The 72,089-nt window shown below is 41.5% G+C and overlaps 2 protein-coding genes across 2 annotated transcripts; both read right to left on the minus strand.

Annotated features, from left to right (window-relative positions):
* Nucleotides 1-9,961: 9,961 nt before the first annotated feature.
* Nucleotides 9,962-16,616, minus strand: chia.1 (chitinase, acidic.1; the record flags this gene model as incomplete). Its single annotated transcript, XM_079242867.1, has 11 exons — nucleotides 9,962-10,170; nucleotides 10,254-10,380; nucleotides 10,477-10,593; nucleotides 10,768-10,950; nucleotides 11,677-11,800; nucleotides 11,883-12,007; nucleotides 12,572-12,737; nucleotides 12,837-12,893; nucleotides 13,979-14,183; nucleotides 14,270-14,299; nucleotides 16,598-16,616. The coding sequence occupies 11 exons, from the start codon at nucleotides 16,614-16,616 to the stop codon at nucleotides 9,962-9,964; spliced, it is 1,362 nt and encodes a 453-aa protein (XP_079098993.1).
* Nucleotides 16,617-23,662: 7,046 nt separating this feature from the next.
* On the minus strand, nucleotides 23,663-59,257 carry cntn2 (contactin 2; the record flags this gene model as incomplete). The annotated part of the gene is made up of 24 exons (XM_079242868.1): nucleotides 23,663-23,769; nucleotides 24,154-24,322; nucleotides 25,790-25,902; nucleotides 28,281-28,467; nucleotides 29,006-29,115; nucleotides 29,873-30,107; nucleotides 30,642-30,712; nucleotides 30,796-30,945; nucleotides 32,139-32,297; nucleotides 33,319-33,439; nucleotides 34,115-34,290; nucleotides 34,367-34,494; nucleotides 37,802-37,952; nucleotides 38,100-38,229; nucleotides 38,808-38,944; nucleotides 39,022-39,203; nucleotides 39,393-39,495; nucleotides 42,387-42,599; nucleotides 42,749-42,844; nucleotides 42,925-43,097; nucleotides 43,294-43,435; nucleotides 55,916-55,998; nucleotides 58,576-58,666; nucleotides 59,194-59,257. The coding sequence occupies 24 exons, from the start codon at nucleotides 59,255-59,257 to the stop codon at nucleotides 23,663-23,665; spliced, it is 3,291 nt and encodes a 1,096-aa protein (XP_079098994.1).
* Nucleotides 59,258-72,089: the final 12,832 nt, after the last annotated feature.

The following is a 72,089-nucleotide window of genomic DNA, read 5'->3' on the forward strand; positions in this document are numbered from 1 at the left end:
AAGTGTAACACTTTTTTTGCATTTATTGTGCCCCCGGACGTGACGTGGGGGGTCATGTGACAGGTTCTTTCCCGGTAAAGATGGCACAATATGAAACAGACAACAGCAAATTTAAGAAGTATAGAAAAGGAAATGAGGAAGAAAGGATTTAATAATCTGTGGCAAATTTTCCGCAGCCAGTTGAAAACCCCAAAACAATTCTATGAGGCTTCCTTGCATAAGAGCAAAATTCTCGTAAAATCTCGGCAGCTGGATAATATTTTACGAGAACTGAGGCGCTAAAAACCGTTCAGTGGAAAGAGCTAAAAATTGTAATTGTTGTTTGTCAAAACTTACAAATATCGCTATTATTTATTATTATTTACAACACGGCTGGAAAACCGAAGTCCGCCCGGTGGAGGTTGGATGCATGGGTTTGTGGCAACATCTACCACCAATATGCTAAGAGACCTTGGAGTCAGGAGCCAGCGTCTGCGATCAGCCATTAAATCCACCTCAAAGGCAGCAGAGAGAAGTAGCCAGTGGCTTTGGATGAAGAGGAAGGATCCTTGCTGGCCCATAAATAGAAAGTCAAGTAGTAAGCCTTTTTACCATTAACTATAATTGGGTATGGGATGCAGGCTCAGGTTTGATCACCCTGCAGCCGGCCGCCTCTGGTGAGGGCGTATAGTGTGAAACGTCGAAACACTCTAAGATCCAGAGGAACACTACTGATGATGCGTCCTAAATTCAACAAGTCCCAGACCCCCTCCCCTCCCCTCCCCCTCCCAATCTTCTTATGGGTATATTAATCACCAATGAACTTTATATGTGCTTGCAATAATTACATCTATCCTGTGCTTTTGGAATCTGTGAAAATTTCTAACATGTCCATGCAAACAAATCAAAGTGAAAATGGTGGCACATATATGGCAGCTGCTGTTTTAAAATAATAAAAACACAAATGTTATTTTAGTAAAGTAATTGATACCAATAGAAACATTTTTTTTTTTTAAAAATAATATGATAATTTCTTTAGTCATTGACTTTTGATTTTGGTAAACACTGCACCTTTGAGTGTCTGTCAGAGCCAGGTTACAACAGGACTAGGTGCCGTAAATGGAATTTTAGATGACAGTACTTGAATTGACCAGGTGGTGACTGGAACCATTTATCTGAAAATATATAACCATTTTTCGCATTTTTTTTTCCAATTTTTCATGCGGTTACTGATGTACAGAAGTGTAAAGCTAACCCTAATAACAACAAGGGATCTCATTATATTATAACATGATAAAACATGAAACTAATTGCATCATAAAGTGAGACTTTTTGCAGTGAAAACATGGAATATAAACCGTATTTGTCTTTAAATGAGGATATTCTGCATACATTGGAGAACTATCTAGTTTACCAAACAGGATTAAGTTGTTCCTAATGGGAGAGACTGATGGTGGAGGGCTCTGTGATAAAACAGACAGGACCACATCTTCCTGTCGGCAACTTCATTCTCCCAGTCCCAGCGGTGCAGTTAGCCTTTATATTTTACTGTAGGTTTTAGAAGACAATAAGGCAATATATGTAACCGTAGCCTACATGTCAACTAAAAGCAGCACACACACCCAAACACACGATCTCACTGTGTTCAGGCAGGTGATGTGTTGCTCATATCTGTCCCACATTCCTCATCTCCCACATTCCTGTGTCTAGAATAATGAATCAGAGAACAACAAATAATTCTTGACAGAAAGAACTTGAATGTTTCTTCTTGTCGAGAATCATTCACATCAAATGTATTTTGCACTAATATATCTGTATCTCAGCAACATCTGCAAACAGTACATTACATGTTCTCACAAAAAAAGTCATCACGGTGATAACGTGACATGTTTCATGCTGTTGTTTTTTTTTATTCCAGCATACGTATCACATTACAACATGACAAATTTAATGCTTTTACAAAAAAAAACTATCATGTTATGATGTAAAAAGTTTCACCTTTTTAAAATAAAAAACACGTTTTAACATGATAAGTCAAACTTTTCTTTTAAATTTGGGTGACAGCTCTACAATTTATGGCAAGATGACAGCCCTTATTAAATCCAGAACATAGATTATTCCTGCTCTGTTGCTTGTCGGCCGCTTGTCATCAAACAATGTCAAAATGTCCTTCTGCTACTGGTCCACACACGTTTCTCAGTGGCCTCAGCACCATCCTCTGCAGCAGGGCTATTCAGCTCGGTCTCTCGAAGGCCACTGTTCTACAGGTCATTGTATCCCTGCTTCAACACACCTGACGCAAATTAAATGGATCCAACACCAAATGAAGTTCTGCACAAAGACTCATTGATTTAAGTCAGGTGTGTTAAACTGAAAACCCGCAGGACTGCGGCCCTCGTGGGACTGTGTGGAACAGCCCTGTTCTACAGGAACTCCTAACCACCTCTGGAGGTCTCAAGCATCTGCAGGATCAGGAGAAATTCTCAGACTTGAGTTGATAAATAGCTTTTGTTCTTAAGTTTGGGAGAAGGACTAAATTTCACAATTTGTCAGCACTTGGGACAAAACGACGCTCTGAGACACTCATTGAACACAACCCCTGCTTTGACAGGCAGCTGATGGCTGCAGAAACATGTGCCATCAGAGTAGGTTCATGTTGTCCAGAAGGCTCTTCTTCCTGTCAAGAGGTCAAAGATATGATAAAAAATGCATATGTGAGAAGAAGAATCTGGGAGGAAGCTTGGCAGAACCTCACCGTGGTGAAGAAGCAGCTGTGGAAGTTACAACCAGAGTTTCCTGTTTGTTTTCATGCAGTTATTTATAATAAACATCATCATTTCCAGCTGATGCATCATGAAAGCTGAACACATCATTTTGTTATCAGTCTACAGCGCTTACACAACATCTGAACATTGTTACCTTCTATATCTATTTTTTGTTAAAATATAGTTGAGCGCGTCCATAAAAGTCATTGTTATTTCAGAATACTGCTGATAATGCCTGATGATTACTTGGGACACAAATAAATGATTAATCCCTGTGATGATAACACAGTCACACATCAGTGAGGGCAGCACAGATATTTAGAAGCTTTCGGAGCTGTTTTATAACAATAATTCACCAAAGTCCACGAGATCCACACATTTGAAAGCGTTGTGTCTTATCGGTAGGCTGCAGCTCCACCTCAGAAACACTTATCTAAAGTACTGTTGTGGTACATGGCACAGTCACACATTATCACGGCTGAGATTATGATGCCTGAAAGAGTTTTTTTTTTTTTTAATCATCCATTTAATTAAAATACATGTTTAACGCTTCAAGGTCTTGATCTACCATTCGGTAAAAAGTGAATTTGCAGAAACTACGATGGATTTCTTTAAAAAACTATGGGAATAAACTAGTTAGTTTGGGTATGTAAAACCATTTCATTGCCATGATGTGATTATTAACGTATATCTCATAATTTATTCTGACTATTCTTGTCAAAATCAAACAGAAAAATACAAACAAACATAATTCTCTGGTCTTTCTCTCAGTGAGAACTTTAAAAAGATTTAAAAAAAACAAAAAACAAAACAAAACATCATTTATCACCAAGTGAAGCAATTTATGATCAGAGTCTCCCCAGTAGGGGCTGCATGATGGCATAGTGGTCAGCACTGTGGCGTCCCAGCAAGAAGGTCCGTGGTTCAATGGACAGTGACCTTTCTGTGTGGAGTTATGTTCTCACCATGTACACATGGGTTCTCTTTGGGTACTTTGTCTTCCTCCCACCGTCCAAAGACATGCATGTTAGATTACTCTAAATTGCCCAAAGGAGTGAGTGTGAGCTTGTGTGTGGTTGTGTGGCCCTGCGATGGACTGGAGAGCTGTCCAGGCCTTTTGCCCAAAGACTGCTGGGATAGGCTCCAGCTTCCCTGCAACCCTTCATCGGACTAAGCAGTTAGGAAAATGAAGTAGTCACAGCTTGTCATTAGGCTAACATCTGGAAAGAGTTCAAAGGCCCTGTAGGCCCAGTAGTTAGAAAGTATCTCCCTCACCATGACACCACTAACAGCAGAAGCAGGGATCCATGTTTCCAGTAAATCTGATCCTACCTTCTGAATGTGGAGCTGAAATGGAGACTCATCACACCACCAACGTTTCTCCATCTTTTTGTCATAGTTCATGTGAGTGTGTGTGAATTGTAGCCTCAGTTTCCTCTTCGTACTGAGAGGAGTGTCACCCAGTGTGGTCTTCTGCTGCTGGAGACCATCTGCTTCAAGGTTGGACATGTTGCGTGTTCAGAGATGATGTTCTGCAGATCTTGGTTGAAACAAGTGATAATTTAACTTCCTGTTGCCTTTCTATGATTGAATGATTATATAATTTTGTCAACAGCTACAAATAAAGTATAAATCCATGTTAGAAAGGTATTGTGGCCAGCTGCAGAACATCTTCCTGACATGACCACTTTCATGTCCAGCTTTGTGGTGCTCATTTGTTTGGTGGAAGAACATGTCCAGTAACATCATGGTCATACTAACCTGTAAAGTTTCACAGTCTCACAGCTGTTGAACAAAAATTTCCAGCATTTTCTAATCTGTTTGGTCTGAAACCTTTTCCTCCATAATCCTAACACTTTCCTCTCAGAGGTTTTCCTTTACCTGTACTTACTCCAAAGTTCAGAAAGAGGAAGGAGTTTGGTTCATGTTGGCAGCATCTACCTAAAGCAGATCAGGAGCTGCTATTCTTTGGCTCTTTAGATGTACATTACATCTTGGGAACATTAACCTGAGTTGGGTGTGAAAACTGTGGAGGTCAGACACCACCACAAGTTTCTTTTATGTAGCAACTGTAGCGTGTTATCATTAACGTTAACCTGGGATCCAATGTTGGAGCGACAGTGGGTGTTTTAATTATTAATTCGCTGTGTCCTTAGACAAGCGGACGATCTTGGGGCACCACCCAGCCCTAAATTTGTTATACGGTCAGGCAGGGAATACCGTAATATGACAATGATATTTGTCTAATAACAGATAACCATCAGTCTCAAAATACGCTTACTGTAAGTTCTCGTCGAGGGAACAAATCACTTCCTTAAAGATCGATCACGCTACCACGACTTCTTAAAATATAACACACTTTATTAAAAACCACACCGTCTAAAATCATCAGGCACAAATGAAATTAATAATGTAAACCCGAAACAGCGTCAACAAGCATCAAATACTGAATTAGCCAAGATGAGAGAGAGGGAGAGAGAGAGAGAGAGAGCGAGTGAGAGAGAGAGAGAGTATGGAAGCTCGAGCCGAGCCAACAACAAAAATGTAAAATAAAATTATTAAAGGGAAAGTTGTGTAAGCAGCTTACATAACTTACACAACTAGGAAGGTTGGAAAGATGGCAAGTTTGATGAAGTTAACTAACTATGTCAGGGTAGACTACCAGGCGGATACCGGGGGAATGGATTTAAAAAGGGCAGCTTCTGCTAAGACACCAGCTGGATCGGAGACAGTGGAATAATGGGTCGGTCTTACTTCAGCGCCTTAGTGGTCAAGAACCCGAACCTTGGGTCCAGTGGGCAAGGATTCAGTGGTCGTCCTGATACTTGTCCAAAGGGGACCTCCACAGAAGTCAGGAGCTCGCCTGGAACCGCCTGGTTTGACGTCTGAAGCTGGACCCAACTCCAATTAGAATCCACGGGTCATGGGTGCCAGCAAAGTCCTGGGATCAGCTGGAGCAGTAACGTTTGGGTCATCCGTATGTTACTGGTCACAGTCTTTGTGGGCCAGGAGAGCAGCTTCGATGGTGTGTCAGAAGCAAAAAATTGTTCAGCCAGAATTGGATGAGTTTTCTGGTGTTAAGCAGTCGAGCGAGCAAGCTTACTTAATAAAAACGAACATGATGCCAGACGGACAAAAACACGACTAAAGCAAACATCAAACGAAAACGAAAAGAAAAAAAACAAGAGAGAAACAAAAGAAAACGAGAGAGAAAAAACGAGAGAGGAAAAAATAAGAGCAGAAAAAAAAGACAAAAAGGTAAGAGAAAAGAGTTCCGGGAAGACCCACCGTTAAATTTGCCGGCGCTCTGGGGCGGACTTCAGCTTATCCAATCAGAGCGCAGGGGTCAGGACATGGGGTCTGGAGGTTTGGTCAAAATGCTAAGTTCTTGGGGAATTAAACTTAACATTTTTCCAACCTCAAAACATGTCTATAAAATCCATTTCTAGATGAGAAGAAGTATGAATTATCCTTATAAACATGAACCTTAAAACAGTTTTGCTGCTGTCAAAAGGGGAAAAGGTTTGTTAACAGGTACAAGACATTTCAAATACACTTCATGATTTTCATTTTCCATGGACCTGGTGGGTCAAGAAATCATTTCCACACAACAAGTTCTTACTTTGAGTCAGAGCCGTTAATAACAACAGCATATAATGTTAATCACTGTGTATTTAATCAGCCTGAAATGCATATCTCAACCTGTTCGAGGGTGTCTGCTAGATGGCGCCATTGCTCCACCCAAGGAATCACAGAAATTAACTAACTTGCTAACTTCTGTGGATTTCACATCTGAAAAACGGTTAAAGTCTTGGATTAATTTAGAAAGGAAGAAGAGTCCATTTGTCCAGGTGTGCTGAGGATACATCCAGTATTTTATACAGTTTAGAACTCAGAGCTTAAAGATTTTGCTCTTACCAGGATCAAACTTCTAAAGGGTGCCACAGTCTGTCTGTGTAGACATTTCCTACCAGGAACAAGATAAAACCAGCAGGGTTCCTGGTTTAAAGTGGAGGTCTGTCATTAAGATGGATCTGATTTTTAGGGCTTTCATTGAGCTCTGTTTTGGAGATGTGTGTATGGACTTCCTTTTGAAGTAGAAAGTCCTGAGTCCTTATCTGATTCGGGGGTTAATTCGGCCTTGGGAGGTTGCTACACAACATTGGATTCTCCCTCATCGGAAACCCAGATTTAGTCTGAATACAAACTTGCAGCGATTAATTAATTTATATATATATATATGTATATATATATATATATATATATATATATATATATATATATATATATATACATATATATATATATATATATATATACATATATATATATATATATATATATATATATATATATATATATATATATATATATACATATATATATATATATATATATATGTATATATATATATAAATATATATATATATATATATATAAATATACATATATATATATATATATATATATATATATATATATATATATATATATATATATATATATATATATATATATATATATATATATATACAATGGCACAAGGAGGCCTTAAGGCTTGTACAGCAGCTCCACAACTATTGTTAGTAGAAACAAAAAATTTATAATGCTAACTAATAAGCAGAAAAACAGTTAGAAAGAGAAAAAGATAATGTGCATACAAAATTCAGAATTTATAGGCAAACATAGACAGAAAATCAGATGAAGACTAGAGCCATCAGTAACACATAAAGGGGATAATGGCACATCAAATAGTTACTCAAGAAAATAAGATAATCTGTCAGATCAGCACATGAAAGATGGGAAATTCAAGCACTGCAAAAACTGAACTCCAAATAAGATTAAAAATCTAAAATTGAGTGCGCATATGCTTACTTTTTTAAAGGTAAGATAGTTCTTAGTTGTTATGCCAGAGAATTCCTCTTGTTTTAAGAGTATTTTTACTTGTTTTGAGAAGTCTTGACAAGCCAAGTCTTCTTGTTCTGTTGGCAGATAATTTATCTTATTTTAAGCAACATTTACCTCATTTTTGTATATTTTTTTTCTTGTTTTTTCAGGCTGAGTTTTTAGCAGTGAGAAAAGGTAAGATATCATTTTAGATGCTTTTTAAAAAAGTATATAAGAGGATTTGAATCTTAATGAAGGAGGTAATTTATTCCACTGATAAACACAACACTACATGATTGTTGTGTCTAGTATGATGAGCATGTACATCATGTATAATGTTAAAAAGATTTTGAAATAATAAAAGTTCGTCATTACTAAAACAGGTAAGTTGTTTTTAATTCAACAACAATGAAGATGAGCAAATTTGTTCAAGTGTTATTTCTGTTTCTGTCTAAATGAAACGTATGTGAAGTCATCTCAGATTAGTTTTCTGCTGTCGTAGTTCAACAACAAAGTTTGACAAAACTTCACTGTCCAAATGACACTATTCTCCAGATTCAAAGACCCACAGTATGGTACGTGCAAAGCCTCATGGGAAATCCATAGTCAGCAGGAATTTTACTTTTTGTTATTGTTACCTCATTGACTTGAGTTATGTGCTTTACATGCTGTGTTTTATTTACATCTGGACAATATGTACATGGAGACAAACCCACCACCATGAGGCTGAACTGGGAGTAGAAATAAGATAAAACCTAATTCAATCACTTGAAGTAAATTATCTAATTTCGTTAAACTGTTGTCTTTTGTTCAGTGTGGTATTATTCTGTGAATAAAACAGAGAATATTCGGTGGAATTACAGAATTTCTCTTATTTTAAATCAGCAGATGTGCCCTTTGTCCACACATTATCGACTCTTCCATGGAAATTTTTCTGTGTGGTTTGAACTGAAGTTTATCCTTTTTACAACACCGTCATCTCCATGGCTGCTGGTTACCATGGTTGCGTGGTAACTAAACAGAACATGTAACATTGGTGTGTTTTTGTCTCCTGGTTGCTTGTAGGCCGTGGCATCACCTGGTTAGGATCAGAAGATATTGGACATGTTAGAATAAGACATCCATCACGTGACTCAGAAGAAGGAACCCCAACAGGTAACATGTACAGATTTATTGTGTTTCACTGCTGTTTGATGAAGTATGAGGAGTTAAATGATGATTTAAAGACGTGGTAAAAATGTTTTTCTTTATTTGAAATGTGAATTTAAGTGGGAAAATTTCAAACATGAGTCATTTCAAACTTTGAAATGACTCATGAGGCCAAGTTTCCTCCTCTTGATTTACATTTAATTCTTTTCAAATATCTGCCTGGATTTGAAATATGTGAAAGTAAACTTCTCTTTAGCCGTGGCATAGAGATTTACCATGTTTTCTGCCTGAAACAGCCATTAACATTCAGGATTTTGTTTGGTTTGTTAGGGTTTTGTACTAGTAGTTTTATCGAACACATTTAATATTTGTTTTCCACAGATCTTCTCCAGAACACGCAGGTGCAGGTCCAGGTGCAGATGCAGGCACAGGTGCAGGTCCAGGTGCAGGTCCGGGTACAGGTGCGGCTCAAACACAATATGTGTTTAATGAATGCTACTCTTGCTTCTTGTTGACCAGCCAGAATATTCTCACAAATACTTCTACAGAAACAGATGCAGATTTTTTGGTTTCTATTTAGAGCTACACAGTGTTGGATTTCTTTCTTTCTTTTATTCTATAACCTCTTAGCCACCACTGAACCTCTGGGGAGACTTGATCTTCATCGGGTCAGATGACATCACACAGATGGGGGTTTTCTCAGCTTTTTTGTTTTGTTTTTTATCACAGTTTTATTCTTTGAGCTCGGTTGTGGAAGGAATAAACACAGATGTTCAAAGAGATACTTAGTTTTTCACCTAAAGCTATGAAATATTATGTGCAACCAAGACAAAAAGGCTTGTTGACAAATTTTTGGTCACATCTGCAACTGTGTCCTGTCATGTTTTATTCACAACATGCTGTAGCTATGGTATATACACAGACATTTATACTAATGAGACGCTGATAGAGTAAAGAAAATGGTAGAATAACTGCTGCTACTCTTCTTATAGACCATAAATGTACAAAATACAGTCAAAATTTGGAGAACGTTTGCACAGCCAGCATTTTTCTGAGTGGTTTATTTTCTGTATTTTTATGACCATGTGCTGAATCAGAGTGAGCTGACACTGAAAATATAAAACTGATGTAAAGCTAACATTCACATGGTATTGGATTGATTAAGTTAGTAGTTGTTCAGCTCAGGGCCAGTTGCAGCACTTGCAGGAATCCCAGTAGATGAGGCCAGGCTGGCAGTGGTGCAGGTAGGTGTTTCCCTGGAAACACTGGAAGTAGGTGGCCTTATCAGCTGGGTTCTCATACAGACCATCAGGGCGGCCACGGCAAAAGTCATAGATGGGATCCCTGGTGGTGGTGGGACGTGGAGTGGTGGTTGGTTTGGGGCCGAAACCTTTATGGTCAAACATGGAAAAAGAGCAAGATTAATACATTGGTTATTTGAGAGAGAAGGAAAAGTGTTGACGCAACATTTACCCATTGATGTCCTGAGGTGGTTGATGAGAGGATAAGCTCCCTCTGAGCACAGAGACCCACTAAAGTCATCCATGTCCATAGTCCACACATGTGCTCCTCCCAGGCTGTTGGTGGTCATCCACTGGACCTAGAAGACATCCACAGGAGAAGTTAAACCATGCACTTGTTATGAGGTCAGTGGACTTTGGTTTTGTAAGCAGATTAAACTGGACTTCTTGGTTACCTTGGAAGAGTAGCTGCGCATGTCATCAAAGCCCACCCAAGCACTGCCGTAGGTGGCATAAGGAACCTCCTGCTCAGAGATCCAGGAAACTGTTGCACTGTTGGTAAAGTCACAGATCTGGAAACAGAAACACAGATTTAGATCAGACGTTCATAACGTGAGTTATTCAGAGGTTTGTTCTTCTGGTTTAATGTGATGACCACGAGGATGCAGCAGTTTCACCAGCATCCACAAGTTATTGGTAAGATCTTAACAAAACTGAATCAAAGTTAAGCTGAACCTGGAATGTACCTCATAGTACCCCCAGAAACCTGGAGTCCGAGTGTAAGGTCCAGCTTCCCCAGGGCCGTTGGTGGGTGCTCCCAGCCCATTAGCTCCACTGATCAGATGGTAGGTTCTTCCATAGGTGGGGAAACCCAACAGCAGTTTCTCAGCTGGTGCTCCCAGAGATATCCAGTAAGACAAAGATGAGTTCTATGAAAATAACAAAGGAGATGAATAAAAAGGAATTTTATTTACAAAAGACTTTGAGAAAGAAGTCACGAGAACAGCAAAGCCTGAGCAGAAGTGTGAGCGATGTATTGTTAAACATCTGAAACTGGCTGTAACCTAGCATGTAGGAGAGAGAGAGAGAGAGAGAGAAAGAGAGACAGAGAGAGAGAGAGAGAGAGAGAGAGAGAGAGAGAGATCAGGTAAGTTAAAGGTTCATTCATGCTCTATGCTTAAGACAAATCCGGGCATCTTCTGCATCCTTTGTGAGCATTATTTGGTCTGTTTCCAGGACAACAACTTTCATCAGTTTCTCTGTCTGCTAAACTTATCAACATGTTAGTTACACGACACACACTTTCTTTTCCATTTTCATTATGTAACTTGTTTTGTTCCCTGCATTCATTGTTTTAGATGTTGTATTGTTATTTGTTTTTGCTGCTTTTTTATTCTTATTGTCCTTTAAACTGAGCCAAAGGAGACAAATAAAGAAATGCTGGATCTAGAGTAGATAATACATTGATTTCTGTGGTTGGCTGGATTAAATATATTGAGTCACTATGGCAGTCTTTTTTCTGTTTTTAGTTTTGCTATTTGAATGATCAACACTTGTTAAACCAGAGTGTGAAGCAGCATTTAATTAGCTCTTATTACTTTAATGAAGGAAAAACAAGTTCACAGAAAGCTGTGACGTGTTGGTTAGCTTCTTACTATGTTGTAATGGAAGTGAGTGCCAGTGTCCAGAGAGCTGCGGTACAGGGGGCTGTTGTGTCCAGTAACTGCCTCCCAGTGTCCATGAAAGTCATAACTCATTATGTTGATGAAGTCAAAGTGACTGTTAGGAGACAGAACACACTTTTCAGATACAATATAATCAGAGTAACACATTAGCAGAATGATGTATTATATCAACTCACGGTGCAAGCTTGTTGACCTCGTAAGCTCTGTCGATGGTTGAGATGATGCCAGCGCCGTTAAATGACAGCAGCAGCTGTGTCCTCCTGTTGTCTTTTGCATCATCCTCAAAGGCTTTGGACAGTTCCTGTACAAAGAACGAAGAAAAGCCCCTCAGATCCAGACAGGTTTGTGTGCTGCTGCCTCTGGAAGCTAAGAAGAGGATGGACCTCTCAAAAGCCGTCTGGTCAGTCAAACACTTCTGTTCTTGCTGTTACAACTAAAGCTTCTGATCTGATTATGAAGATTTCAGAGACCTGGAGCTGTTTTAAATCTGGGCAAATCTACCACAGAGACATGAGTGAAAACTACATGGAAGGTACTGTCTTACCTCTGATTGCCCCATTTTCCCCAAAACAACCTTTTGCACCATTTTATAAATGTAAGTCTTAGCAGATTGCAACAATCCAGATATACTGAATGAGTACTGACACCCAGATAGGAGGCATGTTTGGGGCTAATCCAGGGTACTTTTGGCATCTATGGCTCAGTTACACCACTGGCAATTCTTGTTTGGACTGCGTACTGGTCTATGACTGAGTTTTGGCAGCCACACCACAAACCAAATATATAAGACACAAAAAACCAGAATGCAGATGTGGGCCATGTTTGGGCTAAACATTTTATGCTGTCTAAGGAGGAAGAGTCTCACCATGGCCAGCAGAGTAAACCTCTCCTTGTCCTGCTGTGGGCTGCCGTTGTGTCCAGGGTATTCCCAGTCCAGGTTCAACCCATCAAAGTTATTGGTGCGCAGGTAGCTGATGGCAGACTTGATAAAGGCTTCACGATTCTCAGGTCTGGCAACCATGGGGATGAATCTGATGCCAGTGAGAGAATAAAAGGTCTGTTGTAGAAATCCAGAGTCTTCTGCAGTGTTTGGGAGCAGAAAACACAAATGATGTAAAACTGGAACTTACGGGCTCATTCCGTTCACAGAGCCTCCGATGGAGAGCAGAGTCTTCAGTTCTGGATTACTAGAAGCAAAGAGAGAGAAAGACATCACACATTAATTCTAATATGACCTTAAAACCATAAGAGCATCGTACACCACAAATGTGATACCAATATACCAGGTGTTTCAAATGTCCTAATGGCTGATTCATCAAAGAAAGCCATGAGGACAGATCAGAGGAACAGCGAAAGGAACAACATCAGTCTTTTACAGGCTGATCTGAGAAGGATTAAACCTTGATAGAGGACTTTCTTTTAATCTATAGGGTTTTCAAAGAGAGCCAAACATTAAAACAGATCATTTTCTAATCACTGAAACTGACAAGGGTCTGCTGAACACACATTTTTATGATTCAACACTCTTCTGTGTGATTTTAATTAGCTGTTAAAAAGCGCCATTGACTCCTGAGTTGAGCAGGAAATCAGAGGAAAAACACTGGAAGTGAATGAAGGCAGAAGTTGGGCATTCAACACTGCAAGGCCATTTTAGAGGAATCTGTAAGGCTTGTTACTATGACGACACCAGGAAAGTCCCTGTGTTTTGATACATAGTTTGTGCATCTGCACAAACAATAAGTTGGAGGCCGAAAAGTTTATCTGAGAAATTTTGGGGTTATTTTGAGGGTCAGTTATTTTGAAAGCCAGATTTAGAGTGCATGATGTGACGTGTCAGCGTGTGTGTGTGTGTGTGTGTGAGAGAGAGAGAGACAGGAGATTTATACTGCTATTGTGTCAAAAGACATAAAATCCTTTAACCTGCCCTTTTGATTAGTAAAGTCTTTGTCTGCTGTGATCCGTTTACACTTGGAATAAAGTTTGTAGGTCAAGTTGTGTCTGAGTTATAGAGCTCTAAAGTTATATATTCCAGCTCTACGGCCTTCTTATTTCATGAGATGAAGCTTTAACAGTCTGAGACGGTAAGTGAAAAGGAAAAGTCCTCTTTGCTTCTGAGCAGCTGTAAATGTTGAATGGATAGCTAAAGAAAGGATTTCATATGAAATCTGATCAGACTGAGAGATCAGCAGAGTCTTTGGTTAAAACTGACTAAAAAAAGTGAAACTCTCCTCCACCTGACAAACGGCTGAACATGGCCGTCATGTGAACTCACACATTCTTGAGGTTGTTGAGGCTCTTGTACAACTCTGCATCGTTCCACTCCACAGGGACAATCTGGTTGTAGCTGTTGATGGAGGCCAGGCTGTAGATGATATGGGTGCACAGGAACGGATCGATGTTGTCCGGGGTGAATTTGGCAATGCCAGGTCTATACTGGGCCCAGTTGGTCATGTGGCACACCAGCTTGCTGGATGAAGCTGAGAACAGGTGGAAACGTTTAGCTTCCATTCTGAGCTTTGAGCATGCTGGAAAGTAGAGTCTGATCGGAGGAACCGGTACCTACCGCTGTGCAGAACAAGCAGGACACTCAGAACTGCAGGAAGAGAAAAAACATGGTCACACGTGTGGCAGAACAGGTGATGTAAACATGAAGGAAACAGACTCCATCAGGTGGAACTGAAAGGTGGAGGTGGTGTGCACTAAGTCTGGCTGGAACCACTGAGGACATGCCTCATGATGCCACAAGAAACAAACATTTTTTTTGCATTTTTATGTAGCTGATAAGTAACGGTGCTTTTCAGAAACATGAACTGTGCCAACAGTTAGATGGTTAAGAATGAAACGTGTCTCCAGCATCACTCTGACCTGCGGATGTTTCTGTCTCTGGTCCACAGACGTTCTTATTCTAACATGTCAGCATATTCTACCAAACATTAACAGAGATTTACTTTCAATTATGAAGTCATTTGTTATGGATTGATCACTGATGTAACGTAAAGATGGACATTTTAACTCTATTTAATTGGTAGAATTCTGCGATGGACTGGCGAGCTGTCCAGGGTGTACCCTGCCTTCGCCCAAAAGACAGCTGGGATAGGCTCCAGCTTCCCCGCGACCCTGAATTGGATTAAGCGGTTTGGAAAATGAAGGAATGAATGAATAATTGGTAGAATTAACATTATATTTCCTGATCTGCTGTATTTATTTCAAACATGCCTCTGTTTCCTAAAATAGCATTTAAGTTAAGGAGGCAGCTTTTAAGTCTCTTATGGAAGGAAATATCCCTGCTGCACATGCCCCGCGAGTGTCCCAACACTCCCAATCATCCTTCCTGGAGAGATGAAATTTCATTTTTTTATTGCCAACTCTTCCCATTTATCTGTACACAACTAGTTCTAAAATACTCCTGGTAAAAAAAACATAGTGCGACTAACCCTGTTACCTGGAATATGTTAGGGAAAAACTGCAACACTGCATTTTTTCTGTATTATTTCAGTTTGTTTCACATTTTTTTAAATGTGGGGAAAACTGATGAGATTACATAAACAGACACACTTAAGATGTCTGATGTAAACTTTGGATTAAAATTTACAAAAATACCTTCTCGATAACAAAAAACACAATGTTACAACTCATATGATTAAAAAAAAAAATCCATCAATAGATCGAACATTGCACAAAGGAAAACGTTTGCAATGAGCTTTGCAGACACAGATACTTTTACACAATCCTTCAGGGGTGGTTATTCCCATACCACATGGACGTGCACACCTATCCACTCATGCTAGGAAATACTAATGCTACTAAGAATAGTAGCAAAACTTGCTACTATTCTTGACTGCAGAATCTGATCATTGCCCTTCCACTGTCAACTCCACAACCTCTCCCAGTTCAACACAGTAAACACCTCCTCACTTTTCTAACTTCCAGTTTTCTTCAATTGGAAATCCAAGAACTCTGTATTAATCAATCACTGGACAATTATTTTAGAAAACATGACCTATGCAAAGAAAAATACCCCATCCCATCAAGTTTAATCTTGATAATTCTTTTTTTTATTTCACTATATATTTATTCACACTGTAAATCTATGTTAGACTAAAGTAGAGTTGACCTCCAACTCTACTGTCCTGCAGGTTTAGATGTTTCCTGCTTCAGAACTCCTGACAGAAATGAATAGATCATTAACAGGTTTGTACAGAGCTTGACAACAAGCCGATGGAGATCCATTTCCTCTGAATCAGGTGCGTTGCAGCAGGGAAAAATTCAAAAACCTTTGGGACAATTGTCCTCAAGGACAAGAGTTAGTGACTCAACACACAGGGGGGTGAAGTTGCTTCTTTTCTATTAATTTCATATGGTACTTGTGCAATAAGGTGAAAATTGCTGCCCTCCCCCAGCCGAGGGACAAGCGGCATCCATGCATGTGAAACACGGGGGCTTGCAACACGACGCAAAAAAGTTGAAAAGCGTTCAACTTTTGTGTGTGTGTAGCTTTAGAAAGAAATACTTTCTACAGCCTATTAAAAGACATTGAGAGCTCTTTAAACAAATATATGGATGTGTTATTTAGCATTTTGAAGATAAAAATGTGGGAAGTTTGTTGAGGAGAATGTGACTGTGGAGGATGGATGGACTGAGATATCTGCAGTAGAGTTCAGGCCTAGCGGGACCTGCTGTGTACGACCTGTATGGAAGAGCGAAGTTAGACACTGAACATTACTGCCATATGAAAATCTTTTTTCATATTATCACTGCCACTTGCTTATTTAATGCTGATTGTGTTTAAAAAGAGCAATATTAAAAAGAAGCGACTCTTCATACTCTTCATACAACAGCTCATAAACCTTCCACAACTAGAGCGTGGAGGTCAAACGAGACATCTTCTTACCTGTGAGGAGATTTGCCATTTTTTCGTCTGGATTCCCAACAGTTTAGGAATGTGGATGTGAACCTCTGATCAGAAGTCAGCCCTATCAGAGGAATACAAACAGAAATGCTTCAAATATTCTATAAACCCGTAAACAATAAGCCTAGAAATGTGATGTTTTAAGTTGATTGGAATAATTATTAATAAAGAATTTTATTTCTTTGTTTTTCGATTAAAAAAAGACAACATAAAACTTGCTGAAGGATCTTGTTACCTTCCTTCCAGAGGAACAGATGCAGAGTCCAGAGCGTACCACAGCTGGATCATATTTATATTATTCTCATTAATGACTAATGGAAAGTGGCAAAGTGCAGCTGATAAGGGCTCAGTGTGGTGGGCGGCAGTCTTCAAGAACGACCGTCAAAAGCACTGAAGAACCATTTCCTGGATCAGTGACAACAAATTGTACCTCAGTAAATTAATCAGATCATATAAATGACAAGGAAATGCTGTCACTGGTCTGTTGGAAATGTCTTTTTCCTGATAACCATAAACTTCATTTATTGGAAACAAATATTGTAATACTCAGAGGTTTATCCTGATTTTCCGTCTGGGTTCAGTGGCAGTGCTAGACTTTTACATATGGGGGACACATGGTTTCCTATAATAATTAGACTGCTTACAGGATAGATTTTGTTTAAAGTCAGCTAGCAGCCTTGCTAGCCTTCCATTGAAATGAATCTGGATCATGCAGCGCTAGCTTAGTAAGCAGAGTTTGATAGACATCCCACCTTCCAGTCTTTTAGAACAGGCAGGTTAAAACGATCGGATGGTGATTTTCCAGTCCTGTCAGTTCTACAGGAGACGGGGGTGTGGAGGGGATTTTAAGCAGAATATTGTTTCAAGAGAAGTCTGAAAACATGTCAGAAGTTTCCGAATGTTGATTTTTTAATGGTTTTCTTGCCTTCTTTGGAGGCGCCAACTTCACCTTTTTTTTTCTTGCAGTTAAACTTTGCATTTAACATCTCTGAACAGAAACTGAATAGAAGCATCATAAAATGAGCCAAACAAGGCAAAGTCGCTTGACTGTGTCTCAACTCAGCTGGAAGCTCCAGTCTGATGAGACAAGTCCAGTTTTTTCCTCTCCAACATAAGAAAAACCAGCCAGAAGACTTTCCTGCTGCATCTCTGAGTCACTGTAGGAGAAGAAAAACACGAAGAACCGAAATATGAGTCAAAGGTGTTTATTTGAAACCATATTTACAAGAAACACTCTTCTCAGTCCATCACAAATTTCTAAAAGGCCCAAAGGAAACAACCCGACCCAGTCTGGCCTGGCCACGTGAACCGCCTTCAGCAAGGACGAGCTTGATTGGTTGAGCAAAAATCACAAACGTGAGCGCGGCGGCACTGCGTGGTTCTGCAGGAACAACTGACGGTGATGAGAAAATACACACAGCTGAACCTGCTGCTCCACGTTCCACAAAGTGTGGAGTCAGAAAGCACGACTGCAGTCAGTATCAGATGATCCTGACGAAGCCATCCAGCATCGGATCAGAACCAGCACCAAACACCAGAGACCAGCCCGGGTCACAGTTTCTCCACTCACATGGTTCATCCCCACAGAGTGAAGATGATGATCTTTGTGAGATGATCTACAAGTAGTTTAACATTCAGATCATGAATATCAAATCAGATCAATAAAAAATAAAAAAAAAACTTTACATTTTCTTCATCAAATGAAACTCGTTTATAAAATGTAAACCAGTTGTAAAGATGTATAAACCATATTGTAAATGTTTACTATATGTAAACCAATAAGTAAACCAGGACAGGCCCAGTTGGACCAGAGCTGGTTTAAAACATATATAAATAATAAACAATAAAAACAACAGACAAAAACAAACATTCGCAGATTTTCACCATAAAGAAGATGAAACTCCTTAAAACTTTAACTTCTTCTTGACAAGAGCTATAGCGACATGGCGGTTAAATGAAAGTGTCATGGTTCAGAAGCTCATGGGTTCAAACCCTGATTACGTTAGATAGGTGTGCTTCTTCCCCTGATGGTTACATTTATGGCAGCACGGTGGCATAGTGGTTAGCAACGCCGCCTCACAGCAAGATCGCTGGTTCGAGGCTCAGCTGGGCGGAAGCTGTCAACAGTGATCTTTCTGTGTGGAGGTTGCATGCTTTCTCCTGTGTACCCGTGCTCACTCCAGCTTCCTCCCACCACCAGCATATGTATGATAGCATAATTGCTAACTTGTAAGTCACTTTGGATAAAAGCATCAAATGACTAGAAAAGTACGACTTATTTCTGCCTCCCGTCTGAAACGCACAACAACAGATGCCCTCACAAACACATGTGACATTACAACAGAATTGTATGTATCTGGCTATGTTACCTGGGACACAGTAGGAAGTGTAAGTGTTTTCTCCTCCTCAAAGAAAACCGCAGTACTTTCAACAAAAACCAGAGAATAGCAGGAATTAGTAGCACAAATGAGTAAATTAGTCCTGTGAAGTGATGTCGGATGAGGAGCTGTGCTATGGTAGCAGGTAAAAAAGTGAGGCTTAGCAGTTTTGTAGTTGCTGTGCAGGGCTGAATTATCCAATGGGCATTAGAGACACAGGCCCAGGGGCCTTTTTGGAGACTAGTGGGGCCCACATCGGCCATACATCAGCAGTTTGGACATAAAACAAAATGTACATAAAAGCCAGATAGTTACACCACAGTTTCTAGTGTATTGCTATTGGTACCACTGGCTGAGAGATGTTAGAAATGTTGTTACCAATGTATCATTCACAATTTCACAATGTTGCGCTGGGGAAGGGGGCCCATGGAATTCTCTGGGCCCAGGGGCCTGTGCAGTTTTAATCCGGCCCTGGTGCTGTGCAGGTACATATCTCAGGAAGCCATCGGCCAATATTGATGATGGACAACGCAATCAATGGTCAGAGTCAGGAGAATGGAGGACAGCCCCCAAATTCACCTTCAAACACCAAGATGATCCAGAAATAAGTGAAGCCCAAGATAGTTTATGATAGGATGAGTGAATACTTCCCAATAAAAACACCTTCATCTTCATGGAAACTCCCTGAAATTCCTTGTCAAGAAGAAGTTAAATCTCACTGGAGCCTCTGCGGCAGGACAGGAAACAGCAGGATTTACCCTGAACAAGTCATGCGACTCATGCAGTGTTTCACACACATGAGAACAAAGCGGCCGTCTGAGAAGGAGCGTTTTCTTAGAAAGCAATTCTTTGAATAAAAAAAAAAAACAAAACAAAAAACTAGACAGAATAAATAAAGGAATATTTAAGGCATGAATGAGGACAAAGAAATGACACTTTCAGACGTAGCCTGACAGTTCAGAGGAGGCCACGTCCTTCCTGTAAACCCTGCTGAATCAGACATGTTACATAAGCTCTGATAGACTCTGACAGGAGTACGACCAGGATGATTTATGACACAGATACCTGCTCTGATAACTTTGGCGGCCAGCTCTTTCATCTCTCCTTGCCATTGAGCTTATGAGCAGATACACAGCTGGAATAAACCCAACAAACACTAAACAAGCAGTTTTACATTGCTGACGGAGTAAACATTCATCTGGACCCAGACCTGGACCCTCACGGACCCAGGTTTGTTATAAATACTGAATATGAGTTAAAAACACAACCAGGCACACAGATGTTAGTAACAGCTGGGAAATAAGAACCTGCGGTCACACTGAGAGCAACAACATCAGAGTCAAAGGAGATGATCCAGATTCCCCACAGAACCGGACATGTTGCTGAGGTCAGCCTGATGGCCCAAATATTCATTCAGCATCTGCCAAGTTTTTATTTCTTCATTTCATTTTCAGCCTGAGCAGAACATCTCCAGATCTGGATTTTAAGACCAAGTTGTTAAATTTACTGCATTGGTTCTGTTTCGACTTTGTAACCATGACAGCTTCTGCGTACTCCAAGACTCATTGTTCAGTTTAAAGTCCACTGCAGCAGACTGACTGTTACCATGGCAACAGCTGCCTGACAGGATCCTGTCCTCCGTAGTGGTACATTTTATCTTTTCAGAAACTGCTATCATAGCAGCTGCTTCCCAACATATCTGCAGAATCATTTCCAAAATACAAATGCTGCATGAAATGTAAATGTAAAACACACCAGTACTGTCCCTTCCTGGTTCTGATGGACGTTTTCCTTTCCATAATCTCCTCATACAGCTCAACATTGACAGTTGAATCAAGAAGATTTGACCTCATTCGTTGGTTTCCTTACTTATAAAATCATTTATAAAAACTGTCTTAGATGAAAATGGTTCTAAACTGGACTAATGCAGATCATATGATGGATTTGTTTTATTTGAGCATTACTGGACTACTATGATGTGGACTGTGTCTACAAAAGTAACTTGAGATGACTTTGTAGTGAACTGGTGCTGTATAAATAAAGCTGAAAGGAATTTTACTGAATTGTGTCTGTAAAAGTGTGTTATGACTGAACTGAGCTGTGGAAGCATCTGTTCCTCAGAGATTTACATTCATGTATAGAAGCTGTTTTTGTTGATTTCCAGAGTGAATCTCAGGTTGTGATTACGCAATCAGGGTGTGTATGACGTTTTGATTCTTATTGGTCAGTCAGAGAAGTCTTTGGTGGTTCTGGATGGTTTTGGTGGTTTCCTTGAAGAGTCTGAACTGGATTTCTTAGCTGTGAGTTTAACGTCACCCATTTGATGAGAATAAAGATGGGAGAAAAGCAACCTTTGCCCGGACATGGGTCACCGGCACCCCCTTTCCAGAGCAAGCAACTGATGGCTGGGGTTTTGTCCAGAGTAGGCCAAAGCCCTAAAGGGTAACATGGACCATCCCTCCTGCGTACTCACCACCTGTGGGAGAAGCCGTAGGGATCAGGTGCATTGTCAGCTGGGTGGCAGCAGAGGGCACGGACACTGGCAGTCTGATTAGTGCCTACTGAAGCTAGTTTTGGGGGGTATGAGGAACTTCAGTACTCAAATGGGCAGTGTGAGAACTGGAGGGATAGGATTGGGAGGAATGGTGCTGCGATCTGTACCTGAGTGGTTTTTAGTTATTGGACTTTTGTGCTTGTCATGGATTTTCCATGCAATCCATGGCATGCAGCTGCATGACTGATGACTGTTGCCCACCTGGCGGTGGGCTGGCTCAGATGGTGGGGGAGGTTGCCAGTCAGAACGCCAAGGCCCAAATGTGTTGTGAGGGCCTGCTAGGAACATCTGGTGCTAGGCGGGGGATATTTAGTCCAAGTGGACTATGTTCTAGTCCACTTAGACTAAATATCTGGTCGCCTCAACAATAGAAGTGTCATCAGCAACCTTACTGTTGTGACAGTAAGGTTGATAATGCCTGTTGTGGCAGTAATCCCCCCATCCATTGGTGGACGGCAGCAGTAAGGGATGCTGTCAAGCTGAAGGAGTCTCATCGCGCCTTTTTGGCCTGTGGGCTCTGGAGGCAGCTGATAGGTATCACAAAGTGAAGCCATGGAGAACGATTTCTGAATGACTTCAAGAAGATTCTGGTCTACCCTCTGGCAACTCAGGAGGGGAAACAATGCTCTATCAACACTGTGTACAGTAGGAATGGAGGGCTGCTGACCTCAACTCAGGATGATTTGGGTTAAAAGACCTCCTCAATCTCACCAACATGTCTTCCAAAGAGGAGGCAGAGCTGGAGGACTCGGGTGGGCTCTCCGATCTCCAGGACTGAGGTCACTAAGGGTGGTTAAAAAGCTCCACAGTGGCAGAGCCCCAGGGGTGGATGAGATTCACTCAGAGTTCCTTTGGATGCTGTGGGGCTGTCCTCGCTGACACACCGTTACAGCTTTGTATTAACATCAGGGACATTGCCTCTGGACAGGCAGATTGGGGTAGTACTCCCCTTTAAGACAAGGGACGGGATTGCGTGCTCCAACTACAAGGCAATAAGTCAGATTAGCTTCAGTAAGTGTTGGTCTCTGCCAAGGCTGCCCTTTATCACAGATTTCTAGGCACAGTCGTGGTGTCAAGGGGATCTAGTTCGGTGACTTTAGCTCTGGGTGTCTGCTTTGAGCATAAGATGTGGTTCTGTTGGCTCCATCACGTTGTGATATTCAGCACCTGCTAGAACAATTTGCAGCCAAGTGTGAAGCTGTTGGGATGAAACTAGTTAAAAAAGGGCAGAGTATCCTCTCCAGGTCTGCTATGAGGTCTTGCTGCGAGTAGCAGAGCTCTACTATCTCAGAGTCCTGTTCACAAGTGAGGGAAGGATGGAGCATAAGATAGATAGGCAGATTGATGATCAGAGTTGTGGAGTCTGCATTGGTCTGTGGTGAAGAAGAAACTTCTTCTCTCTACTGGTTGATCTATGTTCCTACCCTCACTTATGGTCATGAGTGGTGGGAAGTGACTGAAAAAACAAGATTGTGAATTCAAAACTCTGAAATGAGTTTCAGTTGCCTCCTGGACGCCTCCCTGGTGAGGTGTTCCAGGCACATCCCCCTGGGAGGACATTCCAGGAAAGACCCAGGACACGCTGGAAGGATTATATTTCTTGGCTGCTTCATGAGCCTCCCTCCCCAATGAGCTCGCAAATGTGGCTGGGAATGTCTGGACTTCCCTGCTTAGGCAGCTGCCCGGCGACCCGACTCCAGATAAGGGGTAATGGATGGATGGATGGATGGATGGATGGATGGATGTGATGGATGTGATGGAGTTTGAATTCCAGGTCAGACCCCCCTTCCATCTGCTCGAACCCTTCAGTCTGGCTGCTCTGAGTGTGAACATACAGACCTCCGTCACATGTATGTACATGAGTTATACACACAACTGATTCTGTGAGGAGCCTCCACCTGCAGCCTAAGTCTAACCTGCTGCAGGTGGATGTGATGAGATCAGGTGCCATGGCTAACGCAAAATTCCCCCCAACCCTTCTCCATTTACTTATCATATAAAAAAGAAATGAAAAGTGAAGCCCCACCCCATCCCAGCACTTACAGTCCACCCATCCCACCCACCCCCCCTGGACCCAGACCAAGCTGGGTAACTCAGTCCACAGACTGATGAAGATCACAGGTCTGACAGGACCATGGTGAAGAGCAGCAGGCCACTGAGGAGCTGGAATTGCTGGGGAATTAGGGTAGAGGAGGCGTCCTTCTGCACCATCATCCCAGTTCCTGTTAGACACACAGTTTCAGAGGAAACAACACACACATCACTGTTAACAACAACCTGCGTCATCAGAAGAAAATATGAATCATAAAGTTTCACTAACCCTCCACAGCAAAGCGTTGCCATGGGCAACAGGAAATTGGTACAGAAAACCAGCCGAGTTAGAGTTAGTTTTATAAGTATAGATGGTAAATAGTAGCTATAAGTACTGTTGGTAAAATAATCTTTTTTGTTGTTTTGGTTAATATTCTAGAAACTTCTTTATGTCAGTGTCAGATTTGTGAGAGGAAGCCCGGATGACCATCATCAGCGGATGTTCTGAGCTTGTGTTATGTCACTACAGTAGGGTGTTCATGCCTGTCCTGCAGCGGAAACACATGAGTTCTCACCTGAGTCCCGGGACACGATGATCTCCTGCGCCGGCCCGTCTCCGCCCTCGCCCCAGGTTCGGATCTCCAGCACCACATAGCTGTTGTCTTTAGGCAGCGGCAGACTCACGGAGGTCTTGGTCTTTTCCAGAAACTTTAATGCTGTCTGATCTTCGTGTTTATACAGAACCTGGTAAACACAGAGCCATTCACATCAACACAAGACCAAAACAACAACCAAACAACAGCTATCTCCAATTTATCTGCTGCTTTGACGCAACGACTTGGACTTTTAATGACTATATTGTCCTAATGCAAAGGCTGGTACAGACCTTGTAAACAGGATCTTCGATTGTGTTTATTGCCATTTATTGAATCTTATATCTTTCATGGACCGATTAGTGATCTGACCTTCATTTAGCAAAACATTACTTTAATCAGTTAAATGGGTCCACATTTCTTTACGTGACTGAAGGGCTTGTGCTGCTCTGCTCTCCTCAGTCTCACCAAAGTTCAAAATCTTGATAGTTTACAGATAACAAGCTCAGACACGATTTGAGCTGTACTTTCAGTAGTTTCCAAAAGAAATTACGGAAGGAAGTCATTCCACCTATTTATCTCTTGTGGGTTTTACCTTTCAGGCCATTAGGTGACTAAATCAGTCTTCTCTCGAACACCACTACATAAACATTACAGATTGATATTTTTCCTTTTTTTTGGCTCAAACCGATCAGTCAGTTTCAGTCCAAACAAAAGAAAAAATACAAACATGTAATTAATATCTTTAATCCTTTAGATCCCAGTTAATGACATTCTACTGATTTATTGAAAGAAAAGGCACAAAATATGAGTTATTTTCCAAATAACAGATTATAATTTTAATCGTTTCATATCTGGTAGTTTTGATCAAGGCTTTGTGTGTCTATTTGAGCCTTTCGGCAGTGTCGGTTTCCATGCAGACTGGGGAAAAAGAAAGACCTTGTTGCAGATGAAAAGAGGGAAATAAAGGAATGAAAATATTGGACGTGTCAGGAAAACATCAGTGAGATCGTCATGCTGTTGAATGAGTGTGTGAATCAAAACAAACAGGTTGGTTTAGATCACTGGTGTCAAACTCCAGTCATCGAGGGCCAGTATCCTGCTGGTTTTTGTTGTCTCCATTCTTACCGAAATTAATAAAAAGGTTGACTAGAAGCTGCTGAAGACATCTCCATTTGATTTGAATCAGGTGTGTTGTTAGAGGGAAATATACAGCAAGGTGAACATTTTCAGTTCTTTACAAGAAGTTTAATGTTTGGAAACTGACCTGCAGGATAATCTGGAAGTCTGGATTTACAGGGATACTTTAATTATTGGTATTATTGTTCAATAAAATCCAGATTATCATAGAACCAGATATCATTTTGAGCATTGGAAAATCTCATTTGCTGTGATTTGCACTGATTTTTTATGAGAAATTAAAAATAGCAGATGCAGAATATGCTGGATCACATTTTCAGATCTGCTATGCTTTCAGGATACAGCAGCACCAACAACAGTGACCACCCAGACCCTTAGAGTGGGATCTGTCAGGTTGTGACACGTAACGCCCAGTTCCATGATTCTGCAGAGGGTTCTGGACTCCGAATCGGAGTTTGGGAATTTGTCAGATGCTCACCTTGTAGCCCAGTACAGCGGACTCATTGTGCATGGCAGTCACATGATCCCACCGCACGGTCACCGATGAGCCGTGACTCTTCCAGGAGACGTTCCCTGGAGGACGATTGGGAGCTGAAACAGAAATTTAGTACATGAAGAAGAAGAAATGGTTGGAAACTACGGAGACATGGCTCTAGCTTCAGGGCATGACATGGCACAAAAACCTGGAGTCCTGTGGACTGTTTTGAGTCTTTCTGACTGAAACTGACTGTTGGTAAACTCTGATGTAAAACGGTAGGGAGGATACATAGCTGGAAGATCCTGGATCAAGTCCCTGGACTGGCAACAAAGATGAACCACTGTGGCCCCCCCTGAGAAAGGCCTCAATTAGGGCTTTTTGACCAAAGAAGAACCGGTGCTGGTGCTAGAGTCAGTGCTTTGGTGGTTCAGCTCCGTTGCTAGCAAGGGACTGGTTTGTTTTCGACCGAAAGAGTCTGGACAGTGCTGCGTCATTGTCGGCTGGTCACCAAGAACAGAATTCAAGATCTAGAAATGTGGGTTTCTTTTGGATTGTTCGTTGGTGCTGCGTCCCAGTTCTTTTCTTTTGGTCTCCAGAAATCTTCTGTAAAATTTGTTAAAACTAATTTGTTGTCATATTATTATTGTTATTATTACTGCATTACTCCATCACTGTATTTGATTATGGTAATTTTATAGACTATGACATAGAATGAAGACATAGACCAGTTGCATAAACTGGGTATTTATATTATTATGAATTGTTGACATAATTGTTGCTATTGTTATTATTAATAACATTATTGGTATTATTACTGCATTAATCCATCACTGTAGTTGATTAGAATGACATATTAGGGATAATATTTTTATACCTAATATACTGGGTTGTTATTGTATTGCTAATGGGTTACAATTGTTATTAATATTATATCGCTTCATCACTGGGGAAGGTTTAGATATAAGCTTATGCTTCTACCCACTCCTTTTCAACAATTTGTCATGTGTTTATTTATTTTTAGATTCGTCATTATGTTCAAATAAACTTTCTAAACCAAAAAAAAAAAAAAAAAAAAAAAAAAAAAAAGGGTCACTTCTCATACTGCAGGTAACCCCGCAACCAGCAGTTCTTAACTCTGGCCCAGCAAAGAGTTGGGGCCAAGACAAAACCAGTTTTGAGAACCAGGAGCCGGTGCTTATGCAGTCGATGCAGCTCGGTCGAAAAGCCCCCAATGAGGGCAGCCCACTTCTCCCAGTCTAACTAGATACTGGTTAAAGACAAACATTTTTTTGTTTAAATAAAGCAGAAGAGACTTCTCAGATCATTTTTGTGTTCAGTTTAAATGTTTATTAAACAAACACACCTGTGCTGACTGGTGGATGAGTGTGTTCCAGCTGATTTTTACTGTTATCACAACTAACAGAAGCATCAGGAAAACTAGTGATGCTGGAAAAGCCAGTCAAAGAAAGAGGAAGAGGACTGGTTTCCCAGGTGATCCTCATACATCACAGCTGTCTGTTGCAGAATTCAGATCCAGCTGCAATGTGTCCAGAACTCTGCTGAACCCAGCCTCTCTGCCCCCCTCCTGACCCCATCCGGCCCACTGACCTGATCAGTGTCACATATCATCAGAACAGCACCTGGCTAATGTCGTCTTTTTTATGTCTCTTTCATAGACTGTATATAAAAAGATGGACATAGCCTCCGTGACGTCACCCGTAGGTTTCTGAAGAGCTGAATTGAAGGTCGGTGGGCGGTTCCTACCATTACCATCTTGACAGGGGCATGTGTGTCGTCTCTCCCGGAAATTACAATTTTGGGCAAAGAGGTGGAGCTCAGAGGGGGGCTGTGAGCATCATGGTGGATGATCGACATCGAGCGAACTCAGAGCTTTCTGTAGCTAAGAGCTAACCGAGGAGCGAACCAGCTAACGAAGGTAAGCGAGCTAAAGCTAAGTCACGTTGTTAACCGGCTAAAAACTGGTTGTTCTGCATTCTTCTTACTTGAAGTGGGAGATCGGGTACCTGTCAATCAAAAGGACACGCCCCTAAATGTGCCGAACTTCGACATTAAATTACTTTTAAACGGGTGAGTTAGAAAAAAATTCCCTTGCCCGACAGTTGTCATGAAGGTAAACCTGACCTATTAAACCGAAAATGGATTTATGAACCAGGCTGTAAGCATGTTTATTTCTGCTGGGAAGTTGGTCTTTTTAACATGGGAGTCTATGGGGATTTGCTCTGTTTTGCAGCCCCTAGTGGATGAAGGGGGAACTGCAGTTTTATGCACTTTTGCATAGGCTTCACTTTTAACCGCAGAAGGCTCCGTCCATCTGTCATATACGGTCTATGGTCTGTTTGCAGGAATAATTAAATAAAATCTGGATAATGAAGACTTGACCCAAACATAACGATAAGAACAGGAACTGGGTCAGACCCAAAGGTAACGGGAAGTGTCTGAATGTTGCGTGGGGTGGGTGCAGAGGCCGTACGTGGCTTCCTGGTGGTGACGGTAGTCCGTGGTGACGGCGGCCCCGTGCCGGCGCTGTTGTATGCCAGAACAGCAACGTGGTACCGGGTGCTGGGCCGGAGTCCGGAAACCTTGGCAGTCGGTTCCAGCCCCACCGTCCTCACGCGATCCGCCGCTGCTTCTCGCTCATGCTGCCGCCAGTATCGGATCTAAGGTCAGACGTCAGGCCACGTAAAAATGGCGTTCTGCGTGCCCTCACTTTCAGAACCTCTCTGCACGCAGCACATGTACAGATTGGGAGTGCACGTGCTGCTATTAACAACAACTGGTTATCTCCGTTTTATCAGCAGGTAATGAACCTGACTCACCCCCAATAAAACACACACACACACACACACACACACACACACACACACACACACACACACACACACACACACACACACACACACACACACACACACAGCTCTAATGAACAGGACGAGTTGTTCTGAGATCAGATATTAAAGTCAATTATGTGAGTCAGAACAGGTCATCATATAAAATGATCCCCGCTCTTCCAGGAAGTCAAAGATCAAAGGCTGTGATGAACAGCGCTGCCATGCTGCAGGTGAGACGTCACATCAACATGTCTCAGGGTTAAAAGACCTGATTCTTCTTAAGCCGCGTGTTTAAATGAGACAAACTGGACATGACTTATCCTGCTGCAGTAAAACCCTTCCTGTCCAGATGTGTGTGGATCATCACCTCATATCCTCTGAGGATACCGCTGAGCTGCTGGACGGGCTCCCATGACACCTGGATCTCAAAGGCCGACAACGCCGTGGCATTGATGTTTGAGGGTCCCACCGTTGGCTCTGTAAGGAGGAAGTCATAATATACATCAAATGTCAACACATCTGCTGACATCTGATAGCACTGCATGCAGAGGGAGACCTGATAACAGTTCATTTCAGTGTCCATGACTCTGGCTGTGGCTTCCCTCTGCTGGGGACAGAAAATTCTGCAGGAGCCTGACACATCCCAAAACCACCACCAGGATCTAATATGCAAGTCAGATTCTAATGCAGGCTCTACAGGACTTCTGGGCTGAATAACAGCCCAGACTGACTGCTGAAATCAGGATAAAAACTCAGACTATCCAAATGTGCAGCTCAGGTTAAAACATGCTGCACATGAGGCTGCAGATGTCAGCCCAACAGAGACGACAGAGGAGGAGAGAACCAGCAGGATGCGGCCATGCTGCTGGCGGTGGACCATTATAAGGAAGGGTGGCTTTAGTGGACTTCACAAGCATCCCCACCCAGCAGGTCTGAGTCCAACAGAGAAGCTGTGGAGGGAAACTAACCACATGAATGTGCAGAACTAATAACATGCCATCACGTGTACATGGAGCTGAACCTAAAAAAGGCAGAGAATACGCCAACATTTCATGAGTTTACAGCTGCAGGCATCACCAGCAGACGCTTAAAGCCCAGCAGTGGGTGGAGGGTGGACTGGTTCAAGGATGAGTCTGACTAAAGCCCTGCAGGGAGGAAGGCAGAAATGTTTCCTTCTACTCAGAACATTTTCTTCCAGGAGACAAAGTGACTCAGAAATACGGCGGTGACCCACCTTCCTCTGCAGAGTGGACCACTGCCGTCTGGCTGAAAGGACCTTCTCCTCTGCGGTTAAATGCTCTGATCTTCACCTCGAAGGGGCTGTACGGCGTCAGGCTTTCATTGTAGTAGACGTATCGAGATGACTCCACGTTGGGGATTCGCACCTCGGACCAAGAAGACGCGCCTTTCTTCCTGAACGCCAGGATGTAGCCAAAGCCATCCCCGTTCTGGTACTCTCTGGCCATCGGCTGCAGGGTTGAGGGGAAACATCAGCAGAGACAGCGTTCAGACACACACATGCAGGCTCAGGATGCAGCTGAGAGGGACCAGAAACACTAAAACACGCTCAACACGAAGACACATGAGATGAGGATCAATAAGGATTCGATTTAGTAACTAATCAGTACGGGTGTGATGATATATTTTTGTCCCGATTCGATTTGATTCCGATTTTTTGGGTGCCGATTCTCACAATTCTCCAATATTGCAAATTTTTGTAGAATAAAAACAAAAAATGTATAAAACTTTTTTTTTGCTCGTCATTTTTCTTCATTTCAATGAGGAAAAAACAACCCAGTAGCCAGACCATCATTTTGCTGCTGTAACGCCCAAGAACACAAGTAAAAAGTTCAATAAGAACAGTAAAAATGACATAATTTTATAGTGCATTAATTTTGTTTATTTTAAAAAAAAAAAAAATTAAATTGTGAAGAAAAAATTCCCGATTTCCGATTTTTGGATTCGATTTTCCCACCCCTACTAATCAGGAATCGTTCACTCACCGTCCAGGTAACAATCAGCTCATGGCGGTCTCCTCCTCCTCCTCCCAGTCCACTGGGGGCCACTGTGGGAGCTGAGGGCCAAACAGAAACAGAATAAGTAGAGGAAGGAGAATAAAAACAGCATCGCAGCTGGTCTGGTCATGTGACGCGTCACCTGCTTGCTGCGTGCGGATGGTGTGGGACGGGATGCTCGGCTCGCCGCTGCCCAGGATGTTGCTGGCGATGACCTGGAACTGATAATCCATCCAGGGCATCAGTCCGGTCACACGAGCCGACTCAGCGTTCCCTTCGATGTTCTCTGGGTCTGAAAGGCAGCGGGAACATCATCATCATCATCATCATCATCAGGAAACTCTTCAATGTTCTAGAGATGATTGACAGGTCAATCATCAGTCTCATACTGGTCTCTACACTAGTTTCCAGTCTGCTACAGGATCCAGTTTAATGTTTTAAACATGACTGGTCTGAAGCCTTCCAGCCTCATGCTCGGAGGGCTTGTGGATGATCCCAGTCCCGGGATAAAAGCTGGAGCTGATGGAGCTGATGGAGTGTTTTCAGGGACAGATGGACGTATCTGGAGTCGATACTTTGACCAGTCAAAATACTGAACGAGATGATTTTTAAAATATTGATACTGTGTTCATAGAAAACACGGCATTTGTTTTCACTCCACCCTGCATCCTGATGATGCTGCTGTGTTTTAATATTTTACTGGTTTCAAGCAACTTTTTCATCACGTTCAACTTCAGAAAGTTTTATTTTTCTATTAATTTTTAATATAATTATTTTTGTGATGATTTTAAAAAGATTTATTTCAAACTTATGTCCATTTATTTTATTCTCTGGTATATTTTATTATAATGCTATAGGTATTTCTTTCAAGTATTTATGTTTATGAGTTTCATTAGTTCCTATGTCATATTGCCCGTGCAACATTGTGATATTAATTAATATTAAAGATATTAATGTTCCTTGTAGAAGAGTGAGAACGTTCTTTAAGGGGCGGAGCATATCAGTATGGATGAAAAATTAACATAAACTAAAGGTATCACATAAAATGTGTGTATCATCATCCATCATCCTGTTCAGCTGGGACTAAATATAAATACACTTTTCACGTCAGAGGATTCAGACTCTCCATTTTACTACCTGAATGAATGTAAAATCATATAAAAACAAAATATAGAGAAAAATTAAGACTGGAATCAAATAAACTAAAATTAAAGACTAAATAAATGTATAAGAATAAATGAATAAAATTTTAAATAAATAACATAAAATAAATACAAACATAAGAGTGAATAAATAAGACGAAAAAAATGAATGAAATAATTAAAAAATAAATTATTATTATTCGTCATTTATCTAGTTTATTATTACATTGAATATTCATGAATATGCACCATCCCATAACTGTAAATAAAAAAGAAAGTGCTCGTCTTCTGATGTGCAAACACGTCAGTGTCTGCAGAGGACAGAAATGTTGTTGCGACTTACGTGTCCTCATCTTCTTCCACTCTGATGACAGAGATGAACGACCCATGATGACGTATTTGCCAATGGGGCTGTGGTTGTCATAACCTCGACTCCACCTGAGCTCCACCGACGTCTGAGCCACGTTCTTCACCAGCAAACCTCCAGGAGGTCCCGGGGGTCCTGGAAAAGAACAACATATTGTTCAGTCAGAGCTCAGAGTGATGATGAGACGTTCTGATGTTCTGCAGCAGGAACATGAAACTTTTACAGGATGAAAACATGTTCCCATCTTTTCTCTTTTTTCTTTGTTACCATCTGCAACTTCTGTTCCGCTGATTTCAAATCATGTATGTTCATCCTGACACGTGCCTTTCAACAGAATTTTAAAATAAAATATAAACTAAATAAAAAAATTTTTATCAGAAAATCAGCACCTCCAAATCTGAGACCATGGTCCTCAGCCGGAATAGGGTGGATTGCCCTCTCCGGGTCGGGAGTCAGGTCCTGCCTCAAGTGGAGGAGTTTAAATATCTCGGGGTCTTGTTCACGAGTGAGGGAAGGATGGAGCGCGAGATCGACAGACGGATCGGTGCGGCGTCTGCAGTAATGCGGGCTCTGCGCCGGTCTGTCGTGGTGAAGAAGGAGCTGAGCCAGAAGGCGAAGCTCTCCATTTACCAGTCGATCTACGTTCCTACCCTCACCTATGGTCATGAGCTGTGGGTCGTGACCGAAAGAACGAGATCTCGTATACAGACAGCTGAAATGAGTTTCCTCCGCAGGGTGGCCGGGCTCTCCCTTAGAGATAGGGTGAGGAGCTCAGTCATCCGGGAGGAGATCAGAGTAGAGCAGCTGCTCCTCCGCATCGAGAGGAACCAGTTGAGGTGGCTCGGGCATCTGGTCAGGATGCCTCCTGGACCTCCCTGGTGAGGTGTTCCAGGCACGTCCCTCTGGGAGGAGACCCCGGGGAGGACCCAGGACACACTGGAGGGATTACATCTCTCAGCTGGCCTGGGAACGCCTCGGGATCCCCCCCGCAGAGTTGGCAAATATGGCTGGGGAGAGGGAAGTCTGGGCTTCCCTGCTTAGGCTGCTGCCCCCGCGACCCGACTCCGGATAAGCGGCAGAAGATGGATGGATGGATTTTTTTTTTTTAAGTTTTGTTCCACTGATCACCAAATGAAGAAGAAAATGGATCCCTCACCTCGAACCACCAGCTTAGCTGAAGCAGAAGCACTGTCCACCACGGTCTGCGCCGTGCAGGAGTAAGTTCCTGCCTGACTCAGCTGGGCGTTGACGATCAGGAGGTCGCCGATGTTCTCCTTCTGACAGAATAGAGAGAACAGTTAAATCCACCAGTTAGTTTGAGCCAAACCAACAGAACACCAGCTGCGTGCCCGAAGCAGGAACATGAGCTAAATCATCAATCCTGTTCTGAGCCTGGGACTCAGTCCAAAACAGGGTACTTAGTCCAGACCCATGGACAGTCCAGACCCATGGACTCAGTCCAGACCTGGGTACTTAGTCCAGACCTGAGTACTTAGTCCAGACCCAGGGACTCAGTCCTGGTCATGAGACTTGGTCTCGACCCAGATACTGGGTCTAAACCCAGGTACTAGCAGAACCAAATAAATCAAGAAGAAACTGTTTTTTAGAACTTCTGTGGTGAAACTTTGTAAAGTAAAGCTTGTAACTTCAAGTCAAGTCATTTATTTATCGTCCTTGATGGGAAACTTTCTTTGTCCTCAAAAGAAAAACATAAGAAACACTGAACAATAAAAGCTCTACTTACATGACTTCTAAATAAAACTGGCAAATAAACACCATGAAGTTAAAAGAAAAGATGAAAGGATGCTTAAAATGGAACAAAGAACAGACATAAACAAAAGACCCTTCAATTTTAAACACTACTCCCTTTAAAAAGGAAAAAAGAAAAACACACAAAAAAAAACCACTCAAGAAAAAAAACAAACATTACACAAAACATTACATGTACTTACCCCCTGAACGCGGTGGTATGGCCCAGCAGAGTCCTCCAGGTCCAACGGGACCCCGTTGAGAGCCCAGGTGAAAGTCAGGTCCATAGTGGGGTCGTGGGAGGCGTGACACTGCAGAGTGACGTTTTCCCCCTGGTTGATGTCAGCATTGGAAGGAGCCAGCGTGATCTTGGTGGCATCTGCAGGTTAATGAGGTTCAGATGAAAGCATGCAGGCGGGTTCAGGTTGCACAGAGCTGAAGGTGGAGAAGGTTACCTCTGACAGACAGGTGACCCGTGCTGTTGGCTTTGCCCAGGTAGTTCTCAGCGAAGCAGGTGTACTTCCCTTCATCTGCCCTGCTGATGTTGTGGATCCACAGCACGCCGTCAGGAGTCACAGTGATACTGGGAAGAAACGAGAGGGCAAGTTCAGACCTGGGGGTGGCTGATCTGATGGTACCAACCAGTCCAAGGAAAGGTCTCATTTCTTCTTCACTAGAGCTCCCCGTACAGGAGGAAGCAGAGGCATTGCAAGCCATGGGGCAGTACTGGAGTATGCCCCCTCCTCCACCCATTCAGATCATTATGTTTTCATATGTTTCATCTACTTCTCTTTGCTCAGATGATGCTGCTTCCACATGACAAAAGCTGAAAAGAAAACAGCTAATAAAATAAAGAATAATATATAAAAAAAAAAACATTATATATGAACATATTATCTTCATCTCTTTGTAACAATATATAGAAATAGAAAATGTATAATTAGATCTGATAAATAAATGAATATTGATTTAATGAGAAAACTTTGGCGGGCTGTTGAGGTAATTGCAGTCAGATGACGTCATTTTGATCACACTTAAATTTGGAAGTTCACGTTGAAAAACCAGCAAATTGAAAGTCAAAGTTCAGACTTCACTTTTCTTCATTTTTCATTTTTATGTGCAGAAAACTATCAACATTAGCTGTAAATGTTTTCCAAGAAACTGTGCTTAAATATATTCTCCAGTAAATGTCCAATGAGTCACGTTTAGCGCTGAACCGCCTGTGACTGAGTCAGGTTTAGTATTGTCCTGTGTGAACTCCCCAAGAAGCTTACTTTTCTAGTAATTCAATAAATTAAATAATTCAGTAATAATTCTGAGACAGCCCTCTTTCAAAATCAGAGTTTTTAAAGGTTATTTAATCTGAATAAATTGAACTGATAGTAGGTCAGATGACAACTAGACTCTGACTTGTTCATCATTCATTGTGGCCTTGAAGTTGAGATATTCTCCTCTTTATTTGACCAGTTTTAACGTTCTGTAAAATGATGGAAGATCAACTGTCGCGATAACTGTGACATTTTCCCAATCTACTGATCCTACAGATGAAACTATATTAATCACTGGGAAGGGGCTAAAATTCTGACAGGAAGTTCACCTGAGCAAATTTAAGCTCACTGGAGCTTGTCTTGTCATTTAACTCGATTTCACTTTACAGATTAGTCTACAATAATTCTCTTTTGTCCCTTTTACTTTTAAGCAAGCATATGATCTCATCCCTTGCTGGTTTTTTGAAGAGGTCTGGTAACACCGAAAGGAGGCAGTAAGAGATCTTTAAGTACAGGAAAGCAGCTATCATAACAGTACTGTACCAAAATAACATGGAGCAACTCAGCTTCAAGAATCTATCGAGCACTGGCATTCAAGCCAAAGACAGTTCAAACTCCAGATAATTATACAGAAATGTCAGAGAAATATGAGAACATGATCAGAAAAAGGTCACCTTTAGCATTTCTGCTAACTTCTGCTAGCTTCAAGCTAACTGATCACAAAGATGTCTGTCTCCTCACGGAGTGAACTAGCAGTCAGAATCATAAATCATGACTTATTTTTGCTGGTTTGTGACCAATGGTTTTATTTCAGCTCTAAAAAAAACTGTTCTAATGTGTTTTCCTGTGACTTTTGCTTCCAATAAAGCATGAAGGTTTTGCTAGTTTCAGTAAAAATGAAAGTTTTCGTGATTCAAATTCCAAGGACTACTTTTCTCATTCCTAAGATGACTGTATTCAATCCTGGGAGTACATCAGTCATTCCTAAATGGATCACAGAAAGTAATGTGGTTTGCTTTTAGGAGGATATAACTACAGCCCTGAGAGGACACTGCTGTGAAGTGGTGCTATACAAATAACAACAAACCCTTGACACTTTACACTTTGTTCCGGGGTAATCTACTCTGACATGGCAACACATACTTGGATTGTGACACTTCTGATATGTTAACACGGGTTTCAGACTTCTTTTGAGACCAAGGTTATATATAGAGACCTTGTAGTTTTAAAGATAAAATCCATTTATTTTAGCTGTTATTTTAGACATTAGGCAGAAATAATAGACCTCATCTAGAAATGGATCGAGGAAACTCACACTTCCAGTCACAGAAGAAACAACAGGTTTACCTCAAAGCTTAATCATCTCCAGCTACTTTCTTAACCATGACAATGAGCTCAGCGTCTTCCAACGGCCCCCACGGTCACCAGATCTCCCTCCAACAGAGCAGCTTCAGGATGTGGTGCTTTCATGTCAACGTGGAGCAAAACCTCTGAGGAATGTTTCCAACACCTTGTTGAATCCATGACACCAAGAATCAAACTGTCTCAACTGAGTTAATGTTGGTTTGGCTACTTGCTCAAATAGCCTGTTGATAAAGTTGGACATAAAACAAAGAAAAATCCTCACTGGATGATTTCTCTTCTCAGTCTGTGCAAGAAGCTGTGAATTCTTCACCATTTCCTCAGTACACATCCAGCTACATTACCAGCATTCTCAGAACGACTGTAATGAAAGCTCCAAACTCATGGTGGGGTCTCTCATAGGCTACGTTCAGACTGCAGGGTTCGCTGCTCATATCGGATGTTTTTGCGAAATCTGAATTTTTATGAAAGTCCGTTCACATTTCCGATCAAATGTGACTTGTATGTGATCTCCTGTGTGAACCTGAGGCGTACCAGAAGCGTCCCGCAAGCGTAGAAGACACAGTGACGTGCAGTGACCGTGCGTGTGACGTCTTTGTGTTTGTGGAAGTAAATATGGATGGCAGCAGAGCATCTGCTATTTTAAAAGTTTTGTCTAACCGTAAAAGTAAAAAAAAAAAAAAAAAGTTAAACGTTTTGTCCAACCGTCACCACAACGTTGTGAATGGGTTCGTTTTAAGGAGACATTTACGGAAGAGGAAATTAAAAGTTTTGGTCAGCAACAACGGTAGAGAGAAACGTTTGGGTACGGAGTCGCAGTCAGGATCGGTGGGAGAGTGATGTGAGCACATTTACCGATAAAGATTTTATAAACAAGAAACGCAGCATAATGACGTTTGTCGTGTGTCAATGACGCGTTGGTCGGATTAATGCGACCTGACCGTTCAGACTGAAGTCACATGGCAAAAGAGAGATACATATCAGATTTAGGACCACATATCCAAGCGGCCTGGGTCGCTTTTGAAAATATCCGATCTGTGTCGTTCAGACTGTTTAGAAAAGATCGGTTACATGTCGCATAGGGGCTCAAACACCGGATTTAAGTCACTTCAGCCTGTAGTGTAAATGTAGCCATAGTCAGGGAGGATAGTGGAACTTATCAATGCACAGATTTGTAGTTTTTCTCTGTTTTTATGCTTGTCTGTGTGAAACGGCAGCAGGAATGAGCCACAGGAAAAGCAGCTAACCCAGCTGGACTACCTGCTGCTGTTGGTGAGCAGCTCCGTCCCGCGGCTCCAGAACAGGATGGGCTTCGGAGCAGCTCGGGGGCGACACTCGATCATCACCTGGCCCCCTCTGGCTGCTGGAATCAGCTTCCTGACAGGATTCAACCTGAAATCTGGAGCCTGAACTGGAAGGAAGAGACACAGCGGAGGATTGCTCATTTCAATAAGAGAGTCATGTGACCAACTCCACCTTCAACTTGTATAAATACAACAAGACGTCATGAACGATTTGTGTGTGTAACTATATGAGTGTGAGGGTTATATCCTCCTACCTTGGACTCTCAACTCAGCAGAAGAGTGAATGGTTCCATGTTTGTTTTCAGCTACACACTGGTACATGCCAGAATCCTCCAGAGCCAGGTTACTGATTCTAAGATGAGCTCCATTCACCTCCAACCGGTCCTGAAGATCCACAGAGAGGAGGACCACAAGCAGGCAAAGAATAGAGACGATGAAGAGCAGTACAAAGACAGAAAGTCATCAAAATAAATAAAGAAGTGTCTGATTCATCAGCTTAACCGAGTTACCAGGCAGGCAAAGCAAAGACATTTATTAGAAAAACCAAAAACTCCAAATCCACTTTATCATGCTGGATTTAGCTATCAGACAGCAGATCTATTAGATTTGTTATTGTGCTTTTCATGTATTTCCAGTTTATGATTTTTAGAGTAGGGTTAAAATCATAATACTACAAAGATTTATGACAATAAGTTGCGCTAAAGAGATCCTGCCCTTCAGAGTGGGACGTTATAAACAGACGTATGATGTATTAGCCTCAGATTAGCAGCTAGCTAGCTAGCTACGTTTTCCTCCTCCAACCCAGAGATCCAGAGAAACCTGAGCTGTGTTATTCTACTGAGGAGGAACGGCAGGTGAGGAAAAATTAGATACATTTTTATCTGGAGTGAAGCTGAAACATAGCTTGAAAAAACTTTATGTGAAGATTTATGCAGTAAGGCAGCATTGTGGCTGTGTTTTACCTGTGTGCTGAGTGGCTGTCCGTTTCGCAGCCAGCGGACAGAGGGTCGAGGTTTCCCAGCAGCCAAACAGCTCCAGCGAAGCTCGGAACTGATCTCCACCTCCGAATCGCTCATCACTTGCAGCCACTCTGGCTGAGCTGCAGAGGAGAACAGGAAGAATTGTATTAAGATACAATCAAACTAACAGAAGTTCTTACATAAAGTTCTGTGTTACCTTGAACATTGACACGTCCCTGGTACATGTCACTTCCCTCCGAGTTGTACGCTTCACACTCGTAAATACCCTCATCATCAAAGGAGAGTGCTGGCAGGGAGAGGGTTGGGCCGTCTAAAGAGGAGCCCACTTTGGACGGCATTAAACCATCCACCTTCCTCCATCGAAGTTTGGGGACCGGACTGTAAGATGAGTCAGATAAGTCCAGTAAAGACACAAAATCCAGCAAAGCATTTGACAGCAGACCATTTAGCATCTGTATATCAGCCATCAGGCTAGCAGGTGCCCCAAAGTTAAATATGAGTCAAAACCAGAGAAGATTTACAGAATAAGTCCAGAAAACTTTGAGGATTTCGGAGGCGGGAACTTACTTTCCATAGGCGAAGCACTCTAACAGGATGTTCTGTCCAGCTAGGCCGTACGTCTCTGCTGGGAAGCGAACTTTAATACTCGGCGCTGACTTCCTGGGATTTGCTGAAATGAAAACAAACTGACAGATGTAATATGTAGATCTGATGTTTCTGCTACACCCATAGCACCCATGTTTTTAGCCTATTCTTGGGGGCGCTGAAGAACCCCTAGACTGAAGCAAAGCACCCCTAAAATCTGATTTGTTTCCTTTTAGTGTATGCATTTTTTTAAAATAAAAAAAAAAAAAAATACTATAAAAGTGTAGAAACTATACACTACCTGGTTTAAAAAGTAGTATTGTAACAAGGTACAGATGAGTCTAAGCCAGGCTTTTGAATCAAAGGAGTCACCACTGCATGCTTAAACGGTACAGTCCCATTTAATAACCTAGAATTCAAAGTATTGAGAAGGGGCCGCAGAGGGTAAAACCTCTCTAAGAAGATGAGGTGGAATAGGATCATTGGGAGACCCAGCAAGCTTCATATGACCAATTATTTCTGTCAGAGAAGACAGAGAGACCGGTTCAAACTGATGAAAAACAGCAGAACATGTAATCAAGGTGAATGGGTCAAAGGAAAGAGGATCAATGAGGGACCCAATAGTCCAAACCTTATTTACAAAAAGGTTTAAAAATTTCTCACACACTTTAGTTGAGCTCTTCATGCAAGCTTATTGGGTGGCGTTCAGAAATTATAAACAGTTTTAAAAAGATCATGAGGATTGTGACCGAGGCAGCAATAGCCGAAAAGTACTGTGTTTTAGCAGCTCTCATAGTTCTCCGACAGCAACGCCAGCTATCCCCGAACATTTGAAAAGACACCTGTAACTTGTCCTCCTTCCACTTTCACTCAGCTCTCCTACAGTCACGTCTAGCAGCTCGTGTAGCGTTATTTATCCAGGGATCAGGTCTAGGCTTCGAAAGCCTAGTTTTTAGTGGAGCCACCTCATTTAGAATACTTTGAAATGAAGAATTGAAGTGAGAGATAATGTCTCAACATCCCAGAGATTCGGATGTAACCAAGTTAAAAGCTTGTACAGTTTGGTGTACTAACTATGGAAGAAATAGATTTTTCTGCACTGCCACGTTGGCTGAGAATATTATTATTCCCAAGTGTATGGGATTTTATGAATGGATTTTTTTGTGCTAGTAGTATATGAGGTACTTAGTAGAACTGTACAGGTTTGGTGGAATAACTGTTGAAGAAATTAATTTTATTACACCTCAAAGTTGGCTAAGAATTCAATTTATTTCCACGTGCATGTGATTTTTTTAAATAGATTTCAGGAAAAGTACACAGTAAAAGTACATCATAGTTTCTGTGGTAGTAGAATTGGAGGTACTTAGTCCAACTCTACAGGTTTGGTTGACTAACTATGGAAGAAATGGATTTTACTGCACCACAGGGTTGGTTGAGAATGTAATTCATTTCTATGTGTATGGGATTTTACCAATGGATTACAGGAAAAGTATTCCATAATCTTTGTATTATATAAGGTACTAAGTCCAACTGTACAGGGTTTAGTGGACTAACTATTGAATATATTCATTTTATTGCACTTAGCACGTTTTGTGCAAGAAATTGTTTTTATTTAGTTTTACTATTATCATTTCACTTTAACCAAACTATCTGCTATTGCTCTATAAAAAAAAAAGGCAGCTAAACAAAATGAAATAAGAAAGAAAGAGAGATCTCTCTTTCTTTATATATTGCATATTATATATGCTTTATTTTGAAATCCGAAGTAATCGTTGGTAGCGGTTGGTTTTACCATAAAGTTGAAAGTAAACGCGGACTTAAAATAAAGTGTAGGCTAGCTTGACTGCGGATACGAGAGAAGCGGCTCACTTGACCACAGCGAGAAGAAATGAGACAGCGCCGTCGCCCATGATCTGAGCCGACCACAGAAGGAAGAGAACAGCTGATTGGGTCCAATAAACGCCATGAAACAAAGCGGCGGGAAGCTGACCAGGTAGCTCCAGAATACGCCGGCAGTAGAATCTGTCAGGAAAGCTTTCATTTTCACCAGCCTGCTGCAGCGTTTACCCCGTCGTTTGCATCGTCTGTCTGCAGGAGCAGCTGGAACATGGCGCAGGTACGCCGGTACACCTGAGAGAAGCCAGGGCTGGATAGATTCATGTCCACCCCGTCCAAGTAGGCACATGTTTCTGACAGAGGTTCGAAGATTTAGAAGTGTTTGGCAATCATAAACCAATAAACGACAAAATCAACAGAAATACAACCAAAGCCTGAAGAGACAGACAGCAGCCAGAACATACTGGCGCCATCTAAACCTAAATCAGATGGAAATATGATTCATATGATTCTTCTTGGAGAATCGTGTCTAAACAATATGATCAGATCAGGAAGGAAGCAAAGCTAAACAACATCCATGTGCTGTTTAACACACTGCTTGTGTGAAAGTGGGAAAGTGGCAGAGGAAGAGTTATTTCCTCTGAACGGATATATTAAATCATCCTGCTCAGATTTCTCTGGCTCTACTAAAAATGAACATGGTGTCATTGAGGAGGACGTCTCACCAGCCTGTAAAGCAGGACATAAGACCAGAAATACATCCAGTATGCTTCACCAGTTGCAGGATAACCTGCAGCTCGATACCAAAGAGGAAACTACAAACAAAACTACTCAATTTAACTAAATAAAAGCCTAAAAGTTTTCATGATGATTGATAATCTTTGATTTTGAGATCATTTATTTTACTTAAGTTTGAGAGAGTTTTGGTTTTAATTGTTGTTTTTTTGCTTGAGTTTTAAAAAGTTTTGCTTGGAGATTCTGAAACAAATCTGATTCCATACAGACTGGAGCGCTGGGATACTGATTGAAACCTAGTAATTCAACATCCATATCCTCCATCTGTAGTTAGTGTCCAGATATGAAGGGCAGATTCTGACGTTTTCACTCAGTTTCGGCTCAGTTAGATGGGCGCCATCGTACCGTCCGGCAGTATGGTGAGGGAGACCGGTTTGCTGAAGGTGCTTTTGGTGCTGATCTCCAGATTAATGGTGGTGAAACAGAAGTAGTTCCCGGTGTCGTTTGGCTCAGCTTTGGCCACGTGCAAATTCCCTGTGACCTGAGACACAAACCAGCGGTCATCATCCTTCCTGATGAAGGTGGGGAACTCGTTGATCAGCCAGCGGTAAGACAGAGCTGAGGGAGGGACAGATCACAGAGATCCAGTCAGCTGGACATAAAAAGAATTCTTATTTCCTCTTAGGTTCATATTTCTGATGATTTCACGCCTCAAACCCCTGAAACGTGTTCTGTCTAACTAACATGAGATTTGTAGGAGAGCGTACCTGGGTAATGTGGTGGGGGCTGACAGGCCAGAAAGGTTCCTGCACCCTCGTAAGCTGTCTGAGGACTCCTGCTCTCTGGAGGGAAGTCATGGAGATCTGGAGAAGCAAGACAACCCCAGAAATGAGATGACCAGATGTTAAAAGAAGCGCTGACAGTCCAGATGTTCTTCACTCACAGCCGAATTTCAGGCTTGCTGCTCTGCTGATGATGGTCCCACAGCGGTTGATGGCCAGACACTGGTATGAGCCTGCATCTCGAGAAGGCTCTGGGCTGCTGATCACCAGGGTACCGGCCACCAGAGAGTACCGGTCCGAACCCAGAGGGACCTCCGTGCCATTCAGAAGCCACCTGCAAGACAAAAGTCAGGGACAGGAAAGTAATTTTTCTCCTGAACACCGAGACACTTGATGTTCACTGCTGTTAGGAAGAAATTCTCTTTCTTCATTTTAGACTCATAATCTGGTCAGTTCTGTGTTCTGTGTGTTTCTGAACACATGGATGAAGGTCATGGATCACACCTTTCATTCCTGTGTGTGTTACTCACCTGTAGGAAGCAGCTGGATTGGCTCTGGCCTGGCAGCTGAGGGTCACCTTGCCTTCAGTCAGGCCCTCTGGGTAAATGAAACTGCTCGGCTGTTCTTCAAACACAGGCCCGCTGTCGTGACTCGACACACACACATCTCCAGCTGAAAACCACATTTGAAAAGTGACATGCTGAGTTTGGAAGTGTGTCCACGGTTCACTTCGGAGGACACGCTGACGTGGCGGCAGGTCCGCTTGTTATTCTGCTGCTCTGCCACATGGAGGCGGTGTTTGGAACACAAGAACAACTCTTTGCTTGCTCTTTCCTGTTGTTGTTTTGAGATGAAGGGATTTAATTGGACAAAGACAGGTGTCCTTACTGCTCGTGATGGGTGAGATTGATGTAAACATGGCGACGTCAGTTTTATTTTATAGATCTTGTGATTAAAATGAAGTATAATAATGTAAATCGGCCAATCAAAGCCAGCGTTATGATGAGATTTACCTCTCGTAAAACAGATTTACAGAAAATATTTCAATAATTTCCATATTTATCCATGGATTCAACTGTTTGCATTGGTGTTCTTCATGTTTATATTTACCTCTGGCTGCTAAAAGAAATGCTCCTCTACAGCATAACAAGATGATTTTAAAGTAAGTGGGAGAGAGTTGTGCGCCCAGATTCTTCCTCGGTTGCTGACGAGCTTGCTGAGAAACATTTAGCTATCTCTTCATCAAAGTAACTTTTCTCTGTTCGCTTCAGCTCCTTAAATCGTTGCAGAGAAAATGTCCACATGCAGATTTAGGTTTCTTTGGGCGTGAAGGGGTTTATATGCAATAAAAGCCTTTCATTAAAACAATGGGGAAAGAAAATCCTTCACCGTTTCCTGTTTTCTATCCACAGTTACTTTAATATTTGTGTCTGCATGATGCTTCCAGCCCTGATGAAGTCTCACACATAAGAGCTTTATTTTCTAACTATTTCACACAGAATTACAGATAAATACCAATTCTGTTTGGGTTTGTCATTTTCCAGCAGAAATCCACAAATATCCTGGAGGGACAATTATCAGAATGGCCAAAAACATTCAATCGTCTACAGATCAGGAACAGTCGTGAAACACATCAGGGTCTTTGACTCCACACTGCCAGACGCTACTCGTCCTCTCATCCTGCTTTCTCCTTGAAGAAAGCAACTCCTGCTGGGATCTGGTGTCTTACCCTGCTTTTTAGAGGCTGTTGGCAGTTTCCAGAGCGCCTCTGTACAGGTTGTGTGTCCGAGACGTGATCAGCAACACAAGCGACTGTACTCTCAGCATATCTCTTCACACTGTACACCTCAGACTTCCAGTACAACTCCAAGTCATCTGCAGAAATACTCTGATTACTCTACAGTTTCCAGGTGTATCAGTGATAGACAGGAGTAATCAGAGTACTACCTACATTGTGGGAGAAGAGGTGGAGGTGGTGGAGGACTACAGGTACCTGGGAGATCAGCTGGACAACAGACCAAGTACCAGTTCTGACCCTTCCTCTGGAATCAGGAATGAACATTTCTTCCACTACTTGAGTGTTTTTGTTCCAGGAGAGCAAGCATCCAAACATCTCACAGGAAACTATCAAATCGAAACATTTTCCACGTGTGTAAAAGTTTTCCATCCCAGCTTTCATATCTATGAAAGATGACGATGATTTTTGATAAAATGTATATTTTAGCTGCGATGGACGAGGGCTTCATGTTCTCCACCCTGACCCGTCTCCTAGCAACACGTCTTGTTCTGGTTCAGCAGCATCACGTTGTAAACATGAAGTTCATGGAAAACAGAAATCCTGCCACCAAGGTCGTCGTTCGGTACTGTTCACCAAATCTCTTCAGCTGAAATCAAAATATTCCACGACTGTAGTACTGATATTTACACAGTGTCACTGAACATGTCAAAAGGTCTGTTTGCTTCTTTGCACAACAAATAAGGCACCAGAGAAGCTAAAGCAGCTTTAAAAGCTCACTTTTTTCTATTTTATTCTAATGAAACTGTTCTGGTTAGTTTAAGAGATCTGGGTTACTGTTACCTCATCCGTCACTGCTGGATGACTGTTTAAGGCTCATCCTGAAGGTGCTCTAGCACCCTGTTAAATATTCCACTACTACAGTTTTAAAGCGTCACACATAGAGTTGTTTGTCCATTCAGAGACTCCGTAGTAAAAATGGTGGCACAAATATGGCAGCTACCCACGGCATGCAGAAATTAATGGTTCATATTAAGTGAATAAAAATAGAAGCCATTTTAGTGAAGTTGTGAGATACCAGTAGAAACAGAGTTATGAATGACAGATTACTTTGTTACAAATTCACCTTTAAAAGCTTTTAATCGTTAATAATCATCATCTGGATCCACTCAGATCTCTGCAGCACATCAGCACTTCCACTAGAGCTCATCCCAGTCTTGTGGACTTTTTGTTTTTCAATGTGACGGTTTATTTTACAAACATCTTTATTCCTAAACGGCATCTCAGCACCAGCTCCAATGCCAAACTACCCAGATCCACCAGTTAAACCTCTTCCTGACTGGATCCCGCAGTTTAGGCCAGCATGAGATCCTAGATCACCGAAGCTGTTTGCACACACTGGACGCAACAACTCGAACATGCAGAACACCAAAACGATGGCAAGACACTCAGCTAAAACACTCCAACAAGTACTGGCAATAAACCAAACACAGTTCAAAGCTCAAGAGTTCCATGCATCTTTTGCACTTGTGCAACACTTGTTACCTCTCTTATTCCCCCAGGTGTTTCCTAGTGACTAAAGTGGGGATCTGTGTTTCATGGTTTTTATTGGCTTGGAAATTTCTAATTCAGATGCTCCAATCAGCGCTTTAACACAGCAGCACCTGGAGGCTTGCTTCTGTTGTCCTGTTCATGGCATGGTGGAACAGGTGTGTGGGGAGGCATGAGGACCAGGTAAGTTGGGGCGCCCTTTACATTTCTACACATTGTGAAAAAAGATGTATAGACACACTAGAGCTAGAGGTTTGTGTCGCCATTTGTATATGTTTTGGTTAAGTTCTGTTTATTAGATTAGTTAGTTAGCAGTTTATTTGGTTTTGGTTTACAGGTTGTTTTATTGTTTTCCTTGATTTTGGCACAACCTAATGTCCAATCCTCCCCTACAGGTTCAATAATCCTGCCACATCTGAGTCCTGTTCAAATAATTTAGCAATCTTCTACATGTGTCTCGTTGTCTGGTTGCATTCCTCCCTGGGGACGTAACATCAAGTAATTATCGGGGAATGTAACAAATAAAAGACATTAATGTCCATTTTAGGGCTTCTGCTAATGTGTCCACTTCAGTCAAACCACATAAAGCTGAGACCCCGCTGACTACAATGATGTCTGTCTCACTGCTGTGAGACAGGGGTGTCTAAAGTTGGTCTTAATGGGCTGCTGTCCTGCAGGTCCTGTTCCAACACTTCTGGCTTCTATTAAATGAATCCAACAGCTGATGAAGTTTTGCACAATGACTCATTATTTTGAGTCAAGTGTGTTGGATGCATGGAAAACCTGCAGGATTTTGGCCCTTGAGGACCGGAGCTGGACACCCCTGCTGTGGGACAAGCTAGCAGCCAAAATGATAAGTCTTGTCTTTTATTTAATTTGTTATGGGAATGTCATATCAGAGACCTATAGATCAATAAGAAGTTAATCAGAGTTAAAGTCCAACTTACCAATAACTGCGTCCAGAACCACGGAGCTGAGGACAAGCAGACCCAGAAAAACTTCCATCATCTGCATCCAGCTTATCGCTCAAAGGGAAAAGTCGCCGTCCAGTCTGTGCCTGTTCACAAGAAAAGACGTTGTTGATGAAAACACAAAGCTTCAGTTCGGTGATGACATATTTCACTATTCTGAGGTGTGTTTCATCACACCAAACACACCGAGGCTGCACAAACAGAAAAGCACATGTAAACTTTGACACAATGGTAAGGCAAATTACAGTGTGATTGTAGTGTAATGTAGTAACAGTAATAAGGATCAACCAGAAGACCTAGATTCGATTGGGAGCCAAAGAAATGAGCAACACAAAGTTAACATTGAGTAGCAACTCGTGTATTCGCTTATGAACATGGGCCAATCACCATGAAGAGAAAGTAACAATAAAATTAACCCCAAAATAAAATAATTAGACAACCCTACCCTGGTGTGCGCGCACAAAACACACAAAAAAAAATATTGTTCGTTGGCCCTTATGGGAGCGGGATTGTTGCAGGTGCACCTGATCTTGACAATTAGTCAAAATGTAATATCTTGAATGTGTGGGAAAGTGTTTGTGGTTGTCTTTTCCCCTGGGTCCATCGGCTCGCCATCTGAATCCCGTCCAGTGACTTGGTCTCTTTTGTCCACTCCAAAAAACCTGACCGTTGCTCTGTGATCAAGGCGGAGCACGTCGCCCTCTGTGCCTGACGCAGTTCACAATTGACAATATGGAACTAGCCGACTTAACTCGTCTCGATGACTAGTTGCTCGACTCTGGCTTGCAGCAGATATGGAAACAGCAGTTATCTCCCTGCCTAACACAAGATTTCTCCTATTTTTTCCGAGTCCTCTAAGCATGCAGCTTTCTCTCACTCTTGTGGTTGAAGCATGGGGAAAAAAGGACGGAGAAAATAGCGCGCAGAGCCTCACTCCTGAGCTTACAGGCCACTGGAGTTGCGTAGTCTCTGATTGGTTGTTGAGGAATAGGTATCCCCACATGGGATTAAGTGAACTGAGTGATGCCTTCAGGGGCATGAGGATATTTAAAACTTTAGCGATACAGTGAAAGAACAAAAATAAGCACTCGCTCTTTTATTAAAACTTTTCTTCACCTGGGCTACACACAGAACATCTGTCAGTGCATGTTTGGAGGGTTCGTGTTGAAGTCAAACAGTAAACATGATCAGAATTTTACCAATGAGCTATCTTCATATTACAACATGCTTTAACTTCCCACGATGCTTTGAGGCTGAGTAAATCAACTCTTCCTCACTGGAAGCCGAGGAAATGACAGAAATCTGCAGCAGTTTCTTTATGTTTGTAACACAGGACAATATTTTTACAGCTTTGACTATTTCAAATCATTGGCCTTCCAGATGATCATCTGTGTGACAGAACCAAGCCAAGTTCTTTAAAAGCAGCAGCAGCCTCTGACCGAAGAGGTTTCAATGCAGCCAATGAACTCCAGTTTGGGAGCTGCAAAAGCAAAATCCTCTTCCCCCTCCGAGCTTCCATTGCATCTTCAGTACATCCAACAGGTGGTCAGCTGACCTGAGCGTTCAGAGAGGACATGCAGCAGCTCAGAGGGGAGGAGCTTTTAAGGTGCATTATGTAACTTTCTGACCTTAAACGTTTGCTTTCCGGACTTGTTCGGTGACAGTGACATCTATCATGTGCCTTTCTGGAGCACCCTCTGCCCAGCACCATCCCAAAGCTGAGAAGCCGCACTATACAATGTTAGCATCCGGGATGCTACGTGACGAGTTTCACTTTACGCTAGAAAACACACACTGGCTGTTTTAAACATGCAAACTTGCTGATCCAGCAAAGAAATACAAGAAGATTAAAAGAGAGAAAGAGACCAAACAATAGTTATTATAAGATTTTCTTTTGCTGGCTGGAGAGAGCTAACAGGTCAGGCAGGATGCAAGATGGATGCTAAATTAGCCGTCGATAGGGGGCGGGTGATGGGGAAAATGGCAAAAGTGTGTCTTTAAGTATCTAAAAACATATGAACCAACAGGCTGCACTGACAACCTGTCCAGGTGTACCTGCCTCTCGCCTGATGATTGCTGGGATAGGCTCCAGCTTCCCTGCAATCCTTAATTAGACTAAGTGGTTAAGAAAATGGATGGACAGTTGGACAAACCGACCGACAGCAGTGAGGATAAACCTGTGTTACTGCACTCCATTTCCATGTCACAGCTAAAAGATGTGCAGCAGGTAAAGATGGGACGGGGAGGCAACACTGGAATCACACCAGCTTTCATCCTGGGAGTTTCATGTTTGAGACCAGTCTGCCTCTTTATGATGTGGAGTAACCTTGATTGGTTAGTGCTTACAATCCTGTAGATTTTGGACTTATAACAGAACAAATGTAGTTTTTAAGTAGAAAATAAATTTATCTAAAGCTGTAGTTAACTTGTTTCAATGTCTTCATATTTCCCTTTATGAAAGAGCAGTCCCCTTCAGCAGGTAGAATGATAAACACAGTAAATACAGCCTTTTTGTTGTCATCCACTTTCTGTTAGCTCAACGCTTACTGTGAAACGGTTTTGTTATGTTGGAGTGAGTTTGTGGCCGCTGAGGTTGTAGCTAAAAAAAAATCTACACATCTTCTGGTGTGTGACGGGCGAAGTAATCAAACTTATCAGTCTCCTTGTCTGCACTGACATCAACAACAGGTTTGTGACAGTAGACTTTTCATGCTGTCTCCGAGGGCCCAAATGCACAGGAGAGAATCCACCAGTTACACCAAGACCAAAGACAACCAATTTTCTCTTCTGTTCACTGCATAAGAGAAACAAATAAACCAAGCAACCACTGAACCAACCAAGCTTTACAATCTTCCAGACAGTCTACAATGCCAGAGGCAGCTGTTAGATCTGCAAGAACTGAAATGGCATGGTTCCCTCAGGGCAGATCCAAATCAGCCTTTCTGATTTGAATTCAAGTCCATTTGCTCGGAAAATCTGCTTTGTTTGAGGAAATGTGAACGCGCCAAATTCTGACTCGGACCAAAGAAGCGGACTCGGTCCACCTACAAACGCAGGTCTTGGCCTGTTTCAAGCAGACCAAATACAGAAAGCGGATTACAATAAAAAGTAACTTCTTGCGTTTAGCGTAGTGTTGCATTGTAAGTAAATCCATAGCGATGGCATGAAGAGTTGTCTGTTGTTCTGCATCTGTTGTTGCAGTGTATTTCTGCAGTATACTTGCATAAAACAAAATAAATAACCCCAAAACAGCGATAGTTTCATCTCCTAGTTTTCTTCTTTACGCAGATCTTGTACTCTCTTTTGCTAAATACTAGTGCAGCGCCACCTTTGGTAAAAATGGGGATATATTATTCTAATTGTTTGTCTCATTTGACCAAAGTGCAGCGCGAAGAAAATCTCGGTCCGCATGGATACACCCCCCTACACCTGAGCCAAGTCCCCAATCGGACCGAGTCTAGCGGACTATCCTGATGTGAAGGTACCCTCAATCTGTGGTCGTAGGATTTCATTGAAAACTTTAAACAGACAGAGGAATGACAGTAAAATATCCATGTTTGTCTGTAGACACTCAGGTCAGCAGGTCTTTGTGGGGTGACTCAGGACCTGGACTGAGAGGGGGGTCCACTGGGTTCCAGTGTTTTGTCAGTTTGGGCCTGTAAATGAAATCAACGACCAAGCGGTTTCTGAATCAGGGAGGAATCCACACCGACAGAGTGATTCTGGAGCTCGAGTATGAGTTGCTGGTTTGGGATGAGACAGAAAACTGGCTGCAGGTTTACAATAAATCACACAATCTGGCGTTCCCTTTTAAAGTGGAGTCTGACTGGCAGCGGATTGCAGCTGCAGCTCACTGTAGGAAACCAAGTCATCCACATCCACAACTATTAAAGCTCCTAATTTTACCTCAGCGCTTCCTTCACTGTAGAACACTGCACAGTCTGCTATGCTCTGACACATGAGCCAACATGGATCAGGTTGTGCAGCTTTCACCAGAACAGCAGGACATGTCTCAGTGCCCTTTAGTTTTAACTGCGCTGTTAGGAAAACCAAACACAGAGCTTGATGTCAACACCTCATACAAGACTTTAGAGAAACAGAAACATTCCTCTGAATTTCTTCCGTCACTATGAAAGAGCTTTGTGTCATCATGAAGCAGCCGAAGTACAGAAGTAGAGAAACATATTCCAGCTGTTTCAGGAAAACAGGCCACTGCTTCCAGTTGAGGCGTAAAACTGAAAAGATCCAGCAAGCTTTCAATGCAAGTGAAGACCACCTGATGTTCTGACCACATGCTGGTCTCTTAGCTTCAGGAGCTTAGCACATTGAATGGATAAAATAAATGTAAGAACATTCCCACCGACAAATCTTGAGCTGTCAAGCTGTACGGGGGGCTCTCTGAACCCACCTCGCTTGAGCGTCGCTGAAGCTCACGCAGAAACACCTCCATTATATCCATTATATGTGTGGCTATTGGTTGACAACACAAAGTCCACGGTAACAACGTCTCACTTGAGTAAACCGAAGAGCTTTTTTAGTCCAAAAACTTCCGCTCTTAATAAATTCAGAAAAAAGCAGTAAGAAAAACATCCCTCTGTAGCCAGTTTGCTTGTTTATCCTGAAATGACGACTCGTTGCGTACAACCAAGATTCAGGGAACATTTAGAGCCTTTGGGGAACCGTCAACTAAAATTTGGGGAACCTTCAGCCAGCATCTGGTGACATTAAGCCAACATTCGGGGAACATCCAGAGCCATTGGGGAACCTTCAGCCAGCATCTGGTGACATTAAGCCAACATTCGGGGAACATCCAGAGCCTTTGGGGAACCTTCAGCCAGCATCTGGTGACATTAAGCCAACATTCGGGGAACATCCAGAGCCATTGGGGAACCTTCAGCCAGCATCTGGTGACATTAAGCCAACATTCGGGGAACATCCAGAGCCATTGGGGAACCTTCAGCCAGCATCTGGTGACATTAAGCCAACATTCGGGGAACATCCAGAGCCTTTGGGGAACCTTCAGCCAGCATCTGGTGACATTAAGCCAACATTCGGGGAACATCCAGAGCCTTTGGGGAACCTTCAGCCAGCATTCAGAGAACCAGTATTTGGGAACTTTTAAGGCAAGTAACACGTTCCCTTTCACATGTTTAAAAACTGAAATGATCCTTCAGATACGTCTAACGCTTATTTTGTCATGGTATCTGAAAGTAGTTTTCCATGTAGGACCAAAGGATTGGAACCGATATTATATGAATGAAAATGATTTGGTTCTGCTTGGTTGTGGTCAGGAAGCGCCAACAGCAGCCCTTGTGTGTGATGTTAGGAAAAAAACAGCACTATTCCCAGAATGTTAGGAATGTCAGCTTCCGGGTCTTTCTGCTTTCCCTACAGACGTTCTCTGAGATCAGCGGTCAGTGAAGTGAGCAAAAGAAAGAACCCTTCACCCAGCAAACACCACATCCTCACATGTTTGTGACGGGCTTCAGACAGATGAAGAGATTGACCTTTGTGATCTCTGCACTTATTAGAGCACAAAGAGCCTTTTAGAAAACTGAACAGTGAAAGTTTAAATCCAAATAGTCTGCTCAGCTCATGGACCGACAACATGGCATAAACCATAGACATCATATATACATAGACTCTGCATAGTATTACGTTGCCTCTACGAGCTGACGTCTAATCGCGCCGCCATCTTGGATGGGTCTCCCATGTGCCTCCAATGCATTTATTTGTGAGGTGTAGGCTCACCCACAACAATAATTTCACAAAATTTTACCTGATTTTCCTCACAGTTTGGTTTGTTACAAAGGGCAGAGATCAAGGGACAAATCACTGCAAATATTAAAAAACCATGCATTTTTATGCTTAAATATTTTTTATAATGCTATTTAACTAAGACATAAGGTAGCTACTATATAAATAAATGTATAAATTAATTAATTAATTAATTTGACACAATATGTTTGAGGGCTGCCCGGCGGCATGGTGGTTGTCACTGTGTCACAAGAAGGTCGCTGGTTCAATCCTTGGCTGGGGCAAGGTTTGGGCAGTGGCCTTTCTGTGTGGAGTTTCCATGTTCTCCCCGTGTATGTGTGGGTTCTCTCCGGGTACTCCAGCTTCCTCACACCGTCCAAAGACATGCATGTTAGGTTAATTGGTTTCTCTAAATTGCCCCAAAGGAGTGAGTGTGAGTGGTTGTTTGTCTCTATGTGGCCCTGCGATGGACTGGCGAGCTGTCCAGGGTATACCCTGCCTTTTGCTCAAAGATTGCTGGGATAGGCTCCAGCTTCCCTGCGACTCTTCTAGGGGTGGGAAAATCGAATTGAAAAATCGAAAATCTGGATTTTTCTGCTTCACAATTTTCAAATTGATTTTTTTTGTTTAAAAATCGATTTTCTTTTTTTTAAATAAATAAAAAATAATCCATTACAAAATTTTTTGTCATTTTTATTGTTTTTATTGATCTTATTACTTGTCTTCTTGGGCATTGTAGCAGCAGAATGATGGTCTGGCTACTGGGTTGTTTTTTCCCTTCTTGAAATCAAGAAAAATGAAAAGGTTTTATTCATTTATTTTGTTTTTAATCTACAAAAATCAGCAATATCGAAGAATTGTGAGAATCACAATTTAAATCGAATCGGCACCCAAAAAATCAAATTGAATCGGGACAAAAGCATATCGTCACAGCCCTAGACCCTTCATTGGACTAAGCGGTTAGCATAATGGCTGGACCAACATGTTTGATTGTTTATTGATGCATTTCAATTTATGTATCTATTTTTATCTGGTCAAATAAATTATTATTAAACCTTGTGAAATGTAATGCCACACAATCTGTTTTCAATATTTCGCCGGTTATTAAAACTGTATGCTGAACAAAATACGGGACTAGTTGCTGGTTTTCTTTTGACTACAATTGACTCTCTTTTTTTACATTTATTAATTTATCAATATAGAGATTTAGTTGTACAAAGTCTGAAAATAAAGTATTGTATCAAAGTTGTGCAATTTAGAAGTTACCCAGAAAAACACTCAGAGAGCACAAACCTTTGTCAATGCCTTTAAAAAGTTCCTGGATCCAAACGGTGATCCAGATCACCACCAACATTAAATCACTTCTTTCTTTTCACATTTCCAACAAGTCCTAAAAATTTCATGAAAATCCGTCCATAACTTTTTAAGTTATCTTGAACACAAACAAACAGATAAAGCTGGTAAAAACATTACTTCCTTGGCGGAGGTAATGTAATACCATGTAAAACTCTCTTTGTTAAGCATTAATATAATATTTTTCCATAAACACCTCATAGGAGTAACATTTATTATTTGCATTTTATAGATGATTCATTGTGTTAACATTATTTATCAACCAAATATGTAGAAAAGTGTTTTGTTTGTGTGTATGTGGGGAAACTACGTTGACCTGCAGCAAGACTCGAAAGCGAAGACCCATCCAATATGGCGGCAACGCTGGTTCACTCTCCAATGCTTTAACGCCAAACAATCCAGAACATACGTTCAGCATATTTACATGCATCTCACATGGTGTGATTGAGAATCATTTCATCCTCTGAATATTTTAAATGTTGCCTTCACGCAGCTCTGACCCAGTAGACAGATCATTCTGAAACATCACTACCCAACTCCACCTCATCATTCATCCCTGTATCCGTCTTTCCCTGACTACAATTATAACAGTAAACAGTCCGAAGATCTTTGAGAAGTTCGGATTTATACCGTAAAGGATCCGAACAGCCTTCTCAAAGTCGTTCCACTGTGTTAAAAAGTCTAAATTTGATCAATACATTCAGCATATTTCCAAAAACAAAAAAACAAAAACAAATTGAAACAAGGTTATTGTGCCGGACAGAAAATGCTTTTCAGCAGGTGCAACCGTACAAGTCATTCGTTTTACCTTTAACCTCCTGAGAAACAACACAGCAACAAGTCAACAGGTTTACACAATCATATCAATCAGTCCGAGTGAGAAAATCCTCCTGATCAAAGCTCAAATTATTCTGTTTAGCTGCCGCTTTCACACTTCACACACAGCAGATGCCACAAACAGAGAGCACAAAATGTATTTAGCAAAGATCAGATCTGCCAGCAGGAACGTGGGACCAATGACTATAGTGCCAGTCAAAGCTTTGGACACACTTCCCCATGAGAATTTATGCTGAACTTTCAGAAGAATCATGGTGTCAGCAGCAAAGCAAAAAATCAAGGTAGCCGAGGACCCCCACTGGATCTAAACAGATAATCCTAATCTCCGGATAAGTGACTGACAGCTGGTTTTACTCATTAGCAAACACCTGATACCAGATAATGCACCTCCAACACCTGAGAACACCTTAAAACCAGCTAAATGTGAAATGAATGGATGAGCAGCAGACTTCTCTGCCCATTAAGGCTCACACCAGCTGGGCCAGTTTCCCTGAACAGCTGAAACAATAACATGATTTAAGCAGCATTAAACTACTGTAAAAGCTAACTAAATCTAGCTCACAGTGAGGAAGCCAGTCTGGAAACAAAACCCAACACGTCTGTCGCTGTGGTTGGCATAAAGATTCAACTGAAATATGGTAATGAAAGAGCTTTTTGTCATATATTCATATGAATTATATGGAAAACAATAAATCTAACTCTTTCTTTATTGGACATTCAACCAGCAAACATCTTCAATTGATAACTCTCCTTTACAATATGAAGTATGTTCTAGACTTCTTTACCTGTTTGGTGCAGAATAACTAAACCAGACCTGTCAGCAGGAACTTAATCAGGAAATTAAAAACAATAAAAAAGGAGACAAAAACACAACATGTGCAAAATAACAACAAAAACTAGCATACAAATCACAACCAAAACAGCCAAATCAGAGAATCAGAAGCACACAAAGAGGGCTCCAAGGCCCAGGCAGCGAGTCGCCCCACGGAGCATGGAACCCAGGCATGTACCCACTCAGAGGAAAGCCCCAGCTGGAAACCACACAGCCATGAAGCATGGGCCCGGGGGACCATGGACACCAGTCTGCTGGTCCGATCCTGCATCAGCGACCGCTAACATGAGCTGAGTGCAAGACTCAGGGTCCTGAATGAGATTCGTCTGGTTGCCTGTGAGAGCTCAGGACTTCAGCGTTTGTTCCGGAGGCAGCTTGTTCCAGAGTCGATCAGCTGAACTGGACTGGACTGAACCACATCTGAATGATGAAGCTGGATTTAACGGGATAAAACTGGATTTAAGTCTGGAGTGATCGAGTACTAAATGAACAAACTGCAAACAGAGAAAATAGTTTGAGATGTAGATGACCTGCGGATAGATGGTGGTGTAGACCAGTGTTTCTCAATCCTGGTCCTCAAGTATCACTTCCTGGTATGTTTTAGAGGTAACACATCTGAATTAAATGAGTGTGTCATTAGCGGGCCTTCAAAGAACCTGATGAGGAGGTTCATTAATGTGAACCAGTTGTGTGAAAGTAGGAACATATCTAAGTGTTCTTGAGGACCAGGATTTAGAAACAGTGCTGTAGACGATGATGCTCCAGCAATCCTTTCTCTCCTTACAGTAAGTCAGCTACTCTGTCTGCATATTTTCTGAAACAGCAGCAGAGAGTTTACTGGACCTACATGAAGCGGGTCGGTTGCCTAAACAGCAGGGGGCATTCAGGTTACCGCTTCCAACGGTGAGAGGAGCAGCAGCCGTCTCTGGACCCACAGTAGGACCATTTTTATTTTATTTTATTTATTTATTTTTTATAGGCAAAATGTCCAAACTAACTGGAAAAAAATGGAAATCTAAACGTGTTCATTTAAAAATCCTGAATAAAAAAAGGTAAAAATATAAATAATAGCATGTAGTACTGTCTTATATGACAGAATGGATTGTTTGACAATACTGATATGTGTTCTGTATCACCATTTTGTCTCAATATATGCAATTAATCTTTATTTATACAGCAGCAGTTCACAACAAAGTCACTTTTACAGACAGTCCAGTTTAATCCACTTCAATTATAATCCACTTAAAACAAACCCTGATATGATCCACATCAGTCCAGTTAGCTAAGTTCATTTCAATCAACTAAAATAATAATTACCTAGTCAAGGAAACCAACGACCTTAATCAATTCTTCTCACAACAAGAGACAGTGGAGAAGAAGACTCCCTTTTAACCCCTTAAAGCCTGAATTTATTCACAATTATAAATAAATAAATATGTAAATAAAACAAACCTGGAACAAATGACATAAAGAAAATGACAGATGACCGACTGCTGTCCTGACCAGTATGAACCCTGCCTTTCACCTGCTATGATATAGGTTCCACCTTCCCAGCAAACTTGAACTGGAAATATGGTATAAAAATGGACTTACGAACAAACTAATGGATGAAGAGTGGAATAAATTACAATTACATTTTAATTAAATTAATAATAAATAATTAAAATTATTAAAAGTTTTTAAAAAAAGAGAAATAATATAAATTAAATACATAAATATGATAAAATGAAGGAAAACACAATTATATACAAAAAAAATTAAACAGAAGCCAGAAGTGGTTTGTCACAAATTTGTGACACGATGCATCATGGGCTTAACAAGAAGGAAATCTTCCAACAGGGCCAGAAGTAGAAAGAAAAACCTCCATCAGGTCCAGAAGTAGACAAACCTCCAGCAGGACCAGAACCAAGACAGCCATCTTTAGAGGAACGCCGGCTGCAACTTCTGAGACGGATATAAAACCATCTGAGAGCAAAGTCGTAGAACAAGCACAACAGAGCAGGAAATCAAAGAATAAAGACCTGATTTCTGACTGAGAACTCGAGATGTCCTCAAAGTCCGAGCAGATCAGCAGTGTCAGTCTGACAGGTAGACAGAGAACAGAGGATGGAGGGTGGAGGAAAGAAAGAGTATATTAAGATTGAAGGATGATTGATGAAGGGTTGAGAACGGGGGATGGAGTAAAGAAAACAGAGTTGAAGGATGATGGATGGAGGGGGAGAACTGAAACAGAGGATGAAGGATGAAAGATGGGAGATGGAGAATAATGGAGGACGGAGGATGAAGGGAACAGTATCCATCTGCCAACATGACTGGAACTGGTGCAGTTTAAACTGAAATCCATCAGCAAACCAGCAAGCTTGCAATGTATCTGATGTCACCATGGATACACCACATCAACTTATCAAAATCTGTTTTCATCTAGTTGTTTTTATTTAACACCAGTTTCCAAAGTTCCTCTTTTATTCACTCCTTTGCTCTCCTGAGCAGGCAACCTGCGCATGCGCTGCAGAAGTCTGCTAAATGAACTCACTTTTCTGGAGTATTTTCCAGGTTGAGATTGCAGTTTTAAGGAATTCTGAGAAAAGTCAGGAAAAGCAAAGGGAAACTTTGGAAACGGTTTCCTGAAAGTGACTGAAGTTCCTCACACACAACTACTCCCACAAGCACCTCTCACGTGGAGTGGGAATGTTTGGTTTTTTGCAGGTTATCGCGTCAAGTCCGACATAAACGATCTGATCTCATCGTTTTTAAAGGGTTTACTCAGCTCTCTTGCCTCGGTGGGGCCCGCTCTTCGGGCCCCGGCTGGTCCCTCTTCAGGATCACAACTCCGGACAGAGCTGAGCCCTGCAGCTCCACGCTGACATCTACATGCACGGTGCACGTGCAGCTTTCACAAGTCTGACCTGATCTCGGCTGTGACGACGGAGTTGACCGACATTTCTGATCCACTTGCAGCTAATTATTCGTTTCGGTTCACCTGACATGAATCTGCCCGACGTACAACGACCTACTGCGGCAGAACACCCGCTACTGGACCAAAACCAGCCGAGACCAGCTCTGCCATTCCCCAGGAGAGCCGCATCGCTGCTGGTTCTGGTTAAGGTTCCAATTATGCAACAGAGAGGATGAGGAGCTGGCAGACAGGAGGAAGCTGACAGCTTGTTTACCTTGCAGAGATAAAGCTCGTCTTCAGCCCGGGAAGCTGCGGAAGATGCGCACTAGAAGGTGCGGTGCGCCGCGGGAACGTGACTCAAACAGATGATGGGAGCCAATCTTACTGGTCCACACGGCTCGGTTTGCAGGACCGGGTCTGACTGAAGCAGGATTCAAGGACGGAGCCCCCTCCCTCTAATTCCTCCTCCCCTCCTCATCCCTCATTTCTTTCATTCACCTTCTGCTCCAATCACACCCCTGTCAATTCCCTCCCAAACCACGTAAGAGCTTCCGGTCTGCATCCTTCACAATACTAAACATCCATCCATCCATCCATCCGTCCATCCATCCATCCATCCATCCGTCCATCCATTATCGATCTGTCCATCCATCCATCCATCCATTCATTCATTCATTCATCCATCCATCCATCCATCCGTCTGTCCGTCCATCCATCCACTCATCCATCCATCAGTCCATCCATCCGTCTGTCCATCCATCCATCCACTCATCCATCCATCAGTCCATCCAGATGATGATGCATCTGTACATACATACATTCACCCATCTGTCCGTCCATCCATCCATCCATTCATCCATCCATCCATCCATCCATCCATCCACTCATCCATCCATCCATTCATCCATCCTTCCATCCATCCATCCATCCATTCATCCATCCTTCCATCCATCCATCCATCCATCCATCCATCCATCCATCCATCCGTCCATCCGTCCATTCATCCATCCATCCATCCGTCCGTCCGTCCATCCATTCATCCATCCATCCATCCATCCATCCATCCAAGCATTTGTTAATCTGTTAATTTAGTTTAATTCAATTTCTTATAATAAGTAAACAAATAATTAATTTAATATATAAATATTAAATTAGCCCAAGCTAAGATGTGGTTCCACGTTGTTCTTGTTCTGTTTAGTATTTTAGTAAGAAATTCACATTTTTCTTCCGTTTTCAGCAGAATTCTTCACCAACAAATCCTCTTTACTCTTCACTTGCCATGTCTTTTATTCCATTAAATTAACCTGCTCTGGAGAAAGAAAAGAAAAAAGAATTTTCACATTGAAAGAAATGTTGACCAGCTTCCGGTTTATGCCTCGTTGCCTCGTGCGGCTTGACGCAGATTCTCAGACGCAAACGAGGCAGTTTGCGCCTCCCTTTGTTGTTGACTCTGTTTCTCTGGAAGTGAGGCAGCAGCAGCGGCAGGTGCTGTCTGCTCTGCCCGCCTCCACCCCTCTTCTCCCCAGGGAGCAAGGACGGGAAGCAGCGAGACCATATGCTGGGCTCATATCACACACACACACACACACACACACACTTTCAATATCCTCCTCTAATTTATTATGAAAATGCACATATACTGCTTTATATGCACATATACTAGAAACTCAAGCACACACGCGCACACACACGAGAGTGTGAAGATGACGATGATGATGATGCATCAGCTTGCTTTAACAACATTTTGTATCTGCATATCTGAAGCTGTTTTATCTGCATCACACTGAACTGAAACTTCAGGAAAATGATTCTGAACCTAAAATCACGTGTCAGTTTGTACTAATGACCAAATGTTAAACTATGTCATATTAGATAAAAAGCAGGTTTAAATAATAAAACATCTTTATTTTTAAAAATGGACTCATAAAATTAAATTGACTTATAGTGAAAGGAATGATTGAAAAGGTTGTAATCAGCTGATTTAATCAATAAACCAACAAAAAGCAGGTCTGATGTGGATCACATTTTGGCACAAGACCAGTTTGTTAATCAGCAGTGACTCCATTACTTTGATGAAGTCATATTTATTCTCCCTTCCTTTCTCCATATCCACCCTCCTCCAGCTGATATAAAGGCCCTTTTTTATAAGCATATATAAATAATCATCCCATATGAAGTAACACAACCAGAATGGAGGCTGGAAACTGAGGGAAATTTATTTAGATGGACCCAAAAGTCCCCAGCGAGCTACAAGAGCCGAATGATTGATTAAATCAGCTGCTGATCTCAGACTATATCTGCTTCCAAGCATTCCAGGCCAGAAAAAAACCCAGACTACATCCTCAGTCCTGTTTTTCATTTTCACTTGGGTAAAGCAGGAAAAGAAATCCTCCAGCTCTGTTCCCTGGCAGAGTATTGAGATGTATTTGTGTCTGCAGTTGAATGACATGATGTTTGGTAAGCGCGATGAGCTGGAGGAGAAAATGAAGTGTCTGAATAAATCCAGTTTGCAAACGACTGTTTATTCAGGGACTCCAGATGGTAAATCCACACTGAGAGATCCATGAGAACATCGTTATAAATTACATCATAAACCACAATTATATTGCTAAGAGATGTGTGTTTTTACCTCAAAATGAAGATGAAGCCACTTTCTGTCAAACTTTCCACCAATCAGAAAGCTTAAACAGACGGTAATATCCAATCAGGAGCAGCCAGTGGAAAGTTCTATATCTGTCTGAAAAGAACAAGACGATGCTCCTCTGTGGCTGGAATTAGACCAAGAGGATGTTTTGATGCACAATGGTGCAAAAACCAACTGTGTTGTTGTAGTTGGTTTTGTGAGGATGGTAGGTACAAACTTTACTTTAGCTATAGCAACTCTCCAGCAGTCTGAATCTGGACCTGCACCCCACCACACCCATGTTCTGGGTCTGATTTTATCTCTGACATCATGTCTGTACTGTCTGTCTGGATCTGGCTCTGGTTTTTATAGATCCAGGATCTGGAGCGTGTTTAGATCTTCGGATTATATCCCTTTGTTTTGACATCAACAAAACATCATCCACTGGTTCAGTGTCTACAAGTTTATATTCCTTCAGCAATAATTTATAATATTATCAAAACATCATTGCTGTGCAGATAAAACTCAGATATACATGAAGTCTGATTAAACCAATCAGTGTTTTAGTTTACAAAGACCTGGATGACTAATTTTTCATAAATCCCAACTATAATTACTCTGGTTGCTATTATATTCCAATAATAATATGAAGAACCATGGTGTTATTCTGGATCAGGACTCACATATATACCAGGTTTTCAGGACCTCATCCTTCCACCTGTGTGTTATTCCTAAAATGAGGAACATCTTCTCTCCACCTACCTGGTGACCCAGATATATCGCTTTACACTCTGCTGCTGAAGGTCGAGGTCAGACTTATATTGGCGAAGTTTTTGTAACAGCTGCAGGACAATGAGATGGAAGAAACATCTGGAGTAGCATCCCACCTTGTGGATGCTTATGCATGCAGATATCACTAAATTAATTTTTCGAATGATCACTTGAATTTATATCTGATTTATTTCAGTATGTTATCAAAAAGAATAATGACACATAGATGATCAGGGTGACCAACAGAACAGCCCGGGTGTCAGGCGGAACGTGGGACAGGCAGAAAAAGTGGGAGGGTCTTAGCTGCAGACTGGAGAATGAGGCGGGGCTGCTTTTTGGATGGGGTTGGATGCCAGACCCCGCCCTCAACCGTTTGATTGGTGGCCATTGCTAACCCTAACCTTAACCCTAACTCCCATTGAAAGTCTGACCACGCCCATTACACATCCAACTCCGCCCAATATCCAGCCCCGCCCCATTCTCCAGGGTGAAGGTTATTGGAAAAAGCCAACGGTACGTCATGGTGTGGGGTTTTTGTGTAGTCTATTGTTCTTGTTTCCTGTCTTATTTTGTAGTTTTTTTCCAGTTTAGCTCCCTTGTGGTTTCCCGTTTTGCTTCCCGTTGACTCACCTGGTTTGATTTCCTGATTTACTTGACCTGTTCCTTGTCAGTCCCTCCATGTATTTACACTTCTCAGTTCTGGGTTTGCATTGTCAGACCACTGGCGTGTTCCTCTGTCCACCTCATTCTCTTTTAGATCATATGTTGCATCATTATTCTTATATTCCACCTGTGTTGTGTTCTCTGTCCTACATTTGGGTCCACATCTCTGCAAACAATGACACAGTAATACCTGCATGTGTGTGTGTGTGTGTGTGAAATACTGTGACCGCTCAGCAGAACATAGTTGTGTGGAACGACAGTAAATAATTTTAGTAACCGAGTCCTTTTAGTTAATCTCATGACGGCCTCAACCATCATTAACAGTAAGTTCAGGACCTGTGAGCTCAGAAAACAGTCTCTGTGTGGTACCAGCTATGCTGGCTGATCTGCAGCTTTCAGATCATCAGAGACCAAAATAAATATTCTCAGCATGATCAAACTGCAGACTCGTGTGTGGACTTCACAGCCTACAGTCAGAACTGTTATGTGGGCTCCAACGCAGCACTTTCTGTTGGTGTGAATAGCAACACTTGACATGCAGCAAGGCACTTCTGTGCCTCTGCAGCTTGTTGCTGGTGTGTTTTTGGCTTTAATCTGCGCTGCTTGCGACGTCATCAGCCTGGTCATTGCCAGGTTACAAACACAACTCATCCTTTTTTTGTCTGTGTTGCTGCCTTGAATTTGAGGCATATTTTCTTGGAATGAAAAGATAATGAGTGAAAATAATGAAGAGGATTTCTTTGGCTTCACGTCTTTAAAATAAACAAAAAGATTTGAAATTAATTAGATGATAGTTTGTTGCATTTTAGAAAACGTCTTCACTGTTCTGGACATGATGGGTGGTTACTACGACAAGAATCGTCAAAAATAACATACAGTAATGTTCCTCAAATCATTGAGCTGTAACTCTGTAATCTGTTAAATTCAGAAGAATATTCTCATTTAACTTTTGACTATTTGAGCCTTTTTGAGGTATTTGCATTAGATAAAAACACAAGGGTTGCAGAGCCATTCTATTCAGACATGATGGGATAATAAGCCCAGTAGTGACTGGAAACTCTTGTTTTCTCTGTCTGGTTAGCCTTTCTTTGTTAAAGCACGATATCATGTCAATACGTGTCGTCTGAATAGGATGAAGATGTTTTCACCAGGATGCATTTCAATGTGTTACTGATCACCACACAGCTAGCAGCCTGTTGGTTTGTTTTCTATATCACCGCCCCTCCCAGCACGCAGTGGGGTCTCTCACCAAAAATCACTGTGGAATTTAAAAATAAGGCCTTTTATACAATGAAAATGTAGTGAAAAGTGCTTTATATTAAAAGAAAATTAAAAAAGGATAAAAAACAAAACTGCTTATCGTATCCCTCTAAATAAGAAACCGTGAAACCGGCAAATACACAACAGAGCAAACACATTTAATCATGTCTCAAGAGACGATGTCTCAACCCCATTAACTGTGTCAGGAAGCTAAAACACTGGCAACATAAAAAAGATAAATAAACATTTAAGAGAATAAAAAACATGAAACATAAAAATAAAGATAAAGTAAGAATCAATAAAAGACTAATAAATATAGTAAAATGAGATTACATTTAAAATAATATATAAAATAAAATAAAATAAATAAATAAATGAAAATTTCATATATAAGAGTTAAAATGTCGTAAAGCAATAAAAAATGCTTAAGTATGAAAACATTTATGACTTAAAAAGTAATAAATCAAAAGCTTTACGATCAAAATTCGCCCTCAGGTGCCTGTGGGACAGCCGAGGACCGTAGGCACTAAAAGATGCTTCCCCATACGTCCCGGTCTTTGCCTTAGGCATAAAAAAGAGACCATGATGACCTGAGAGCCCTGGGAGGTTCGTAAGTTAAAAGCAAGTCTGATAAATACCTCGGGCTGAGACCTTTAAGAGCTTTAAAAACTAATAAGAGTATTTTAAAATCATCTCAGAAGCACACAGGAAGCAAAGGCACGGATAAAACAAAGGGAGGTTTTCCATATTTATCAGAGACAATGGGTGTTAATGTCAGCGCACATGACCTGATCATGTGATCAGCACTGTGAGATGTTGAAATGCTGCACATGGTAACTGTTTAAAAGCTGAAAATATTTTTCTGTACAATGAAAAATAATTATCAGCAAGTAATTGTCTCATCCACTGAGTGATGCCGCATTGATTAAGCCAGTCCATCAGTGCTCATCCTTACAGTATGTCAACGATAGCCAAGCCGGACCCAGCTCTCCCTGGAGGCCGCATCCATCTGTTGGTCAGAGCAGCACGATCAATGTTGCTGATGTTCCTGATGGCTAAAAGCCTGGGGAGAAACCTGAGAGGCCTTTCTGCCCAGAGCCTGAGCTGCTGCCTCCCTGAGCTAGTCGTTAAGCTGGTGCACTGAAACCAGTTCTAAATTACCATCAGATTGAACTCCTGAAGCAGGTTTTCCTGAAGATGTTTGCTCATTATGTAAAAAAAATAAAACTTTTTTGTTTTGTTATTCAAGTAATAAATCAAAACAATTTTTAAGCTTTACCCTCCAGACTACAAAAATTAAAAATAAATTTGTTGTGGTTTTCAGTTTTGTTTTGTGGATGTGCAAAATCTTGGTTCTTTAAAGATGTGTTGGTTCCAGAACTTCATACCTTTCTCATACCTGAAATATTGTGCTGTTAGTGGGAAATACAATAATGTGTTGAAAAAAGAAAAACAAATCCAACTTGGATGTCCATAAAGCTGAGTCTTCATCTGAGAATCTGATGAAAAACCGGTGAGTATGTCACGGGATAGCTTATAAACTCCCAAACATCAGTCTTATGTGAGTAATAATGGATGAATGTTGACTACGATTTGGATGTTCCAGACTAGAAAATCAAGAAGTGAACTTTCTCACTGTGGGAAGCTGCAGGACAGCGATGACTCCTGGAACGTACATAATGACTGTCAGTGTGCCGTCAAAACAAAAGATGGAGCTTTGAAGCAAGAGAATCACACAACATTACTCCAACCATTACCACACAACAGGGGAAATGTAGCTCATCGTTAGCTCATTCGCACATAAAACACGTGCACACATACGAGACTGACTGCGGTGATTTTAAGCACATTTAATCTAACAAGGGTTTTAAAGAGTAACTCCAGTGAAAATCCGGTGTTTTGTCTTGTTCACATGTCTATGTAGCATTTTTCTGGCTCTACAGGACAGATCTTGTGAAAATTTGGATCAAAACAGATTTTCCGCGTATTTCCAGGTTTAAATCATTGTAAACCAATAGCAGGCCACTTGGAAAACCCCTGGCTGCAGCCTGGAGACTTGACATCCAATGGGCGTGGTTGGATGTCGAATGGGCGTGGTGTTAGGGTTAGGGTTAATCCAATCAAAATGTTGAGGGGGCAGGGTTGGATGTCCAGCCCCGCCCAATATCCAGCCCCGACTCATTCTCCAGGCTGCAGCCAAGACCCTCTCGGCCACAAAAGGTGAGGTCAGACAGAACCTCACCAACACGTCATAAGCCCGGAAGGCTGCACCACAAGCTCCCGCTTGAGGTTCAGATTGTTATTTACTCCTCAAATTAAGACATGAACACCTAAATGCTTTTCTCAGTTCGTACTTTGGGGACAGCAAATTCCAAAACATCATAGGTCAGAGATTGTGACTTCCTTGTTTCCTTGCCGAAAGACAAGACGAATAGGACTGACTGATAACCAGTATGGTTTTATATATGAACACAATGACTGAGGCATCGAGCACAGAAAGGCTAATCTTAGAATAGAGCCTATAGTGAGTAAGGAGACGGCAGTTGGTGATGAATCTCAGCGCCTCATGGTACCATCTAGCATGCAGAGACAATGAGCAGAAACATTCATATAGAACATCTCCATGATCAATAGCAGGCAAAAACCTTTCCAGCAGTTTCTGTTTCACATGAAAAGAAAAGCAAGACTTGCTTCCAAAATAAAATCCTGATAAAAGTTTGAGATTTTTTACAACATACTGAACGTGATCCTTAAAGACAATTAAAAATCCTAAATATTTCAAAGGAGAAAGCAACTCAATATGTTGATCATGTTTTGTTAAACTATTTTCCGATGTGCTGATTTATCAATTTTTGAAGTGGTAACGAACATACATTCTGTTTTGTCTGCATTTAAAACAAGTTGCGCATTACATAGTTGTTTTTGTACTCTATCATATGTAAGTGATCAATACTAAAAGGCTTCAGCAGGAGTGGGAACTGATCAGTATATGAGACTGTCATCAGCATAGAAACAAAGAGTTGAATTTGGAATATTCTGTCCAAGACTGATTATATAAATAATTAATTATGATGAGCCCAGCACAGACCCTTGAGGAACCCCCGTTTTAACTTCAAGACCTCCAAAGAGGAACCTTCTCTCTGAACAGCCCGGGTCCTGTTTGTGAGCCCGTTTGCAAACTATTCAGCCATCTGCTGAGAAAAGCCATTGGCTGAAAGACGTTAAAGTAAAATGGTCAACAGCATCAAATGCTTTTGAAAAGTCAATAAAGAAGGACACACACCTTACTTTATATAACCAGCCTGGAAAAATATAAACTGTGCAGAATAATTGATGTAATCTTTATTATCACTGATTTGATGAGCCGTGTATCATTTGATTTTCACTCATGTCCATTTTATTGTATATAAGATGCGTTTAATTAAAGTCCATTAGATATGCTGTTCTGTCTTTTATATGCTGTTTATACAAGTACAAACACAACATGCATCTTCCTAAAGCTTATCATTATTGCGTTTCTATTTAACAGTGTGACATGAATTATGTTTAATTAGTTTTTGGATGAGAGAATCCGACAGAGATCCATTCAGGTCTGAAGGATTTTGCTTCTTTTCTCTGCAGAGGAAAACCTACCAGTTATCTGAGAATTATGTTGCAGGTTTCAGATTTAAAAAAAAACTTTTGGGGTCAGACATCTGTTTCTGCCAACTTTCGTTTTCAGTGGAGAAGTACATCCACGAGGTGCACGTCTGGCTCAGTATGATCCAGGAGCTATCAGTGGTTTTGGCCTCATGTTCCACAGCAAAGTCATTGTAGGAAACAAGCAAAATTGTCCTCCTGAGGAAAATCCACCTCCAATGAGTTTATGTGAGAACATTTTTATATTTCTAATTCATTTTTCTCTTCTCCTTTATTCTCAATAGGCCTTACTTATCGGCCTTCCAGAGTCCTGCATTACAATAAAAATAAAGAACAAAAGGTTATGTTTCTGAGAAAAAGTGAAAAATGAAAGATAAATAAAACTAAAACTACATGAAATGAGACAGAAAACAGGAAAAGGGGAAGCTCCTCAGAACATTACTGTCTTTTCAGCTTATCGGTGAGAACTCACCTCTAAATGTCACTCTTTCAGCAGCAACATGTCACTGGCACAGATTTACTTCATCCTTTTAGTCATTTACCAGATTTAGGAGCTTTTCCTTTTTTATTTCCACCTGCCAGTACGACTCTGCCAAGTCTGAATTAAATTTTGTCCACATAACAGTTTAATCCACTTTGATTGTTCCTGGAGTTTCTGCCCCCAATTCTCCTGAGTAGTTTCTGGCTTCACTGTACAATTAACCAGAGTAGACTTTGGAAAGCTCTGACAGTCGGTTTGGATGGAGGCGTTTGGAGGGAGATATCAGCCACACGGTGAGTATTTCCAGATGTTAATTACCTGACTCACTGTGTCACTACAGGACTATTGAGTCCTTCACCCATAACCCATCAAACCAAGACTTTTTGAGGTAAAAAATGGTCTCTAAGATGGAGAAATGATGAAAAGCTGGAAGTACTTTTTCACAGAAGGAATGAAAAGGATTTGGGGATTTTTACACAGTTAACAACATATCTGTCGGCAAGTGGCAACATCATTTCATAACTACGGCATCCATCTCATATCCCACCTGGTCTGGGAGCTCTCTCCAGCCAGCAGATCTTATCTGGACTCTTGTCTCATGATTCGGTTTTCTGTCATTCTTATCTGCTGCAGTAAAATGTCTTCCTGTGTTTCTTAGCTGAATCAGTCACAGTGTGTTACTGGTTACCACAGCATCCAGCCAGGTGTTTTTCTGCAGTTGTGTTTATTTTTATATTGACATTTCAGTTAAAGAGACAGAAACTAGAAGTTAGAGGTTATGTTTGTGCAAGGAGGGAATAGAAAAGAATAGAATAGAATAGAATAGAATAGAATAGAATAGAATAGAAAAGATTTTTTTATCATTGCACAAGTGCAACAAAATTGATGCAGCAGCTCTCGTGCTAGAACAAATATATAAAAACAAAATAATTCTATCAATCTGACACAGTACAATACTATAAAAACACGCACAAAAACACGCGTTAAAAAAATTATGTATGTATATATATATATATATATATATATATATATATATATATATATATATATATATATATATATATATATATATATATATATATGTATATATATAAAAGCTTTTTCTCCAATCAGTCAAGAGTGCAAGTTCCCCATTCCTGGCTCCACTGCCATCCAGTTTTTCTCTGATTTTACCTCATCTCTGGCGGTGTTTGGTGTTTTTACATCTGTATGTTCAGCAGGTCATTCTGCGTCTCGTGGCTCAGGAATTGGTTTGAAGCAACTTTAGAAAAGAGAGATTGCAGCTATATTAGCATCCATTAAAAATTTATCAGAAATTTTCTGGTTTCCTCTGATTTACTTCAGTAATTTGGAATATTTGTTGCAGGGCCATGTCATACTTTCCATTTTCAGCTTGTATTACAACAAAATAGAAGAAGGAGCAACGTCTCCCTTGTGTTCATTGACTGGATTGCATATTGATCTGAGAGATCCGTTGGCCATGTCGGGTCCATGTGCAGACAGTTTTACAGTGTAACCTTACATTCAGTAATACAGCAATCTGTTCATGTCAATCAATTATGTTGATTCAGTTATGACAGAGTTTGTCTGACATGGTAACACCCCACCTTCATCCCAAAGTAATTCCCCCCAAACCCATCAAATCTCACACTGGATGGCTCCCAGAGGACTGGCCCCCTGAAATCCCATTATCTAAGTAGAGAGAGGATGAAGGACAAAGATGCTGATTTATTAGAGTGGGCACACTGTTGAATGCCTCAGAAAAAAAAAAAAAGGATGGTGAGTAGTGCCATTTAAAAGAGTTTTTGTTCAATCCGAACAGAGCAAACCTTGTAAAAGAGAGAAGATGGAGGCCAGGAGCTTTGTGATTTCATCTTCAGAGTGAATTCACGTCACAGCCAGCATAGAAAAATATATTTATTTGTGTCTCCTTTTTATTTTTTCTAAAGCATTTCTGCTTTATAATGTAAATTAGAGGAGTGGTCTTATAAGGGACGTCTTGGAGTCAGTTTCTTGTCCACAGGAGATTTTCATCATTAATTCACATGTCACACAAGTGTGTGTCATTTTTAAAAGTAGGGTGAAATGTCCTGTAAAGAGGTGGATCAGAAGAAGCTAAAGAAAACACTAGAAGTTATGTGGATCTGCTTCAGAAGCTGTCTAAACCAACTCGTCGTGATATTGGCGGCTTAATCAGCCAACCTTGCTGGCAGACAAAATCAAGACGCTCAGCAAAGGAAGAGAAAACTGTTTATTGTGGATTTCAGCAGAACTTCATTCACATTGACACTGAATAATGATGTTCTTGCACAGAAAAGCACTCAGACCACAAACTTTCACCAAACAGCTCATTTCTATGTCCACTGTGAAGGCTTGTTTTTATTACCTGTGTCCACATTGCTTTCAGATCATGTTCAAAATTTCACTGATGTCAGACCAAGACCCACCTAAAAAATAAAAGAAAAATCACAAATATCCACACAGAGTAGTTTTAACGTAAAGTTGCTCAAAGAAATACGGGCATTAGCATAACCTCACCGGCGGAGATCGTGTCGTCTAGCGTCCATGTAAACATGTCAGTTGGAATCTGATCAAATTGATTTTGACTCTAATGTATAAGTTCATGTCAACAATGGGAAATTTATTTATTTATTTATATATTGAGTAAGTGGATTTCACTGAAATGCAGTGAACATGGTGGGCGCCGGTGCCAGTTTCACAGCAATGGGCTCATGTTGACCCTGTGATGGACTGGCAACCTGTCCAGGGCGTGCCTGCTTCTCGTCCAGCGATGGCTGGGATAGGCTCCAGCTTTCCCCGTGATCCTGAATCGGACTAAGCAGTTAAGAAAATGGATGGACTCCTGCTGCCTCGTACTCAGGCTCTTTGTGTCCACAGATGACATGAGTCCAGTCCCAAAAGATTACTGCATACCCAGAGCAGGACATCGCCTTTCATTTTGACCTGCCAGTGAGACGGCCTGCTCGCCAGCATTTCATTACAGGTTACTGGTGAAAACTTAGTCCATGATTGTGTACTGGGGGAGGAGGGGAGCCGGGAGAAGAAGCTACAAAATACAAGAATTGAACAACTCCATTTCTGTCCGAACGTTTTGTTTGGTCAGAGTTTTTACAGATTTACAGTAAACTTAGGGGTCTAGCTACATTTCTTATTGTTCATGATTACAAAATGAACACAATACTATCAGGACAAGGAACCACTTCACCCAGAGTAAAAAAAATGTTTCTGAGTGAGATTACCTACTATAGCTTCAAAGAAAAGAAAAAAGATGCAGCTTGTGTTTCTCAATACAAGCCATCTTCAGGAATTAAAGCCAAGCCAATATTTTGTGCCATAATCAATCACCTGTCTGCTGTCAAGTATGTCTGCATCCATTCACTCATTTGCAGGATGACAGCCTTTAACTAGTAGTTAATCTTGTTAACATTTTGACCCGAATAGAGGAAACGTCCCCAGGGAGACTAAATGAACTGACCAATAATGTGGCTCTCCTCTACTCTTGTTCAGGTACTTAGAGTTAGATATTGATTTCTAGACTTAGGGAACTAATCTAATTTATCTTCCAGTAGGTATCTAAACACTGCCTCCAAAATCCAGAAGGTCTTAATGCAAACAAAGTCCTGCAGTTTGATGGATCTTGTTGGTGTTTTAGGTTATTTGGTGTCCATGGTTCCTGGTTGTTCAATTTGTAATAAAAAAGATTGAATGAACCAGCAGGGACTGCTAGATTAAGAAAACATTTGTTCATCTAAGTAACTTTTAAAAATAAAACATTTAAATGGTATCAGAAACTTGTTCCTGACAGGTGGCCTATCAGAGTAACAGGTTAAACCAACATCATGTCTTTGGATGGTGGGAGGAAGCCAGAGTACCTGGAGAGAACCCACAGATGCTCAGGCAGAACATGCAAACTCCACACAGAAAGGCCAACGTTTG

The sequence above is a fragment of the Telmatherina bonti genome (assembly GCF_933228915.1).
Source record: "Telmatherina bonti genome assembly, chromosome: 6".
Taxonomy (NCBI): Eukaryota; Metazoa; Chordata; class Actinopteri; order Atheriniformes; family Telmatherinidae; genus Telmatherina; species Telmatherina bonti.